The 72,089-nt window shown below is 36.0% G+C and overlaps 3 protein-coding genes and 2 long non-coding RNA genes across 16 annotated transcripts in view; 1 reads left to right on the top strand and 4 right to left on the bottom strand.

Moving 5' to 3' along the window:
• Window positions 1–25,837: 25,837 nt before the first annotated feature.
• LOC113316628 (receptor-like protein 33) lies at window positions 25,838–26,794 on the bottom strand. Its single transcript, XM_026564789.1, has one exon. It carries the CDS (start codon window positions 26,792–26,794, stop codon window positions 25,838–25,840), a length of 957 nt encoding a protein of 318 aa, XP_026420574.1.
• Window positions 26,795–44,511: 17,717 nt separating this feature from the next.
• Window positions 44,512–47,115, bottom strand: LOC113316627 (LRR receptor-like serine/threonine-protein kinase GSO1). The gene has a single exon (XM_026564788.1). It carries the CDS (start codon window positions 47,113–47,115, stop codon window positions 44,512–44,514), a length of 2,604 nt encoding a protein of 867 aa, XP_026420573.1.
• An 11,106-nt stretch (window positions 47,116–58,221) lies between these two features.
• LOC113315024 lies at window positions 58,222–60,685 on the bottom strand. The gene is made up of 7 exons (XR_003342680.1): window positions 60,392–60,685; window positions 60,072–60,147; window positions 59,799–59,913; window positions 59,499–59,583; window positions 59,180–59,419; window positions 58,817–59,064; window positions 58,222–58,713 (listed from the first exon to the last, which is right to left on the bottom strand). It is a non-coding gene; the product is annotated as an uncharacterized LOC113315024 (long non-coding RNA).
• A 5,375-nt stretch (window positions 60,686–66,060) lies between these two features.
• LOC113319497 (receptor-like protein EIX1) lies at window positions 66,061–67,389 on the bottom strand. The gene has a single exon (XM_026567748.1). It carries the CDS (start codon window positions 67,370–67,372, stop codon window positions 66,131–66,133), a length of 1,242 nt encoding a protein of 413 aa, XP_026423533.1. The 5' UTR covers window positions 67,373–67,389; the 3' UTR covers window positions 66,061–66,130.
• Window positions 67,390–70,482: 3,093 nt separating this feature from the next.
• The window catches only part of LOC113317305, a 4,503-nt gene continuing 2,896 nt past the window's right edge, over window positions 70,483–72,089 (top strand). For 4 of the 12 annotated variants that reach the window (XR_003343408.1, XR_003343401.1, XR_003343409.1 and 1 more), the window contains exons 1-5: window positions 70,483–71,244; window positions 71,347–71,454; window positions 71,577–71,644; window positions 71,732–71,907; window positions 72,007–72,089. The exon at window positions 72,007–72,089 is cut by the window's right edge and continues 28 nt beyond it. This is a non-coding gene — a long non-coding RNA (uncharacterized LOC113317305). The remainder of the gene's footprint in view (window positions 71,245–71,346; window positions 71,455–71,576; window positions 71,645–71,731; window positions 71,908–72,006) is intronic. The other 8 variants (XR_003343400.1, XR_003343399.1, XR_003343405.1 and 5 more) reach the window with 8 other exon arrangements.

Here is a 72,089-nt window from a genome sequence, read left to right as displayed (position 1 = left end):
ATAACCCATTACTCAAACATCTTTTCAAAATCTTCTTTCATAACTCCATCAGATCTTCTCTTTAATGAAAGATATCTCATGAATAATTTCTTTCTCCGTTATCACAAATCTTCTTTATTTGCTAGAATAAAATCCTAGGGATATTTTTTTTTATTATTTTTTAAATAAAATCCCAGATTTTCTTTCTCCTTTTCAATAAAAACCATCTCATAAATATATTATCTCTTTTACCTTCAAGATATGGAAACTTTATGTATAATCTTTTAAAATATCCCATAAATTCCGTGAATTTGTTTCAAAATGAAGAAGGAGAGGGTTCCTCTATCCATTTGCTGGGTGCCTTTAACAAGATTGGTGCTCTTATCTGAAATGAGGATGCCTTTAACACTTTTAAGCCAATTCTTCCAAAAATGTTTATTCCCCAAAAATACCTAAAAAAACAAAAAACACTGTAAATAAATACGAAATCGAGTGCCAACAATATATAGTATTGGGATCAATTTAGACACAAAAATGTGTCTATAAAATACCCCAAAACTTATTATTTGCTAGTCCTCGAGCAAATCTAATATAGAAAAATAAAATGACTACACTTAGCACGTGCATCAAGCCATTAAACCGCTAGGTAGACCTACCGGCGGAGTGTTGTCTCCGGAGGGTTTACCAGAGGTGTACCCACAAAACCTTTACTCCAAACTAAAAGATGAAGTACCCTGATGCGAAATTCCAATTGTTGTACACGAGTTTGCACTCAAGCATACTAAAATTCATATAAAGTGACAGAGCTCTACTCAGATAGTTTCTGGACATCATAAACCGGATTCAACCAATCACAAGGATATATTAAGAAGATGGATGTAGAGAAAAACATAGATGATGTTAACTAAGGTGAACCTATCCTAATGGACCGAGATACTGGTCTGGACTAATATCAACACACCGACATATACAAGGGAACCTGTGGTCGATAATCCTAACTCTAGGTCAATTCAGCTGGCATATACAAGGGTACCAATGGTCGAATTTATTGTATTTATTCTGGTTGGTCTGGTGGTCTGGTCTCAATTTTTTTTTTTGATCCCAGTCACTATATTTCACCCTAGCAATGGTAAAAAGAAAAAGAAAAGAACTGATCAGGATTCTTTCGATGTTTCCATCACGAGAATATGGAGAAACTACCATGTTTTTTTTTTAACACCTGAGCTCTGTGCTTTTATGAATAGACTCTTTAGATGTTTCCATCTAATCAGATTGGTTCCTCAACTTCTATAACCAACATGCTTCCATCCACTTAGATTGGTTAGTGCCATCCTTAATAAGCATAAATTTTTAGGCTCTGGAGTTTATTTAATGCAACTAAAAAGTTTCTCCCATACCCCCAAACTTAAATCTAACATTGTCCTCAATGTTATAAAGATAAAATTAAAAGCATGAACAAGGAGAAACTGTTACCACTTGAAGCAAAAGATATAAGGAAAGATATTACCGTGTCGCATGAATATTGGGTTACCTCCCAAGAAGTGCTAAGTTTAAAGTCTTCATCTAGACTAAGAAAGGATTAGTCACCACGAAGAATCATATAGCAGCAGCGGGAATAATTGTGGGTCATCTGGATCAAAGAGTGTTACCCACAAGAAGAGGAAACTACAACAGACCAAGAAGATACCGAACATACCCTTGCTTAAGACAACTACATCAGTTGTGGTTCAGGTTCAGGCTCTATAAAAGGGTCTAACTAAAAGGTTTTTATCGGTTGGATTTCCTCAAAGCTAAGACCCAGTTCAGGTATTAGAGTCTGGAAAAACTCAACTAAGAACTTAGAAGCACATAACAACAACCTGAATAATTGGGGATCCTCTAAGTCAATTAGATTTGACTCACAAAGTTGACCACAATAATGGTCATTCTTAAGAAAATTTGTCGACCCTAATATCCTAAAGTAATTAGGTTTAGTCTCAAAACTTAATAACTGACACATCTGAAATTCAAACGTTCCCACAATTGGAGTAAAAGTTTTTGGTGGGAAAACAAAATCAATCTGGGTATCATAGCCTGGGTAAACCACATCAACCAGAGGATGGGTTTCTAACAACTGAACTTCTTCCTGGACATTATTAGGTTCGGGAGAGCTAGTATGAAGGTAATCTGGCATAATGGTTGAGGCACATATATCAAGTCCCAAGTGAGGGATCTCTGTAAGATCTAAAGGTAAGGCACAAGGAGAATGATAATCACCCCCAAACTTAGAGTTTTGGGTGTCTCTAGATAGACTAGCTACAATTTCCCTAGTTTCTAGATCATCGGAATCTTGAAAATGGTCAATTGCTTCGTGTAGATTATACTCAGGTGATGCATCCTCACTCATATTTAAAAGCTCTACGAGTTCATCTTCTTCGTCTAAGACTAATGTTTCTAAATCGCTAGACTCTAAAACAATATTCTCAGAATAAACTCGTTCCTCTAAACTATCGTTGGCTTCGTAATCATAAGGAAATACTACATCGTCTAAAACGAGAGTATATCTAGTCAAATCCTCGTCCTTTTGAATAGGTGAATAATTATTAAAATTATTTGGATTTGAACAAGAAACATTATCATTATTAAGTTCAATTGGAGTAACAAATTCCTGATCACTATGCCTACTTATTTCAAACTCTTCATCAACACTATCCTCATCATAATCATCATTATAATAACATGAAAATGATTGGACCTCATCTAAACAAGTAGTGTTACCAATTTTATCCTCGTCATCTTGATTATGTGAATAACTATCTTCATTGTCAAAGGTATTATTGGATACACTATATTGGAAATTCAAGTTATTTCGAGCAATACTCTCGTTCGTCTCTAACTCAAGTCTACGTGTCGACTCAGCTATCCTCTCAAGGGTCTCCTCCAAAGAAAGTTCCCTTAATGTTGGATCTAAGTTTTGAGTTAATCTACTGAGGATATCTTCTAAAGATTCATTCGTTATTGCAGTCCTTTCGTCCATAACTACGTTATTCACCTCAGCTAATTTACATGTCGATTCAGCTAACTTTCGTGTCGACTCAGCTAAACTCCTGAGAGACTCTTCTAGAGAAGGAATAGGAACTGACGGATCATAAAAAGGACTACTTTTCAAAAGTTTGATTGTATCCTCTAAATACGAAGAACTAGTATTATAATATTTTTGCTCGTAAGACTGATGCGCATGCAGATAGTAATTGGGCTCGCCATGGTATGGCCCAAAATCCTGAAAACGTTGGTGTGCCCAACCAGTATTCACACTATGATCATAAAAAGAGTAATGTCCATGTTGCTCGGTTGGATAATCATTGTATTGGCTATACCAGTTCGACATCCTAACTGCAAGGGGATTCTAAACAAGCACAAAGAAGGCTGACTCGACCACAACAAGCCTATTTTATCTAGCAAACAAAAAGCATGATGACTCCACTTAGATTGTTTCTAGACCAGCTTCTAATCCTTCGAAAGGGAATTCGTTACAAGCAAACCCCTATGGAATCAATCCGAGTCAAAGTAAGTTGAATAGAGGCGAGGGAAGCTGCGTGGAGCTTTGATACTCAAGGCCTCACCGCATTACAAGGCGGCGCAGTCACGCATTTAGCTCACAGAAACCATCATGAACTTCGAAGTATGCTTAAAAGAGTAACCAATATTTTTCGAATGACTTTCCTATTAAGCTCGTTACCCTATCGGTCTCGTTCTAGTCAAAATTTTAGGCTTAGGTTCGCGTTTGGTTTCGTTTTCCTAAGGCGGGCAAGAAGAGAACGGTGATGAAATCCAAACCCTTATCTTGTATGGCCAGGCCTTTCCCTTTACTAGAAAATTAAAACAGACGTATTCGATTCCTCAACATATATGCATACAAAATCATCAAGTAAACCCGCTGACAGGGGATTCGCGGGTGTTTAGAATTCTTACCTCCCGTTACAGACGGGGGATGAACCGTTGAAGTCGACTTGGGCCACAAGTCCTATGTCATGTACGAACCCGAGGGGCCGAGGGGATATCGTAATCGCCGTCCTTCTCTGCAAACAGTTTATTTAAAACTACCCTTCCGTAGGGTTTACAAAAAAAATAAAAAAAATAATGTCCAATGTCCAAAAATATAGTTTAAAAAGTGTCCAAAAAAATAAAAGATTACAAAAACAAAAACTCTCATTACAGTTTATAAAAATAAAAAGAAATAACTATATACAAGGAAAAAAATTCTTCTTCACTCCTTTTGGATTTCTCTTTTCTTTCCTTCTTTGGCCTTGCTTTCTATTTTTAGCACTTTTTCTTTTTCTCTAGCTTAGCTCCGAATCTGAAAGCAAACAAAAGTACCAAAAGGCGTAAAAAAGAACAAAAATAAAACCTAAAAAAATTTTTATACACAAGTCCTCGTCGAAGGCGCCAAAAATTGATGGTTATTTTCAATGATGTTGTAGTAAAAGGTTTGTTGAGACTTGTGAAGGAAGATTTTTTTAGAATTAATTTTTATAAATAAAAATAACAAACTCAATTAAAAAGTGTTGTAAAAATTATGGAGAGACCGGGGCTAGGATTCCACCATTGGTATATATTAGCGATTTAATAAAACAATAATTATGCAACTCAACATTCAAATTGATTCTAATAGTATTTCCTAGACATGTAGATTTTCAAAAAAACATATGTTAATCCAAGCATAGAATATCAAAACCCTAAAGCAAGCATATTCTATCAAGAGAAAATACACCTAACTAATTAAAATCATATAATCAAGTTTTAATTCAAAGCAAAAATCATAATAAAGTTGTTATAATTAATTAAAAATAGAAATATATCACTTTTACCGAAACAACGGCTTCCTCCATAGCCCCAAGGATTGGGGTCTAGCTCCGCATATTGGAAACACACTCAGAATAATTTTTCATTGCTCAAAAGTGTTTACAAGTGATGAAATGAGAGAAAATAATGATTAAACCGGGTTTGCTCTAAACGAACCCCAAACTCTCCATCCCTCTGTTTGGTCCTACTAGCGCCCTATTTATACATAATAACCCATTACTCAAACATCTTTTCAAAATCTTCTTCCCTAACTCCCTCAGATCTTCTCTTTAATGAAAGATAACTCATGAATAATTTCTTTCTCCGTTATCACAAATCTTCTTTATTTGCTAGAATAAAATCATAGGGATATTATCTTTTTTTTATTTTTTAAATAAAATCCCAGATTTTCTTTCTCCTTTTCAATAAAAACCAACTCATAAATATATTATCTCTTTTACCTTTAAGATATGGAAACTTTATGTATAATCTTTTAAAATATCCCATAAATTCCGTGAATTTGTTTCAAAATGAAGAAGGAGAGGGTGCCTCTATCCATTTGATGGGTTCCTTTAACAAGATTGGTGCTCTTATTCGAAATGAGGATGCCTTTAACACTTTTAAGCCAATTCTTTCAAAAATGTTTATTCCCTAAAAATACCTACAAACACAAAAAACACTGCAAATAAATACGAAATTGAGTGCCAACAATGTATAGTATTGAAATCAATTTAGACACAAAAATGTGTCTATCAAAGAACACAATTGAAGAAAAATCGGTTTGATTCACTCGAATCAATCATGAACATTATAGCCACGGTATGCAAAGATTGCATTCCTTATTATATAAATGTTTATGTTCATGTTTAAAACCGATTTTAGAACTTTAACCTTCAAGTATGCAACAGGTACGCATACTTGAAATACCCGCACTAAAATTTAGTTACGCCAGTACGCAAACGAGTACGCGAAATTCAAATCCCAGCAGAAATTTAGTTACGCCAATACGCAAACGGGTACACATACTTAGGTTCCCAGATTTCTCAAACCAACAGGTACGCAAACGAGTGCGCATACTATGGTTCCCGGACATGGATCACATATGTGCAAGAGTGCACAACATGACATATCCAATAATGGTTAACTTTTATAAACTCTTATTTCAATCATTGAAACTTTCTTAGAGGATGACAATAACCGTTTTCACACACCATTAGCATCAAAGCAATTTTCAAGTTATTAAAATAATAATTACGAAACATTCCAAGGTAACACCAAATAATTGTATCACACAAACCATGTAAGATGTTACTCGGAAATTTTCACATGATATAAGATGAACTTGGTCGAAGCGAAAGCTTGCAAACACATATTTCGAGAAATATGTAAGCGAGATAAACTCAGCTCCAAATCTATATCGTGATGCGACTTATGTCTCAATATATGAGATAAAGTAGAAATAGACTTTCTAAGTGATAGATGAGTTTAAGTCTCCACATACCTTTTGTCGATGAAGTTTCACAAGCTCCCCTTAGTAGTTCTTCGTCTTCAAATGATGAACGCTGTGGAAACTAAGCTCAACTACGCAATCTATGTCCTAGTCCGAGCCATCTATAAATAGGATAGAAACCAATACTTATAGTTTTAATCACTAACATTGACAAACATATGCTTGAGATAACAACGCATGCGAGTTCGACCGAGCAGTTCTCTAACAGTCTCCCCCTTTCTCAATTTTAGTGACAAAACTATCAATCAACATGAATTACAATATAAATAATTTTTGTTAGCTTCTCATCCAAATGCTTGATATCCTTGGCATCTTCAACACGACTCGAAAACTTCGTCACTTCCAAGTACTCCATGATTCTAAAACGTGTTCAACTCAGCATCATAGTTGTTGAAGATCTGTAGCAATAACAATGAGAAAACAAATGCTCTCAATCATTTTTATACAGTGTAATAGTATTATTATACAACATCAAATTTCAATTGTATTACAAATTTTACAACAATACTATGGTGATATGTATCACCCCCCTAGTCAATACTTCATATCAACATGAAAACCACTCCCCCTTAAATAATGATCCATAAACCATATGTATTTGTAGTATGAAACCACACATTAATTCTCCCCCTTTTTGTCAATATAAATTGGCAAAGGTACGAAAACTAGTGGGATCCTCATGAAATTTTCATATAGATACTTCATGACCAAAAGAGAATAACATACCAACTTTTTTAGATGCAATCATAAAGCCGAAGCTAAATGTATTCATCAAGGAGTTTATAAAGATACAAGATAAACCTTATAATATTCCATGGCTGCACTCCCCACAAAGATTTCGCAATTAAGCACAAGTTCAATTAAGAACTCTCCCCCATAATATGTCATTCCCGAAAGAACAACAAAGGCGACCTTGCTTTTACAAGAAAAGAAGGATTTCTTTGGACATAACCAAATCACATGAAAATATGGATTTGAATCCAAAAATCTCAATTGAGTCGACCACAAAAATGATCAATTCAATTAGCCATGCTCGACATAAGAGAACTTACGGAGCCTCACAGTATATGCAGAAAAAGTGTGGATCCGAGATCGACCAATACTGCAGAATACACAAGGATTCATCCTATTTTTCATCACTATTTGCACAATGACATACAATACACTTAATCCTTGTAAACAAAAGTTTTATCCTTTCTTCCATCAAAATAATGACATAAAAGGCTTTAACTTTTGTTTGTCAAAAGTTCATTCTATCTTTTGTCAATACTTTCATATCGACATAATAGAGTAACTTTTGAACAAGTATGGAACAGTCACAGGTTCACGGACGTAAACAACATATCTCATAATAATTTGCAATATATAAAATCATAAAGATTAAAATTGCAAACATCATCTTCCCAAAAACTTAGAATTTAAATAAATAAATCTAAAAAAATTGAAGATGAAAACGTTGGCAATAGCTATGTGTACTCACAATGATGGCTATTCCAAACCCTAGTTATCCTTCTTAAAAACAAAAGAATAAATTCTCATAAGAAGTTTTCTAAAAAATGAGGCAAACTCATAATGCACATATAAGATGATTTGTCCTTAGAGGGTAGAATCAATCTTTTTCGCACGGATTTACACTAAGAATAACTACCAAAGACATATAAAAAGATTTTCTGAACAAAGAAGAACATACAAAGTCAATAATGACCATGCACCATAGTTCACAAAAGATGATTGTGAACATTCAAGAATCCCATAACAATGTGCACTACTGTCCGTTCTTGAACTTCCTTCTTTGCGATTCACCAACAACATTCTTTTAATAGCTACAAATGAGCTTATAAGAGTATTACTCCAAGAATCCAAGTGCCCAAATCCAAGAGAAGTGGAACAAGCGCGACAAACAGAGCAAAACACTCAAAATCAAGAGATGGGATAAAGACCAATCTTAATAAACTCATCCAAATTCAAGAATTCTCATTTCCACTTTGAAGAGAATTCAAATAGGAAGAGAACTCAAAAAGAATGAGTTCATTACGAGTTCGGACGAAGAAGATATGACCAAAATAGGTTTACCGAATATCGACGTCTACAGGCAAGTATGCATACGGGTATGCAAACGGATTTTTAGTATGCAAACTGGTCTACAAACGAATTTCCCTGTATTTTATTACAAAAACTCATTTGTAAACCGGTATGCAAACTGGTATGCATAGCTGAAGTGTACAGTGAAGGCTAAAACATCCCGGACAACTATTTTCAAACTGGAACATTTAAGAACCTTAAACACAAATCAAGTTAGGTAGACATGAAAGATACACAAGGTACATAGATCATCATAAAACTTTCTCAAGTTTAGAGACATACCTTTTTAGAAGAATCCGGTCGAATTCTACAACGTTACCAAATATTCAAAATCATACCCAACATAATATGTGTGCCCCAGTTCTTGTGCTTCCCTGTACCGTATACATCACAAGGAATTTCTTGGTGAGGATGCACTTCCAACACAATAAAGTTGTGTTGAAGTGAACAATGTCTTGCTCACCATGGCACCAAGAGAGTTTCTTTCCAGTAACTCTTATATCTTGTAATGTTGAGAAACACCCAAGGAACTGTTTTTTATAAGTCTATCAAAGAATTTCAAGAGAATCCAAAAAGATTCGTGTTTATGATTTCTTGTTTTCCAACTTATAAAAAACAGTTTATGAAGATAGTTTTTAGTACTGCGAAGAGAAACTCTTTTGATAAAAAGAGACGTCATAGCTTCTTCATAAAAAAAGACAATACTACTATCTTGATTGGAAGTCTCAGGAATTGAGCAATGAATCGATTCATGCTTTGAGGTGATGCAGTCTGAAGACTGAGATTTAAACTCCTCTTGTAATTCGTTTAGTTTTTCACAACCAAATGGATTACCCAGAGGAGGACCATTTCTCTTGCTAATTAGTAAATCAAGATCAACCTCAACATGAATATTATTCATCATGACTTGGTTTAGCTTATCAAGAGATTCTTGCTCTTTCTGGAGGTATAAATCAACATCAAGAGATAAGATCTCAAGCTTCTTTTCAATCCCTGAAAACACTTCAAGGGATTTTAAAACTGGTGGAGGTTTAGATAAAATTTCTTCTACAAATTTTATTAAATCATTCATGGAAGAGAATTCTGAAATCCCTGGATCTGGTGGTGCGTTCATTAAGATAACACAACTGTCCATAGAGTCAGATAGCTACAAACAACTTGTAAGGTCTTAAACGTGTTTGCGTGCTTTGATACCAATTGAAAATGCGGGGGTCTAACAACCACACCCAACAATTCGTTTGGCAATCTGAGAGGACTTACTCCAGTATACTTTATATAGAATCAACCAGACAGTCAGATTCAATCTAGAGTAAAGTATATCAAAGATCTTAATATCTTTAACTCTTAATTCAATCCGCAATCAGAAAATAGAAATCTGCGAGCCCGATTGAATATAAGAGGAGTTACTTGAACGGTACCAAAGACCAATGTTCAAGTGTCAATCAATGTAAATCAACAACCAAAGGTTGGATATTATAATTGGTTGATCTTAACGCATAACCTGTGATATTTCAATTACACAACAAAATATAATGCGGAAAAGAAATAACACATACACCAGAATTTTGTTAAAGAGGAAACCGCAAATGCAGAATAACCCCAGGACCTAGTCCATATTTAAAACCACACAATATTAAGCCGCTACAGACTCTATCCTACTAGCAATTAACTTCGAACTGGACTGTAGTTGAACCCTAATCAATCTCACACTGATTCAAGTTATAGTTGTGTTCCTTATGTCTCTGATCCCAGCAGGTTACTACACACTTGATTCCCTTAGTTGATCTTACCCACAATCAAGAGTTGATACGACCCAAAGTCGAAGACTTGATAAACAAATGTGTCTCACACAGAAAAGTCTATAGATTGAATAAATCTGTCTCCCACATAAATATCCAAGATTTTTTGTTCCGTCTTTTGATAAATCAAGGTGAATAGGAACCAATTGATAAAACGGACTTATATTCCCGAAGAACATCCTAGTATTATCAATCACCTCACAATAATCTTAATCGACTAGCGAAACAAGATATTGTGGAATCACAAACGATGAGACGAAGATGTTTGTGATTACTTTTATCTTTCCTATCAGAAAATTAATCTCGAGTCAATTATTTCAATTGTACTCAATACGATAGAATCGGGTAAGATCTGAACACGCAAACTACAACGAAAATAGTTGGGTCTGGCTTCACAATCCCAACGAAGTTTTTGAAGTCGTTAACCTACAGGGTCTCCATAGAAACCTAAGGTTAAAGGATAATCGACTCTAGTTATGCAACTAGTAACACACATGAGGTGTGAGGATTAGGTTTCCCAGTTGCTAGAGTTCTCCTTTATATAGTTTTCAAATCAGAGTTTGCAATCCAAGTTACCTTGGTAACAAAGCATTCAATATCACCTTTAGATGAAAAACCCGATTCAACCAAGATAATATCTTTCAACCGTTAGATCGAACTTAGCTTGCTACACACAAATCAAATGTACCCTCATTTAGGTTTATGTAACCGTACCTAAACGTGTACACCATGTTGGTTCACAAATAGTTAACCGAGGTTAGACATATGATTACCCTAATATCAACTTTATTCATCTTAACCATAACTAGTTCAAATGACTCAAATGAAACTAGTGAAAGAGTTGTTCAATTGCTATATTCTCATAGAATTATACAAGAACACAATTGAAGCAAAATCGGTTTGATTCACTCGAATCAATCATGAACATTATAGCCACGATCTGCAAAGATTGCATTCCTTATTCTATAAATGTCTATTTTCATGTTTAAAACCGATTTTAGAAGTTTAACCTTCAAGTATGCAAACAAGTTCGCATACTTGAAATACCCGAAATAAGATTGAGTTACGCCAGTACACAAACGGGCACGCGAACTTCAAATCCCAGCAGAAATTCTCGGACATGAACCTTTACGCCAGTACGAAAATTAGTATGCATACTTAGGTTCTCGGATTTCTCAAACCAACAGGTACACAAACGGGTGCGCATACTATGATTCCCGGACATGGATTACATGTGTGCAAGAGTGCACAACATGACATATCCAATAATGGTTAAGTGTTCTAAACTCTTATTTCAATCATTGAAACTTACTTAGAGGATGACAATAGCAGTTTTCACACACTATTAGCATCACAACAATTTTCAAGTTATTGAAATAATCATTACGAAACATCCCAAGGCAACACCAAATGAGTGTATCACACAAAACATGTAAGACGTTACTCGACTGTTTTCAATGATATAAGATGAACTTGGTCGAAGCGAAAGCTTGCCAACACATATTTCGAGAAATATGTAAGCGAGATAAACTCAGCACGAAATCTCAAATGTGTATATAGAAAATTATATCGTAATACGACTTATGTCTCAATATAGGAGATAAAATAGAAATAGACTTTACAAGTAATAGATGAGTTTAAGTCTCCACATACCTTTTGTCGATGAAGTTCCACATGCTCCCCTTAGTAGCTCTTCGTCTTCAAATGATGAACGCCGTGAAAACTAAACTCAACTACACAATCTATGTCCTAGTCCGAGATATCTATAAATAGGCTAGAAATCAAGACATATAGTTTTGACCACTAACATTGACAAACATGCTTGAGATAGCAACGCATGCGAGTTCGACCGAGCAGTGTTCTAACATTTTTTGCTTTCCAAGAACACAATCTTCACAAAAACTCATATCAAAAGACTTCACCTTTGATAGATATCCTCCAGAACACAGAATCTTCATGTTCTTCTCACTCATTTGACCCAATCTTCTATGACATAAGTTAGTGTCTTCACCACTACTAGCCAGTGTTAAAGTTATTTCATCTGAAGTCTGATATAGACTACCGACTCTAACTCCACGATCTAATAGAATACCTTCGCTTTCCAGTTGTGTTTCGTAGGCAAAACTTCACAATCATCACCACAAACTTGGCCCACAGACACTAAGTTTTTCTTCAAATTCGGAACATGTGTACATCTTTCAGTTTCCATGTTGAACCATTGACTTTAAAGATCACATCACCCAAACCGATGATATCGCATGCTTCACCATCACCTAAGAATATTTGGCCATAATATCCTTCTTTATAAGAGATGATAATACTTTTATCACTCGTCGCATGGATTGAAGCTCTCGAGTCTATAATTCAAGACTCATCTTGCTTGCTCAGAGAGTAGTAGAAAACCTTCTGTAATTACCTTCTTGTTGTCCACAAGGACCTTCACCGATTCCGCAGCTGCAACTACGTTTACCTCTTCTTGATTACCTTTTTTTCACCATTATTAACACCTATGTTTTCCAGACAATCGCGTTAGTACTGTCCTACTTTCTTACGCGCCCAACACTCAACAACACCTCTAGGTCGGGATTGAGAGATCCCCTAGACTTTTCTCTAGACTTCCATTCGAATTTGTTGTTGTTGTTCCTATTTGAACTCCCGCCTCTATCTTCTTCCTGCATAATTGAGGCTGATCTTGAAGTACTAGAACCGTAACCTTGTTCTATTCTTCTCTCCTCTTCAGCAATTAACCTTTGCTGCACATCATCAAGCTTCAACTTTTCGCTCCCTACGGAATTACTAATAGTTGTTCCTGCGGTTTCCCAACTCTTTGGTAATGACGATAACAACCGTAAAGCTTGAACTTCATCATCAAAAGTAAAACTAACTTTTGAAAGCTGAGAAATAATCGATTTAAACTTCCCAAGATGTGCTGAAATCGCTCCACCTTCTCGCGTCTTCAGATTGAATAGTTATTCACACAACATAATCTTCCCGGAGGATGATGACTTTTGGTACAACTTTTCAAGTTTATCCATAAGGTCCTTCGTACTAGTAACCTCTTGTACGTTATTGTAGAATTCCTCCGTTAGACATCTACGGATCACGACTACAGACTTGTGATAAAGAGTTGTCCATTCATCGTCTTTGAGTGCTCCCTTTTTCGCAACTCCTCCCAATGGAACATGAATGTCTTTCTCGTATAGATAGTCTTCCATCTGAGACTTCCAAAACACAAAGTTTTTCGCATTGAAAACTTTAAGCCTAGCTACCGTACTTTCGTTATTATCACCCATAACTCTCATTCTACGTACTATGAACAAACCTATGCTAAGAGCAACCTGGATCTTAACCTAAAGCTCTGATACCAGTTGTCAGGATTTTTTAATTACTGAAAACCGCGGAATAACATGATCTTGAGATATTATGATGAATAATAAGTAAACCAAGCACAACCAACAATAATAATACGACAAAGATAAATCAACTCACAAGACATGAGATTTATAGTGGTTCAACCAATACATACAACGTGTATATATTGTCTACGTCCACTTTGCAAATTTATGATTTCCTGGAAAGTAGTGATTTGGGTTAGGCTAAACTGCTAATGAAAGGATGCCACAGGGGGATTTTATTAGAAAAGCAAGTCGATAGTTTACACAGTGCGTGTTGGCATCCTAGAAACTAGGGGCCTTCTAAACTAATAATTTATTATTTTTCTTAACTGAAAATAAACAAAGAGTTAGTTATACCGAATTTGTTGGTTCTAGCCACCAACTGGGCACCAACGCCCTTTTGGATTGCAATACCTATTTTATGAAATAGAGAGTTTCCAGAGTCACAATTTGCATTATTGTTCGTAAGACAATTCTTCAGTCTAGTTCGCCTAAAATATTACTAATTTTTTTTTCCACCAACAACAACTTACATCAAACGAGAAAGCGGGGTATCTCTTCTCTTGGCGAGGAACTACAACTTACATTGGTACCTCTGATAACACAGGACGTGTACATATTTGTCATGACGATATGTATCAAGTTATAAAAAATACCACAAGTTCATCCACCAATTCAAAACCCATTGAAACTTTAGTTTCTTACGTTCGGGATCGGATCCGGGAGCCATTCTTACTCCTATTAAGCTACTAGATTCAAATTGTCGGACTTGCTCAATTATTTGAGCCTATGCTTCAATGATTGGGAATACACTATACACATATATGCGTTAATTAATTAGTCTAGGCGTTGCATGTGGCTGTAGTTCAGCAAATCCTGCTAGTCTTCTTTATAAGGCTTTCCTTGTCACTCGCTTCCGGAATGTGATAATTGCAGTTTTTATGCGGAAACATCAACTTAGTTAGAAAGATGAATGTGGTTGTTGTGTTCTGCACCATTCGAAAAAATCATGCATCAAATCAAACTTGGCACGTAGATCTATGCTCTACCAAAATATAAGAAGTAGAATTGGTATGTAACCTCGTGGAAACTTAGCAACATTCCATGAATCATTTGATAAAAGTTTCATGACAATGGAATCCGGAGGCGTTATTTGTGTTTATTAATCTTCCCAACTCGTGAGCCACTTTCTTTTCGCAATGGCTCTGAATACCCAGCAAATCAATATCAGTGGTTGTGGAAGTTTGGTATGAAGACAAACCATGTTGAATCTTTAAATAAAACTGGAAACATATGGAAAGATTGGAAGGAGAAAGTCAGAAACATATTTTACTAAGCATAGCAAGGATCAGATTTAGAAAACTTGTCTAGGAATTGAGAACATTAGCGGTTCATAACCAGATGATATAGATGTCCATTAGCTGGTTCTTCCTTGGCAACTTTAACGCACTTGTTTGTTATAACATTGTTTCTTGTTTTTTTCTGAGCATGACTTCACGGATTACCTAGACGATTTAAGTGAAACAAGACTTCCGACAGTAAAAGTTTCAGGCGTCTCATAAATATTCAAAAACTTTAAGCTTCCATTTTGCAAGTCATATGAGACGAAACCATTCTTAGAATACTTACCTTGCGAACGAGAATAGGTCCACAGTATCTGGCGATTCTTATTGAAAGATAGCAGCGTCCTGATATAAATATTTTCCATCACTTCCGGAATACTCAAAAGCTTAGTCCAAGAATCTACAACGCCGTAATCCTTCATCACCCATAACTCGAATAAGTCTGAAACATGAACTGAGAAGTAAAGGTCCTTACCAAGCACACCCAGCCTTTCGTTTCTAAAATTGTATTTTTCATCCAATGAGCAACTTGGTATTTGAATTTCTTTGGTTTTCTCTTCAACTATATCAATAGAAACTATAACCGTAGTTACTGCTCGTTGGTGATCGCTACCTATTACCTTTTTTGCTACCCAGTGCATGGCTCCATTTAAAAGCTTCATAGAATTCAAACCGTATACGACAGGAGTGTTTCCTATCATATTCCATGAACTTGAACCAAGTGTGTAAACATGAATTTCACAACTCCTCAATGTCATCAAATAGTGGGTACTGCTGCTTATTAAAAATTAATATCAACTTGTAATCGTTGATGTTACAGTCGTAACCAAACCCATCATATGCCACAACAACTCCATTATGTGGTTTTTTATACACTAAATCTCCTTAATTTCATGAGTAGATGGGTTCCATAGGGAAACATGACTGAATCATAGAAAAGGTATTTAGAAAAGCAAAATATGCCATTACATGAACCAAGACAGCTGCGACTAGTAGCCAAAACAAGTTTTTCTTGGACACCGCTAAATATTTTTCCAAATATTTTTAAAATATGGTTCTAATGGACAAGTAAAAATTAGTATGGGTGAAATGGACACCAAAAAAATAGCAAGAATGAATCTGGATTCATCCCGACTTAAACTTAAAAAATAGCGAGGGTGAAATTGGATGCATCCTGATGTAAATTAAAAATAAAAAAAAAGATTTGAAAACGGGTAGGATGCAACTGTTTACATCTGGCTATTTTTACATTTTCGTCCATTTAAACAGTATCAAATTTTACATGTCTTTTTCATCCAAGAATTATCGTTATTGGATTAATTGACCAACTGTGTGTACTTTTAGTGGAGTTGTCAATTTTATCATTTTACAGATGACTATTTCAGTAAACTTGCTCCCAGATCAAGTGGTATGTAAACTATTCCTGCCTTACTTTGTACAACTACATCTCCAAAGTGGAGTTCCTCTAGTTTTAAATACTTTTTGTTGAGCAAAATTTGAAGTAAACTAGTAAAGAGTTGTAAGGTGCAATTGGAAATTGGAAGACTGAAATAAGATCAGTTAAATTAGTACCTTCAAACTAACACTATCTTTGCCAGAAAAAATGCTAAGTACTCGAATACCGGTAAATTCTTTGTGAATGAATTTTTCTCCTTATTTTTGTCAGGCTAAGCACTCCAATACACTGGTAAATTCTTTGTGAATGAATTAAAACAATGCTTAACTAATTCAATGCGAAATTCATTTCAAAAAAATATAGTTTTCCAATCAACTAACTTTTCTTGTTCATTTGTTCTGTAGAATCACAACAATATTCTTTCATGTAAATTTTGTGTTTAAATTTTTATTGAGGGTTACTGCTATTTAAGTGATCACGAAGATGAAAAGACAAAAAAAATGAAATCGATAGAGATTATACTTAACTAAGATCAACATATAATTAGAGTTGAATATTGAAATGTTGGGGAAAACTGAATTAGAATGAATCCAATCCAAGACCATTTTAGCTCGAAAAACTGTTGTAACTAAGGATTGGAGCCGTTTTCCCACAGAAATTATTTCAAGTGCTCTTTCTTTCCGGTTGTAATTTTTCCTTCTGTATGTATCAAATATGTGGGTGTAGTCAAATAATTACTATTAAAAATAAAAAGATTGAATCTTTTCAACTCAATCAAGTTCATACAACTCACTTTTTTTCTATAAAAATACAATAAATGAAAAGATTGAATTTGTGTTCATGCAAGAACTGAGTTACGCTAGGATCAATCAAGAACTAATTTCACTGTCACGGATGATAATGAAAGACTAGCATGAATTGGGTAATCAAATAAAGAAGATTATTTTTCTTAATAATAAGAGACCCCAAAAGACTCCGCATGGCGTCACCACAATCACACTTAATTTTGGTGAAGCCACCTAAGCAATAACAATCCCTGTTATCGCTACCTGATTGGCTGTCCCAATGGTTGTCAGTAATGAGTTTCCATGTCGTCAGCACCTTATTGCCCCCTTCGACAGGTACCACTGTTGTGAATTCAATCGGCGCTTAAAGATGAGTCACTAATAGGAGTGGAAGTTAAGAAAACATTTCGAAGGTTAAAAGAATACATAATGACTGGATAACTTTAGGTTTCGCATCTATTCCATCTTGGAGAGTATCACTGCCATTATGGATAAAATCCAAATGGTAACTCCAACGGTTACAACAACGTTTCAATTTGAAAAGACAGTAAGAGACGTACCTTCAACTTCAATGATCGATCCAATAAATCCGATGTTGGTAGACACATATATATTCCACCCATCCGATACCTTTTGAAACGCTTAAATACCTAGCGACTCATCATAAGTGAAATCTAATTAAAATCGTTTTTCATTCTCCTCCCAAGTAAAGCAACCCTTATTGATAGAGAAGATCAATGTGGTTCAAAACGTTTTGCAAGCAAAAATAGAATTGGATCCATTTGATGGGTGGCACCGTTTGACACCAAGAGACATTATGTTTCACGACCCAAGAGACACAATACAATCTTTTTGGACGCTACTATTCAAACACTATAAATAGCAAGCATCAAGAGAAACAGAAAGATCTGGCAAGTGAAAACTTTGAAATCTATATACAAAATCCTTTTTAGAAATTCACACAGTTTCTTAATTTTTGATTGGCCGCCATCATCTGTTACTTCAAAGAAAAAAAATTCAAAGGTAATTGATGGTTTTCTATCCGTACAACTTTTAATTTAGAGTTCGTTTCAATGTTTTCTTTCACTTTGGGTCACAGTTCCATACCTTCTCCGGATAATTCCATTTAAAATATCTTAAATTCTAAAGAAAACCACCGTTACATTCTCTTTCACATTCTAAGATAAATCCGAATATGTAAGAATTTCGGAAAATAAATCATTTGTCCAAATATTTTTAAATCACGGTTCAAATGGACGAGTAAAAAATAGTTTGAGTGAAATGGCCAAAAAAAAATAGTAAGGATGAAACTGGTTTCATCTTAGCTTAAATTTACAAAATAGCAAGGATGAAACTGGATACATCCTGTGTAAATTAAAAATAAGAAAAGATATTTGAAAATGGGCACGATGAAACTGGTTACATCCTGCCTATTTTTACATTTTTGTCCATTTAAACAGTATCAAAATCTAACTGTCCATTTCACCCAAAAATTGTTGATTTTGGTCTTTTTAACCAATTTTGTGTAAGAATTTCTTGATTAGTTCTTAATTTCTTGACTAAACGTTTTGGCAACAAAATCGAATCTTGCAACTTGAACAAAATGCAACGATTATTTTTTCATTTAGTGCTCCGTTGCATATAATTATCTGAGAATGCTGTAGTCTCAGAATCCACAGACGTTGGCAGAAGAATTGGTAAGTGTTGTCAGAAGAATTGGCAAAGCCGCAAAAGTGAACTTTGAATACATCGTTATTTTTTCCTTTTTTTTTGGATTGGCAGACATAATATATTGATGATGGAAGCGGGAAGCCTATGCTAAGAAGCAGAGCCCGAAAAGTTACAAGGCTATATACAAAAGATGCAGAGAGAGACCTAAAAAACAAAAGCAAACATGTATAAAACAAAAGTCATGGAGGATTCAAGAATTTCGAGATCCAATTTACAATGGTACCGAAAGTTAAGACATTTGAGAAAGAAGACAGATGGCTGGCCCAAGAGAAGGTCTTTAATTTTGTCAAGGCTAGCTCTATCAGAAACGCTACAATCTCTGAACTGACTAGTTCAGCTGACCACAACAACTAAGTCTAGTCTTCCTAAATAATTTCCCATTTAATGTTGTAATTTTCATGAAAAATAGAATCTGTAAAACTGACTTTGTATATATACAACTCTACAAATAGACAGATTGAACTCCACACGTTTTTGTGGAAGATTCACCAAAATCAATTCTTGTGTTGGTATCAGCCAGAGATCCTGAAAACCACGCTACCCAGAAACGTGACAACCTATCTCTTCCAATGGCTGACATTAATACTCTTCAAAACGTTCATATATCAATCTTCTCATCACCCTGAAACTCACTGAGACGAATTACATTCTCTGGAAAACCCTCTTTAATCCAGTTCTGAGAGGATACAAACTCATTGGATTCGTTGATGGGACAACTCCAGTTCCCCCACGAACCCTTCCAAATTCCGAAGCCGTTAATCCTGAATACACAAAACATGAAAACATCGATCAACTTCTGCTAGGTTGGCTTGTCTCTTCATTAACTGAATCCGTGATTGGAAAAGTCACAGGTCTTGACACATCAAAAGCAGTATGGGATACTCTAGAAAAGGAATTTGCCCCGAAAACAACTGCTCACCAGATGCATTTTCGCAGACAACTGCACAACCTATCGAAAGGTAATCTCACGATGCAACAATATTTTAATCATGCTAAAACTTTATCTGATGGACTTGCAGCTTGTGGATACACTGTATCTAATGATGATATGAATTCTGTTCTGCTTAATGGACTTAATCAAAGTTATGACCCAATTGTTACTTCATTGGGAACTGCCACTGATATGGACATGAAGACATTCAAAGCGCATCTCCTAACCTATGACATGAGGCAGGAGAAACATCTGGCGTCACTGCAGCAGCCATTGAATAATCTGGCTACTTCTTCTTCTCCATCCCCAAGGCCTGATCTGAGACGATTCAGAAATCAGTTATCGATTCGTCAACCATAGCAGCGTCCGAGAGCAACCAATCAACAACCACAAGGACCATGTCAAATATGTATGAGGAGAAATCATGTGCTGCACGTTGTTGGTATCGTTTTGACAAGAACTTTGTACCACAACAACGAGCTCCTGCTGCTGCTTATATTGCACTACCACAAGGTCGAGGTGACAATAGATGGGTGACTGATACGGGGGAAACACATCACCTAACAGCTGATATTAACAATCTCAGTATTCCCCATGAGTATGACGGTACTGAAGAAGTCCAGGTTGGAAATGGTAAGGCCCTAACAATTGCAAACATTGGTAAATCCTCCTTTACTTACAATGCTAGAACTTTTCAGCTAAACAACATTTACCATGTACCTACAATACAAAGAAATCCGCTTTCTGTCCATCAATTCTGTAAAGATAATGATGTGTTCTTTGAGTTTCACACAAATCTTTTTGTTGTAAAGGACAAAAGCACGGGGAAAACACTGTTGCAGGGGCGGAATAAAAATGGGATATATGTGTTTGATAGTGTCGGTGCTTCTGTCTCTCAGATGCAACCCAAGACCTTCATCTCCAATACCTTACCAGTATGGCACCAGCGACTTGGTCACCCTATGATCCGTACTGTTCATCGAGTCATTAGTCAGTTTTCACTTCCAGTAACGAATAAATCTTTTGATTTTTGTCATTCTTGCCACATTAGTAAAAGCAAGAAACTTCCCTTTCCAATTAGTAGCACTGTTTTTGAAAAAACATTGATTTTAGTTATTTCAGACATCTGGGTATCTCCACATATGTCCAGAACTGGGTTTCGTTATTATATGCTTTTAATGGATGCGTTTTCTCATTATACATGGGTGTTTCCTCTTCTTCAAAAATCAGATGCTTTGTCCACTTTTATTCAGTTCAAAAAGCAGGTTGAAAACTTGACATCATACAAAATACAAGTCTTCCAATCTGATAATGCAGGTGAATACAAAAAGTTTACTGCATTCCTAAATGAATCTGTCAATGAATCCGTCTTAGCACTTATGTTCCATGCACACATGCCTAAATTTTTTTGGCCAGAAGCCTTTCAAACGGCTTGCTTTCTTATAAACAGACTGCCAAAATCCCAATTTGAATCACAGACTCCTCTTGAACTCCTTTTTAAGAAGAAACCAGATTACTCTTTCCTAAAAGTATTTGGTTGTTTGGTGTACCCCTGTCTTCGTTCTTATAATTCAAATAAATTAGAGCCTTGGTCAGTGGCTTGTGTCTTCATTGGGTATAACAGCTCCCCTAAGGGGTATCTGTGTCTTCATAAGTAGTCCAATAGAGTCTATATTTCTCGACATGTAAGGTTCGAAGAAGGCTCATTTCCGTTCTCCCCAAAGGAGAAAGATGTCCCCAAGCGCAGTCAAGAAACTTCATTTCCCAGCACAAGGTTATTTTCCTCACCAAATTTCAGACACCTACAAGCATCACGTAACACTACAGTTCAGCCAAACAATGCATCACTGCCACTGCTTACACCCGCTGTGTCTGATCAATCTGTTCATACTCCGGGAAATGTTGTCGTTCAATCAGCAAACTCAGTCAGTTCTGCTCCATCAGATCCACATATTCCTATGCCTGCCGGTATTAAAAATTCAGTCCACAACAACTCAGTTGTCCAGACTTCTCAGCAATCCCAACTGTCGTCCTCTGAAGTCGCAAGTGATGCTACATCAACCAGTACAAAATCACAGCTTCATCCGATGCGCACTAGATCCAAGTCTGGCATCACCAATCCCGTGCAACGGCTTTGTCTGACAGCCACAAAACATCCTCTACAGGATATGGATTTTCTAGAGCCCACTTGTTACTCCAAAGCATGTTTAGAACCAAAGTGGAGAAAGGAAATGGATACTGAAATCAATGCACTACTCAGAAATGGTACTTGGACTCTTGTCAGGTATATAATTGGCTCGAAATGGGTGCATCGTATTAAGAGGAATCCAAATGGAACAATATAACGTTACAAAGCTCGCCTAGTGGCCAAGGGGTACAACCAACAAGAGGGCATCGACTATAGAGCTGTCAATTTCTAACCCGGCCCGCGGGTTGGACCTAGCTTGGCTTGTTTTAACCCGGCTCGGCTTGTCTTGTTGTCTAAACAAGCCGGGTTAGGGTTGTCATATCTAGCCCTAGTAAAAACAAGCCGGGTTAGGGTCAACCCGCGGGTTACCCGTCAACCCGTCAATTTCATATGAGTTATTAATTTAGGAATTTTAAGTTACTAATTTAAGAATTTTAGGGTGTTGTGCTAGAAATCAAAGTTCATATTTCCTTAAATGATTTAATACAATCCAAATTTCATTTGATTTAGGATTACGGAGTAGCGATCCCTCTGCCCACTAAATTTTTTATACATTTAAGTGATTTTAGTTTCAACCACCCCATTTAACAAGCCAACCCGCAACCCGTTAGAGCTAACCCGTCTAGGGCTAGGGTTGGGGTTTTTGGCTTGTACATGAATAGTACTAGGGCTAGGGATGACCCTAACCCGTCCATGGCTTGTCAAGCTAGGGCTGGGTTGACCCTAGTTTTCCCGTTTGACAGCTCTAATCGACTACGATGAACTGGTGTTGTCTATTGATGTAATTAACAACTGGCAGCTGCGACAAATTGATGTAGAGAACGCGTTTCTACATGGAGAATTGCATGAGGAAGTGTACATGAAGAATCCAGTAGGATATGTTGATCCAAACTTCCCTAACCATGTTTGCAGGTTCAAAAAGTCGTTGTACGGCCTTAAACAAGCTCCGAGAGCTTGGTTTTCTCGCTTAAGTGGATACCTTATTCAGCTGGGATTCAAAGGGTCTATAGCAGATAGTTCCTTGTTTGTACGACAAACATCAGCTGGCATTACCTATGTTTTGGTCTATGTGGACGACATAATTGTCACTGGATACAATCCTTCTCTGATAGACAAACTAATAAAAGATTTGGCAGATGTTTTTGCAGTTAAGGACATTGGGAAACTTTCTTACTTTCTCGGAGTAGAAGTGCTCAGCCAAGATCAGAATTTGTTGCTCACACAATGAAAATATGTAGCAGACCTGCTGCGGAAAACAAAATTGGATGGGATCAAGCCTGTCTGCAAACCACTAGCGGCTCAAGCGAGACTATAAAAGCAAGGCAGTGTGAAGTTTGAAGATCCAACTTATATCGCAATGTAGTTGGAGCGCTGCAGTACTTGCATTTAACAAGACCTGATGTTTCGGTTGCTGTAAGTAAAGCCTTCCAGTTTATGCATGACCCTTATGTTGAACATTGGAATTTCATCAAGCGTATATTACGGTACCTGAAGAATACCTTGGACTATGGATTACTCATCAAACCAGGTTGTAACAATACACTTCATGCATACTCAGATGAAGACTGGGAAGGAAACTTGGATGATCGGCGTTCCACGAGTGGCTACTGTATTTACTATGGTGGTAACTTAATACCCTGGAGTGCACGCAACCAGAAGACGGTGTCTAAATCCAGCACAGAGGAGGAATAAAGAGGTGTGGCAATAACGACATCAGAACTCATTTGGATACAATCATTGTTAAAAGAACTTGGAGTTTCCACTGCAGCTCCAATATTGTGGTGTGACAATCTTGGAGCGACATACTTAACAACAAATCCAGTCTTCCATGCTAGAACAAAGCACATTGAGATCGATTTCCATTTTGTACGAGAACGGGTAGCCAACAAAGAACTGCAAGTGCGTTTCATATCATCAAAGGACCAGCTAGCGGACATATTTACCAAGGGGTTATCTTCACCTAGATTTCAGTTTATAAGAGACAAGTTGAACATTCACAAGCTGTAGCTCAACTTGAGGGACGGTGTCAAGGCTAGCTCTACCAGAAACGCTACAATCTCTGAACTGACTAGTTCAGCTGACCACAACAACTGAGTCTAGTCTTCCTAAATAATTTCCCATTTAATGTTGTAACTTTCCTGAAAAATAGAATATGTAAAACTGACTTTGTATATGTACAACTCTATAAATAGACAGATTAAACTCCACGCGTTTTTGTGGAAGATTCACCAAAACCAACACTTGTGTAATTTTACTACCAATATAATGGCTTTCAGTTTAACGACATCGTTTCCATGTTAGTTATATGGGAGAGTTAACTTCCATTTTGTACGTAAATAAAAACTAATGCTCTATCCTCCTTTCAATTTGGTTTGCAGGAAGACCACCAAAGGATGATTATTGTTGGAGCTCAGGCTAAATTTGTCAAGTTAGCGGACAACTCAACAGGATGCAAGTTTGAGTAACAGAGTTTATTTGGATCATTTGGATCACTGATCACATCTCCTCCCACGCTTTACTACTTCAAACAAATGAGCAGAGATCATGAAAATACTTCTTCATTGATTACTTGCTTTAAATTGTGAAAAATCTCTTTGCTTATATAGGTTCAAATAGGCCGCCAATAAAACGAGGGACTCTAAAAGATTTCCGATGGTAATCTCATAAGACCCAGAACACAATAAAGCACTGGGTTCCGGTTTTTACGTTGTCATTGTATTCCAAAGAAAAGTTTCGAATTTTCAGGAAAAAAAATACTTAACTCTTTTTAATTGCGCAGATGTACTTGGAAGATTCCTAAATTATTCTACCTCCGCGAAAGGATCAATAAATCAAGCTTACGTATTCCACTTGGAATTGGTTTTGGTTTTGGCCTTCCATCTTTTTCATGATAGAAATTAACTAATTCAGTATTTGTGGATATCATACGGAAGTGACTGCTTGATACGTCTTTGGACTAGGTTTTGATTTTCTCGCTATATGGTGCTTGGCAGAAATAGAAGATATTGCTAAAGTGAAGAAGGGAGATAATGGAACCCTCGGCTAACTGAAGCCGGAAACTGGGTTCCGCGAACCATAGAGTTCGACTAAATTTGATTATTATGCAAAAGGTCAGAAAAGAAGAAAAAACGCAACATCGAGGGAGAATTGGGTTTCCGCACACTAAGTCTGGCTTATAGCACCATAGATGTGTAGTTTCCTTCAGGCATTCTTAGCTTACTACTACACTCCAGATAATTTTGATACCATAGAATAATTGCTCATTGTTAGATTGTGTACGAAAATTATAAACTTAGTGCAATATAATTCTTGCTCTTAGAATACATTTAAGATTTTGATCTTTCACTTCAATCGATACTAACGCTACACATGTTCACAGATTTGGATCCACCAATGATTTTAACACTATTTAATCATATGCTAATACTGTTAGCAATGAGAAAATGTAGAAGACCTCTACCATAGACTATGTGGTATTCCACTTTAAGCATACGGAGGGCAAAAAAACCGGTGCGTATGCACTGGGTTGAGAGCTTGTCATTTATGACAATTGAGCAAACAAAGATATACAAATACAAATAAAATAATCAATCTTTCAAGAAAAATGAACTATTTTATCAGCTACTTTATCGACAAATCTCCAATACCCGAACCACCATATCTCTTTCTTCAAAAGCAAACCAAAGAAGAGACCCCAGAATCCAATTATAAACCCCAAAGCAACAACACCGAGAAAATACCACTTATCTCTTGTATGATCTAGAACATCTTCATTTTCGTAATCACTATTGCCAGTATCGCTTCTCTGATCGCCCTCGCAAGCATTCTTTGTAAAGTACCCACACAAGAAACTATTATTAACATATGCGGAACCATCTCAGCTCAACGTATCCATATGAAGTCCTCTTGGTATTCTTCCACTCAAGTTATTATGAGATAGGTTCAAATAACCAAGAAAATCGATAGATGCTAAAGATTGTGGGATAAGTCCAGACAACTTGTTGTAACTCAGATCCAAGGACTCTAAGCCATTCATAAGTCCAACACTTGATGGGATTTCACCCGAGAGCCGATTGTGTGATAGATTTAGCATGGAGAGTCCTTTTAATAGACCTGTCTCTTCAGGAATTTCTCCCTCAAATTCATTGGAGGATAAGTCGATTCCTGAATTATATCCATACAGTTTCTCATATTGTATTATGATCCCTTTGATCGCCATCTGCAACTGTACATCAGCATCATCATAATCGCCTCTGATCTCGTACACATAGTTATATGGACTTATAAGCATGGTTAAATTGCTTATTTTCCTAGAAATTGACCCTGTGAACTTGTTTCCCGATAAATCTAATATTCGGAGTTGATCCGAATTGAAAATCTCTTTAGGAATTGACCCGTTGAAATAGTTTGACCTTAAAGAAAGAATCATAAGGTAATTCAGTGAACCAGGCACATCAGATAAACTTCCTCCAAAGTTGTTATTCCCTAAGATGAGAACTTGCAGCTTGGGAAGTTTACTGATGATATAAAGAGGATCGCCATCAAGATTGTTGTCATTTAGTTGCAGAATTTGCAATTGCTTTGCTTGTTCAAGCCCTTTAGGAACATTTCCAGTGAGGTTACTGAAACCGAAATTTAGATATTCCAGAGAACTGCAGTACCTTATAGTAGTAGGTATAATCCCTGATAGTTTGTTGTTAGAAAGATCCAGATCTGCAAGACTAGAGTATAATCTAGGTTCGTTGGAGCAAATTGAAGAGGGAATCGAGCCGGCAAGTTCATTATTAGATAGAAAAATGATGGAGGCAGTAGATAGTCTTTTTCCGGCTTCCATTAAGATTTCACCATTGAATTTATTATGTTCTAGTTTATAATATAAAACGTTTTGAGATGGAAGAGGAAGAGGACCGTGAAGATTGTTGTGCGATAAACCTAAGAAGATGAGATTTTTGAGTTTGTAGAAGCAAGAAGGGATATGTCCTGTAAGGTTATTATAAGATAAATCTAAAGCCCCAAGATGAGTCAAACTACAAATGAAAGTTGGGAATAATCCTTTCAGATTGCATGACTTCAACCTTAACTTCATGAGTTTAATTTTAGGGTTTAGATGTAAATGTTGATCTGTATCTACCATTAGCTGGTTTAAGCTCAAGTCTAGGACAGTCAGGTTTAATTTGTTGATAAAAGAGGGCAGTGATACAACGCCATCAAATGAATTGTTGTGAATATCAAACCGCGTGAGGTGTCCGAGCATGGTAATGCAATTCGGTATCCTTCCTGTATAATTGTTATCGTACAAGATGAGATCTCGAAGATTAGAGAGTTTGCAGATGGACTTTGGGAAGGTAATAGTAATAAAATAAGTCAAGCCTAGAAAGTAAAGTTAAATTAGAAAGGTGTACTGGGAATGTGGAACTAAGCTCAGGATTGTACCTCATATTGAGAGATGATAGACGGGAAAGATTGTTAAACTTCTTGATGGGGAAAACTTGGCCAGATATATTGCAGTCATATAGATCAAGAACGTTAAGATTGGAAAGAAAAGATATATGTTCAGCAAAATCATTTTGCAATAATGTTGATGATAAGTGTAACCATTCAACTTTAGTACCTGGAGATTTGCAATAATGGAATATTGATATTATTTGAGTTTTCTTATTGAATGAATTCATGGCTAACTAAAACTTAACTAGCTGTGCCAAATACCGTGTATGATATAGAAGTTTTTATTTCCCATATTATAGATGAGGAGGACACCTTCACACTTTTGTTCTCAGGCTATCTTACATGTCAGGCGCTTTTCCTCTTGCAAAGCTCTACATGCCAATCGAAAATAAATGCATTCGGAGACGTATAATACCACCATCTATAATTTTGAATATAAACCGTTAAAATTAAGATTTGTTGGTGAGGTTTAGCATTTCGAAATATGCTCGTTTTTTATAAGAACATAGAGTTTCATAAAAAAAGAACATATCCCTAAAATGTTAATTTTGAATCCGTTTTTGTTTTAATTTTTATTTGCAAAAATGACGAATAATGTGTGAAATATTGTGACAATAAGCATGTAGAGTAAAGAGATTGCTATATCACTGCACTAGATCAAAAGTCTAGGAACTACAACTTGTTCAATTATCAAAGGTCCACACGATTATTATTCATTGACTAGACTAGAGTGAGCTTGACTTGATAGGTTGCTCAAACATAACATCGCAAGGCTGCTAATGTGGGATCGAAATTGTCCGGAGTACCGTTTCATATGAGACAAAAAAATTATATCCTATTTTGACTGTCGGATCACTCAAACGGTAATCCCCTGTTAATTCTGATCCCCCGTTGGCAACATTGAAACATCGTCGATATGTGATTTTAGTTCACATTTTATGATGATGGAAAATTGTTGGGTCTAAAAAAGACATCTAAAAGTATGCATCCAAAACGCGTTTGATTTCAGCTTCGGTGGCTTTCCCACTAATTGCTAGGTAGGTCCGGAAATTTACTACCTTGCTTTCTTTAATTTAATTTTCATAGTTAAGTATAATAATTTAAACGGTAGTAACTGGACACTTTACTTCATCGGTTTTCAGCGGAAGTAGACACTTTGTAAGTAGTTCCACGGACGCCCTAGGTGACCACCCATCTGGAGAGTCGTCTATGAGAGGCAAGATTGTAATTCATGGAACGTAGACAGATACAGTAGGGCCTTGTGCTAATTCAGGATTGTAACATGTACCTAACCGACACTTGAAGCGAAAGAAGCACCAGCATGAATTTCTTTCCAAAAGACTACTGAAATGAACCGTCGGTTACATTGATCCGACAGTTTTGCATGTTTCTAACTGGGCCAAGTATACATTAGTCGGCCCAATATGATTCCACTGGGTATCTTATCAAAATTGACGATCTGCATGAGGAAGCAAATTTTCTCCCCATTTCGGACCTAACTCCTCTCTCTCAGTGAAAGATGATTTTTTTTTTTTTATGCATTCAGAATTCGTTTGATTTAGAGTCCACGGATAGCTCTTTTGCATCTTCAGTTTTCGAGATTGTGTTAGTTTTTGTCAAGAAAACTGAACTGCTCAGGTGTTCACAGGAAGAGTCATATGTGTCCATTAATCCTAGCGACTTGTGAGTCACCTCTTTTGGTTCTTTTTGCAAAGACTCAGAATATCCAGAAAATTAATATCAATTGTTGTAGAGGTTTGGTAATTAAGACTAATTAATAACAGCAAACGCAGGTGGGAAAGCCATTTGAAGTAGAAAATTGAATAATAAAACTTATAACGAGCAGAAGCAAGCAGCTACAACAATCTCATTCTCCAATTTGTACTCCAAAGCTAATGGCGTTGGGTGAAGATAGCGTCACCAGAAAGTGGACTAGACAGATCAAGTATGTTTATTCCACGAAGAAAATTTAGTCATCTTTCTAAAATTACAATGAGTGACTAACGTTTTTACAAACACATATCACAGTTGAAAAAATAAAACTGTAAGGCTTATTCCTATGCACATGCCCGAAAATCATTGTACCTGGCATGCCAAACAATTTGCGCCACTGTGGGGAAATCAATAAGCGACAGAGTTACTAGCTAGCGATATACATTTTGCCGCTGGCGATATTATGAATATCGCTCGCTTTACATACAAACTCCAGCGATACTATGATTATCGCCCACTAGTTTTTCTACAACGTCTATTTTCCCAAATGGTTTGTATATAAATGCGCCATTTTGCTTCTCCAGATAACTCACACCCCCTACTTCTACAAATATTTCACCGATTTCCTTTTTTCTATACTCATAATCATCAATGTCGAGCTCGAGATCCAATGAAGAGAGGAGTATTATTATGAATCAGTTCAATTTACAGCAAGAACGATATCGTAATAGGTTACAAGAAATTGATGATGAGGAAGCTGAAGATAATAAGTTAATTGAAACTTTGATGCTTGTCCATACGGGCCAAATACCAAGAGTTCCGGAACCCAAAGAAGTATTAATAAGAAGATATACGTATCGAGGAAGGGAATTTTACCACCAAAAGCTAATGCACGATTATTTTCTTCCAAATTGTGTGTACTCTGATCGAGATTTTCAAGGTCGATTCCGCATGCCTCACCACCTGGTGAAAAATATTATTGAAGAGCTTTGTCGAGTGGAACCTCAATTCAATTATCAGTTTGATGCACTGAATATTAGAGGTCATAGTCCTGAACAAAAAGTTACTTCGGCTTTAAGGATTCTGGGTTATGGCACTCCGACGGATGCGAACGATGAGTACCTTCGTATGGGTAAAACAACTTCTTTCACTTACCTTTCATTGTTCTGTGAAGTAATAATTAATCATTTTGGTCCAACATATTTGCGAAAACCAAACGATGAAGATGTTAGACAAATATTGAGGGAGAACGAGGAAAGGGGATTCCCAGGAATGTTAGGTAGTCTTGATTGTATGCATTGGGTATGGCAAGGATGCCCTGTATATTGGGACGGTCAATACAAGGGTCATAATACCAAACCAACAGTTATCCTTGAAGCTGCTGCTTCTTATGATTATTGGATATGGCACGCTTTTTTTGGTCTTCCAGGTTCACAAAATGATATTAATGTTTTGCACAAGTCGCCTCTGTTTTAAGATTTGAAGTATGGGATTTCTCCATCTGTCCGTTTCATGATCAACGGTGGTCATCAGTACACTCATGGATATTATCTTGCCGATGGTATCTACCCAAAATGTTCCACCTTAGTTCAATGCTACCGTCAGCCTCCTGCTGGTGAATTTGACCTTTCATTCCGACATTTTAACGATCCCCAAATGGCATTGAGGAAGGATGTGGAACGCGCTTTTGTATTTTTGAAGAGGAAATTCGCTATCATTTGTGGCCCATATCGTGGGTTGAGTCCTCGTGAAATGCAAAAGACTATGCTCACTTGCATAATTCTTCATAACATGGTAATTCAGGAAACCCGTCGTGATTCGGATTGGACTAACTATGAAGATGAAGATTTGAGGACAGAGATTCGACCACATAGAGGCGTCCCTGCAAGGGACTATGGTCAAATGACTAACTACATTCAGAATCGAAATTTGTATGACCAATTAAGAGATAATCTGAGATTGAATCTTTGGGCAGAGCATGAAAGATGATTTTTTCTTTTTTTAGTTATTTATTAGGTTATTGTTATTTAAGTTATGTTGTATTGTTATTTTTTTCTTAAGTTGTAATGTTATTTTGTTCTTAAGTTGTAATGTTATTTTTTTCTTAAGTTGTAATGTTATTTTTTAAAGTTATTCTTAAATGAGGAAAAACTTAATTAAAAAATAATTCTAATTGATTAATTGGAGAGAAACTTACATTAAAATTTAAACTAAACATAAAAACTTAAACTTAAGAAAAAACATAAGAACTTAAAAACTTAAATTAAAATTAAAAAACATAAAAACTTAAACTCACACATTGAAACTTAAACTCATACATAACTTAATCATCTAGAGGAACTACTACATCATACTCATCATCAACATCATCATCATCATCCTCATCATCGGGTTGATTGTTAATTAATCCAGCTTGTTTTTCAATCTATGCTTGAATCCTGTCAAATTCGATTTTCCATACATGTTTTTGTTGGGCATTCATAATTGAAGTGTTAGCCTGAAGAATGTTATGCTTGTCATAGTCAAACCCAAATTTTTCTTGGGAAATACGACTTTTCTGACTCTGTTTTGAAATTTCTTATCAACTGATCTTTGCTTCTCGACGATCTTTTCATGTTCCATAAACTCTGCCATGTTAAATCCTCCAGAACTCCCCCCTTCTAGAGTTAATTTTTTAGCCAGCTTTGCGGTGTTCCTCCCTGGAAGTTTTCCCTTAGTATTACTGTCAACATAATTATTGAAAACGTTGTTGACATTTGAGTTTGTTGGGGTATCTGGTGAAGAATTTGATGGACCTGGTGAATATGGTGAAGAATTTGGTGAGGGAGATGAATTATATGGTGACCTTTCAGGTACTTGTTTTCTTTTCCAATCATATTCTGGATTATATTTGTTCATCACCTTCAAAATATAGTAACAACTTTCAAAAGAAAATCCCTTTCCATGTTTTCTTTGCCAATCTGTACGAACATCTCTTTCAAAATCGGCATCAGTCTTATCACTGTCCTTGTCGTTTCTCTTGGCTTGTATTATTAATCCAACATAAGCGGCCACTTCCCGGTTGATTACAATGAAGTGTTCTGACAATCCTTTTGCATCACGACCATTGATGTTCATGGTTTGTTCATCATATTTCTTAAATATGTTATCCTACATTGTGAGACCCTGTTGTTGTGCACCTTGGATACAATCTTGGGTAAAATAAACATAATTACGACAAATGCATTCATCTTTTACCATGCTGTATTTTGCACCACAGCCTCGGGTTTTTTTTCCTTTGCCTTGACTTTGAGTTTGTGAATCCATTTCACAAGAAAATATAGAGAGTTTTAGATTTGAAAAAGATTGAGAAATTGAGAAATTCTATAGAGATTTAGAAATTCTGGTGTGAGTTAAAATGAGTTTGAATTTGGTATTTATAGAGGTGTAAAATTCCAGTCGTTGGATGATGAAGCAGTAAGCGTTAATCATACGGTCGAGCGCTATCTTGACTGTCGACAGCGATGGATTGACCATCGAGCGATGGGATGATCATCGGGCGATGGAGTCTTTATCGCTCGATGGAAACTCTGTCTCGTATGCCTATATACCAGGACTGGCATATAGGCATATGAGTTTGGCATACCCATGTTTTTCCAAATCTCATGTTTTTCCATACCCATAAGAATATGCCTAAATGAAAGCTTTATTGTTCTTGGAGTAACACTAGAACAAACCTTCACATAGGCCACGTTTTTTTGGCTTACAACCCAGCCACATTTCGGGTTATTTGTGTGGCTACTGGTCACCAGTATAACTATAGCCACGTTTTGTGTTACCATGTAGCCATAGTTCACCATTTGGTCATGGGTTTAATCCTAAACCCATCAACTGTAGCCATAGGGTATCATTTGGTCATAGTTTTCAGTCTAATCCCATCACATGTAGCCATATATGCCTATATGGCCACATTAAATAATTATGTATGTGTCGAAAGTGTAGGATGGCAATAGCCACACCTATTAATCCGTGGCGGAAAGAGGATTTATTTAGCCACATTGGTTTGTTTATGTGTCCATAATATATGGTTTATTAGACACGCATATACTAACAAATTGACACATTTTATCAAACATGATAAAAGATTGACATATGGTTACACCTTTTGTTTTTTTTTGGGGAGGATTATGATATGGCTATACGAAAAACAAATTGTGACCATAGCGTTGGATCCATTAGACATATGAGATTGAGTTTTAACTTTTAAAGTACTAGCTAGCCATGGTTGTTACTGAGTCTTTTCTTGGGATAATGTTTATGCTTGTTCACTGCAATACATAAATCTCAAGCTCTGGTATATAGAAGGACATATTACAAGTGATTGTGACATCCAAGGGAATTACAATACAACGGGTGCAGCCGGGTGTTTTGGGAATTACAAGTGACCGAGCTTCATATTTATTTATTTCGATGATGTATCATGCTAGGTTTGAAGTCAGAACCCTCCCAGAGCTTCTTGGTTCATAGTTTGTATGCTGGTATACCATATTTGAAGTTCGAATCGACACTGAGCTTCATATTTATCGATTTCAATAATGTATCATGCCAAGTTTGAAGTCAGAACCCTCTCAGAGCTTCTTGGTTCATAGTGTGTATGTCGTTATACCATATATGAAGTTCGAATCAACATTGAGCTTCATATTTATTTATTTCGATGATGTATCATGTTAAGTTTGAAGTCAGAACCCTCCTGGAGCTTCTTGGTTCATAGTTTGTATATCGTTATACCATATTTGAAGTTCAAATCAACACTGAGCTTCATATTTACCGATTTCGATGATGTATCCTGCTAAGTTTGAAGTCAGAACCCTCCTGGAGCTTCTTGGTTCATAGTTTGTGTGTCGTTATATCGAATTTGAAGTTCGAATCGACACTGAGCTTCATATTTATTTATTTTGATGATGTATCATGCTAAGTTTGAAGTCAGAACCCTCCCGGAGCTTCTTGGTTCATAGTTTGTATGTCGTTATACCATATTTGAAGTTCAAATCGGCACTGAGCTTCATATTTACCGATTTCGATGATGTATCCTGCTAAGTTTGAAGTCAAAACCCTCCCGGAGCTTCTTAGTTCATAGTTTGTTATGCCGTTATACCATATTTGAAGTTCAAATCGGCACTGAGCTTCATATTTACCGATTTCGATGATGTATCCTGCTAAGTTTGAAGTCAAAACCCTCCAGGAGCTTCTTAGTTCATAGTTTGTTATGCCGTTATACCATATTTGGAGTTCGAATCGACACTGAGCTTCATATTTATCGATTTCGATGGTGTATCATGCTATGTTTGAAATCAGAACCCTCTCGGAGGTTCTTGGTTCATAGTTTGTATGCCGTTAAACCATATTTAAAGTTCGAATCGACACTGAGCTTCATATATATCGATTTGGATGATGTATCCTTCTAAGTTTGAAGTCAGAACCCACCCAAAGCTTCTTGGTTTATATTTTATACATCATTATACCACATTTGAAGTTCATGACCTGTATGACTAGTCAAAATTTCCTCAAGACCTATGTGACTAGTCGAAATTCAAATCGGAAGCATAAAGAAAAAGCACAAAAGCACAAAGAGAGAGCACAAAGAAAACACACTTTCTTATTTTTTCTGCTTCCTTCCCATATATGTTTGGAATTTTTTTTTATAATTGAAGGTCGATAATAATATCTTAAATTTATTGATATATTTTTTGGATTTTTTTCATATGGAAAATTGATAATAAAATCGAATGCACGAGTTTGAACTAGCACAAAGAGAAACACAAAAGCTTCTCAATCCGTATGAGCATCCTAAAATGAATCTATACCGTCCCTTAATTTCTGCAATCCATACGAACATCCTAAAGAGAATCTACACCATCCAAATTCTTTCACATAAATATTTTTGTTTTTTCTTTCTCATTTCCCTTCACTCATTTTCCATCTCTCATCTTCCTCTCTAACACAGAAAACCCTATGATCAAACCTTGACCCAAACTTATCACCGTCCAAAACCTTTTAGACAAAATTAAAGCTTCATGTCTCTCTCTTCCCCCCCTCTTAACACACAAAAGAAACCCTAACTCTCAAATGTTCCTCCGGCTTCATTCATTCACTGATTCATTCTCTGACTACCACCTCTGAATCCCCTTCTTTCTCACTCTCTCTGTAAAAAAATTTGCTGAAGTAGTAAATGGATCTTTCACAAGACCTAAAAATTTGGATTCCACATAAGACCTAAAATTCAGAGAGATTTATTTCTCTCATCATTATTTATGTTTAATTTTCTTCATCTGAAACTAATGGCGGCTTCATTATCGATTTGGGAAACCGGTGAGGAGATGCAGAAATTCAGAGATGAAATTGGTGGCTATGAAACAGGATGTTGCTGCTGATGGAAGAATCAAGAAACGGGGTTTGTTTGAATTCTTATTACATGAGATTTTGTGTCACTGATTTGAATTTGGTCGCTGTTGAAGACATTGATGTTTGGGGATTCCTTTTGATTCCTAGGGTTTTTTTGTTCCTCTCTCTGTTGTAATCACTCAATATCTTTTGCTGCATATATCCCTAATTGACAACAGCCTTGTCTGGTAACATTGAGTCAGTCCCTGATGTCACATTCATTATATCTACATGTTGTGTTTCTGGTCACTCTTGTTTTTTCCTTTTTTATATTATTGTAAATTCACATAAGATATTTCTTAAGAATAATCATTAGTAAAGCTCGGAGGGTTGATTACTTGAATTTAACAGTCGTTTCTTGGATTCAAAATTCGGATAGAGTTTTGAGGCCAGATTTTGTTAGTTGTCTTAATAGATTATTGTATGTTATATTATGGTTGTGCCAACCTAGAGGATTCCCTGTCAACTGCTGAAATCTATGCCTGAAGAGCTTAGAACCTAAACTACTGCCTTTCTGCCCATTGTTCCATGAAGTCTATTTTGAACAATGAAAATAGTTAAATATATGCAGAAACATGGAAATTAGATGCCTCTATGCAGATCACTAGCCGAACCCCTTTTTACCATGTTGCTGCATTATTTTCTCTAGTTATATTTGGTATAAGCCGCTTCTAAATGAAGACTAGACTGGGCATTTCGTGGGTCAATTTTACAACTTGCTTTTTGCTGGACTTCTTCACACCTCCCATACAGTGGAAGGTTGATTCGGCTGTACTTTGAATAGTGTCTACCCTATTTTAGTATGTGTAAGCAGTTTCTTAAGAAGCTTATAATTTGTCCTTTTTTTTTATCACTCACCAATTTTTCTCTTTTGGCATCTACGACAGTGAGTTAGCCTTCCATTCTATGGTCAAGTAATTCAAGCCAAAGCCTTCAATGGAGACAAAGAGGGTCTCGAGGAAGGTGGGGATGAGCACAATGGTATTATCTGCGTAACCTGCGGTCAGAACTTTCCCATGGAATGAGTTTTTCTATTGCCGAGAAATCTGTTGATTAGACGGAGAAGTGGGAATATAGGGATGAACTTGTAATTCTACAACTTGTACCAACAAGAGAGTGTACCATTGGGACAGCCTGCAGGTTTGTTTTTCTCTTAATAGGGCTCAACTTATATCTCCTTCAGTATTTTATAATTCTTAGTAAGGATGAAATCTTGCTTGTGTCTCCCTCGCTACATAATGTCCAGATTCTTTTTATGTGTATGTCCTGTTTCAATGTTTGACAGCTTGACTAGTACATACCAGATAATTTGGAGCCTCGCACTGCCTTATTTCCAGGGTTACCATAACTAATAGATTTGTGATGTCCATCTATATATTTCTAGTACATGCTAAAGGATTTGGAGCCTAGCACTGCCTTATCTCCAGGGTTGACCTGACTAGCAGATTTATAGTGTCCAATTATTCGATATGATGTCACAAAATTAGACCAGTCTTATGGTGAACATTAAGTCAATGTTCGATATTTATTGTATTTTCTGATCATGCTTTTTTTTGTGAGGTCGACCGTATTCTGTAAACGCTAGAGAGATGATGTTGACATGGCTTATAGGGTTGTGGATCACCATGTAAGGTTGTTCATCGAAGCTTCACTTCCTTAAAAAAAATCAAAGCTTCACAGATGATTTCAAGTAAAACTCATCAAGGTCTGTCGTTTCTCCTCACACTAACACTGCTAGAAATCCCGTAGGAAGAAAGATGACTATTCTAGGTCTGTAAGGAGGTGGTGTACTATCAGAACATTGTTTCTGACTTGTTACTCCTAGTGGAGTTGATTTTGTTCAATCGCTTGCAACATATATTTTCTTGGAAATATGTTCTGAATAGAGTGTCACCATATTAAACTCACATATATGATGTTTCTGGTGCTCAAGAATGTGATCATGGAAGTTCATTTCACTAAGTAAAAAAGGTATAACTTAATCCAACTTGCTTGTGTGTATCTGAAAAATGAGATGAATTGCTGTTAGAGCTCTTGCCTGTTTGTGATCCCAATGAGAATGTCTTTCTGTTGATGATGCTTTTTTTTATTTTATATTTAGTATCGCATTTTTTGGGCTTACGAAACTGGGTGTTTGGGTAACGTATTCAACTATTATTCGGTGTTCACCATGTATAAATGTCCTACATATTGTGTATGTTACTGTATTTTGTGTTCAGTTCAACACATACTTCGGCCATTACATCTTTGTCTAAATCTCTGAGCCACTTGTCATATTTTGACTTGTATGCGCGATTCACAAAAGTTATCATTATGCTTATGACCTCGGGTGCTGATTTTTATTTTCTTTTTCATTTCATATTAGGAATCTGACTATGTTCCTGAACCTGTTGAATTGTTACCAAGAGAATTTATTGAGGTTGCCACACCTGGGAAAGGTCTGCGTGCTGTTCATGTTTTTGAATAGTCTTGCTTCTTGGGTTAGATGTGTTGTTATCTGGAACTGGTGTCTGAAAATTTATTATTTAATGGCAGTGCAAGAGGCCGAGATGGATAGAGCAAAGGAGGCAACCTGATCTGAGTCCTGACGAATCTGGAATCAAGAGTAAGAATTCTTTTCCTCGTTCTTAATTGGTATAAGAAATGCAAACTCACAATACTTATGTAATAATTTGACCTTGAGGATTAACTAAAACAATAGTTTGACCTTGAGAATTAACTAAAACACGTCCTCCTCTATATAAAAAAATAAGCCTGCTATTCTATATTCACATACATCATCTTGTAAATTGTAATTTCTCTCCAGACGATTGCATCAGAGGATTCAGGGTGTCGAATATCCAGGGAAGGTCAGAGGTACTTGATACTTTTATGGAATTATTAATTTTTTTAAATTTTTTACTTAGGTGGTTTACCAGAATCTAAAATCCACTTTTATGTAATGGCAACAGGAAAAACATAACACATGCCCAGTTTGTAGACATGAACTTCCTACAGATAATAAAGCATATGAGAGCTGGAAAGAGTGAGAAAGAGGCTGAAAAAACGTAAAGGTATGCCGCAAATTATGTATGTTGAGACTTAATTAACTTTAGATAATAAACAAACTTGGGTCTTTGTATAGCAGTTTACCGAATTTTTAAAAGCAATTGTAATAGATGTAGCAGAACCAATAATGGTGTTACAATCAGAGTTTACTCTTGTTTATATAAAATCTTAAGATTCGATAACTGGTTCAATTCTAACTGTAGTCTTGATTAATTTTTTATGGATGGTTATTTAGGTGAATTTTGCTACAAATGATAAAAGAGGGGGCCAGTAGGTCCCTGAAGATAAATTAAGCGATAAAAATTGCAATTTTTTCGAGTGACTAAAAGCTATATTTGCCACGTTAAATACGTTTTGTGTCATTTTATAAAGGTTATCTCCATGGTTTGTGGTATCCTATGTGTCCAAAAGGTGAAAAATAGCCACATTGAAAACACTTGATGTGTCCAAAAGGTGAACAATAGCTACATTGAAAACACTTGATGTGTCCAAAAGGTAAACAATGGCTACATTCAAAAAAGGGTGGTACAAATGTTTAGTAGCCACGGTGGTACAAATGTGTCTTTCGAAAAAATTTAGCCACGGTGGTACAAATGTTTAGTAGCCATAACTTATTAATTGGTCGTGTAAAATGTTTATCATGTGTCCAAAAATATAGATGGCCATGGTACCATAGATTAAGCGTGACTACAAATCATGTATTAGCCATGTTAAATTATTTTCCGTGTGTCCAAATGATAGAGATGGTCATGGATGAGAAAAATTAGTGTGACTGCAACTCATGAATTGGCCATGATAAAATGAATTTTGCGTGTCCAATTGATGACAAAGGCCACGGCTATAATAAAATTCACGTGACTTTAAGGTAAACTTTAGCCACATATAATTAAATTGTGTGTCTATAAGGATCCTATGGCCATGGTGATAGTGAAAATGCTTAACTACAAAAAAAATATTAAGTACCATATAGACACGGTTTTAGAGTTATGGCCATGGTAAATCATATTTTATAGCCACTCAAAGTTTATGTAGCCATAGGGATACCTTTTTGTCTCGGCACCTGATGCCACATTTTTGGAGTGGAAAAAATCCATGACCAAAAGCCTATGGACACGGTGATTAAGTGTGGCCAATGTGAAGATTTGTACTAGTATAAGTAGTGCCGCCCTAAAAATCAATTTCCTAAGCCTTTTTCTTTTTTCATCAAATGAGTGCTCATTAGATAGGATGGCAATAACTACTTTAGTCTTAAGCTTGTTGGTCTGCTCTGTGTAAAAGTAAAATTTATTCCCCGACTCACTTAAGGCGTATACATGAATTGGCATAAGCTAAAAGTAAAATGTATTCTCGTTTTCTTTGGATTTTAGGTTCCAACGCAAAGTCCTTGTAATCCATCAGCATCATTAGAGTATCAAGGACTACCTACATGTATTTGATCGAGTAATGGTGTTATTATAAGATTAAAACAGAAGTACTTGAATGAGCATGTTATGCAGTGAGTTATTGAAGGTTATACGTCTAGTTTGCATTTCTGCAACTCAGATCTAATCATTTAGATGCATTTGGAAGTTCATACGCAAGTTGGCTTCTAAAATAGCCAGTACATGTCAATATTTTGGAGTTCAAAAGAAATTGATCACTGATCAAACTTCAAAAAAAAAACCTAAATTTTGCTTTGCATTTCTTAGGCTTAACTGACATCTTTCTTGTATCGGATTCCAGGGATGAATGTACAATTAGACATATTTCTTGTATCGGATTCCAGGGATAAATGTATACAATCAATACAAGAAGACGGTCATATCTCCCTTATAAAGCATAGTTTAGACAACTTAGGCAAGATAAAGAGAGGTTCAGATTTGCCTAGAGAGGAGATAAATCAATGATTGTAGTTTGTTCACCTTAAAAACATTATGAATGTTTTATTAATTAGTGTCTCATTAATTGATCATAATAAATAATTTATAAAATTTTCATTATAAATATCCTCTTAATTAGTCTAATAAATATGTATTCCAATTAATAAATAATTTTAATAAAAAATATATTAATAAAAATTAGTAGCGATAGTATAAGAAGTAATGGCTGATAGAAGCAGTGGCGGGTGTTAGTGAGTGGTGGTGGTGAAAGAAATAGTGGCGATGGGTGGTTTATGTTGGTGTGTTAGTGAATAGCCGTGGACAATATTAGTTCTGCATATTTAAAACACGGGTAACATTGTATTATAAAAGATGTAGTTGGTTGTTTTTAACAAAATTGATATAAACAGATACCATATCTTGAGAATGATACCATGCTATTTAAGAAAAATAATCATAACTTTCGGGTCACCTAAACGGTACCCCTGCTTCCTTTAGTACCCAATTGTATAAATCATGGTTCTAAATATTAAGAAAAAAGAGAATATAGCAATAAAAAAATATAATTAAATAAATTAATTAACCTTTGATTAATTATATTTTTTGCTGAGATTAACCTTTGTTTTGGTTAAAGTACATGAAAGATTAACCTTTGTTTTACTGAGAAAATAAATTATTTAATGACCAGAGTTTATTCAATTAAAATTTTATACACGGTGTTTGTAATTCAAAATTAAAAGTACGAATAAAGGCTAACGGGAGGTGGACAGCGGTTATGATGGAGAAATAAATAACATCATATGGTTTTGTGGTGGTGGAGGCGGCGGCTATTAAGTAGTAATAAACTACATTAATTTTGTGTCGCCACAAAATGGATAACATTATAAACTAAAAGATGTGGTTGATTTTCCTTAACGATAAAATAATCTCGGTTAAAGTACATTGAAGATTAAAAAAAACAAAAAAAAAACAGACTATCATGTCATATAATTACTAAAGAAAAATGGCACAAGTCAAAATCCACAAACAATTACTTATTGTCGAGATTTTTCGTTACGGTAAGGGTTGTACCCTAGCTAGGTATACATTTTTGTCCATTTTTTTCTACTGTATTACAAAACGAAGCTTCGCTAAAGACCGATCCTGATTTTTCCTCCCACTTGATAAATTCACGACTGCGGTCGATCCTTGGAATGAACACTTTAATTGAGAGAAATTCATTACATATTCTCTTCATCCCATCTCAAAAGTCAAAATCAAAACAGAGAAATTTGATCAACTGAAAATAACAAACCTATCTTGCCATAAAAATAACAATTCATTCTCTAACTCACATCCGTTAGGATGAGTGGGTTTTGAAAAATTTAATTCCTCAGTTCGGAGCAAACAAAAATCAGAAATAAAATTAGGAAGAGGAAATAAATTGCAGAAAGGGAAAAAAAAAAGCCTCAAATTCAAAAAATACTTCTGGTCAATCTTCTTCCACCAAAACGTACACCTCTGACCAATCAAATTACTTTGAGGTAATAATATTTGAGAAAACCATTTCTTGACATCGCTTGATGTATGATTTTTTGGGTTTTATCAGTTTCTTGAATTTTATCTATTGTATACTTAACTGAAGTACACATCTTCCACGATAGCCTACTTAATTACAATAATGTCATGTCGAATTTGGGTGTTTGTATTTTATTATTAGCCAGATTATGAAAATTTGGTTATCATAGATCGCTGAGGTTTTAACCTGTTCACAAATTTTTGGTCCCGAAAGGTGAGACTTTCTGAAGTACCAATTTTTTATTTCTTTCTTTAGACTTTAGTGGAAGTAGCATTTTGGATTCATCTTCATAGATACATTTATCGAGAATCTATCAAAATTACTCATATTACATATTATAATTTGACTATCGACTGACATTTACTATATATGTATATAAAATGTCCCGTTTTTCGGGCTTCTGTTCAAAAATCCATAAGAATTTGAGTAGGAACAATTTTCACTAAATAATCGAATATAATTATACGCAATTCAAATAACACGCGTGCCATTAAATGATCCATTAATTATTGTGTCACTAATTTTTTCGTAATAAATGATCTAATAAAAATTTTCATTATAAAGCTTTATTGATTACAATCATTTATTATAAAGTGTTCTATTAATTAAATTTTCACTAATTGCTCATAATAAATGATCTATTAATTTTTTTTCACTATAAATGTTCCCTTAATTAATTTAATAAATATGTATTTCCATTAATAAATAATTTTGGTAAGAGTAAAAATGATATCAATAGACACCGGTGGTGGGAGCAGTGGCATTCTAAAGAAGTGCTCGAAGAAAATTAGTGGTGGTTAGGGGCGTAACCAAGCCCAAATTTAATTTCTTTTGATCTTTTTTCTATAATAAAATGGGCTATTAAGTGTACTTTTCACCCGTATTCAATTTCAAGAATTTTTTGTCCCCCAGAAATATCTTGGCTCTACCCCTGGTGGTGGTGCTGGAAGAAGTAATGGCGGTGGGTGCTGGTGAGTGGTAGTGGACAATATTAATACTGTGTCATTACAACATAGATAGTTTGTATTGTGAAATATGCGGTTGGTTGTTTTAGCAAGATTGAAAAATGCATGTACCATATATTTTAGGGATGATATCAAATCGTATATGACAAATTGTTCATGACAGCTGGATAAACCAAATGGAACCCATGCTATCTTTGGTACCATATTGTATAAATCATGGTTTTTAATGTTAAAATAAATTTGATTGCAATACAAAAGATGATAGAAAAAAAATAATGGGACACATTAATTAATGACTTAATTTTGTTCTATCTAAGCCTTGGTGCTTGTGATTGAAAATTAGAATTACTCCCAACAACCTGTATGGGGTAGGCGGCAGTGGTGGTAGCAGCGGCAGAGTCAGAAATTGACACTGAGAGGGCTATTTTCAAATAATAAAAAAAACATGTAAACTTTGGTGAACTACACTTTAAGATGTGATGAAATTAAAGATTTATTGGGTAGTTTTGTGGTGAAAGAAATGGTATCATATGGTTTTATGGTGGTGGCGCATATTAGTGTATAATAATAGACTATGTTAATTCCGTGACGCCACAAGACATGTAACATTATAAAGTGTAAAACATGGTTGACCATTTTAATGTTAACGTAAACTCGGATAAAACACAGGAAAATTGAAAGAAAAAAATCTTGAATCGATTGTGAAGTTATTTAATAAATGCATACAAACGACATGAATCAAAATCAGAACATATGAAATTACTAATTATCGAGTCGTGGACTGCAGAATAGAAATATTTATTGGTTTTTCCTTTACTTTTGTAATGATAAGGAGGGTAAACTCGATAACTAATAAATACTAAATTTAATCTGAGGGAGGATCCCTCCACATTTTTATTTTTACAGTATCTCACACTTTTGGCACAATCTTTTCTGCAAAAACCAAATGGTAGAGTATTTGAAGCTAATATTTAGGTATATGTTCATCTTACCAAGATATACATACCCACGAAAAATAAGCAAATTCTGAAATGTATAACTCTGTAATCTATTATTTTGAAAATTAATCATCGAAAACAAACGAATTTTCAACGGTTAAAATTAAGATCGGTGGATGATGGCGTTTAGTATTTCGGAATATGCTCCTTTTTTTTTTTTTTTTGGATATGTAGAGCTTTGTGAGGCGGCACATTCCCATAATAACTTCAAATACTCTCCCATTTGAGTTTTATTAAAAAAAAATATCTTCCAAAGTGTAAGATAGTGTGAAGGGATCCTTTCTCATTTAATATCCGGATAAAAATTATCCCCATGCCGCTTCGACATGACTTAAGCGCTACATAATATTTAAAATAAAAAAACCGCTACAACAAGAGTTGATAAGTTTTCGGGACACAAATATTACGATTTTAAAAATTAACCAACGTCAAGCCCCGTGCCGTTACGGCACGGGTCAAGACCTAGGTATTCATTTATAACAAAAGAAACAAACAATATCATCAATATTAATTCTTTATCGATCAAAAAAAAAAAATCATCAATATTAATCGCTCAAGAAAAAATTAACAATTTTAACTGAAATATTATCAATGAATCTCCAATAGCCGAACCACCATTTATCTTTCTTCAAAAGTAAACAGAAGAACAAACCCCAAAATCCAACTATAATCCCCAAAGCAACAGCACCATACAAATACCACTTATCATTTGTATCATTTCCATCAGCTCCACTTGGTAAGTAGGTATCACTAGTATTGCTGCTCTGATCGCCCTCACAAACGTTCTCGGTCGGGTACCCACACAGGAAACTGTTATTGACATATGCTGAACTATCACCGCCTAATGTATCAAAATGAGGTCCTCTTGGGATTATGCCACTCAAGTTGTTATAAGATAGGTTCAAGTAACCAAGGAAATCCATTGATGCAAAAGATGGCGGGATAAATCCAGACAACTTGTTGAAACTCAAATCCAAGGACTCTAAACCATTCATACTTCCAATAGTCTGTGGTATTTTACCCAGGAGGCGGTTGTGTGACAGATTTAGCATGTAGAGCCCTTTTAATAGACCTATTTCTTCAGGTATTTCTCCCTCAAGATTGTTGGACGACAAATCGATTCCTGAACTATAGGTGTACAGTTTCTGAAACTGTATAATCCCTTTGCTCACCATCTGCAAGTGCAAGTCAACTAGATACGCACCGCCGGTAAGTTTGGACGTATCATTAGATCTACTTCTTAGCGTTATTAAATTACCTATTTCCCTAGGAAGTAAACCTGTGAGATTGTTTCTCGATAAGTCGAATACTTGGAGTTGATGCAAATTGAGAATCTCTTTGGGGACTGACCCATTGAAATTGTTTGAGCTTAGAGAAAGAATCTTGAGGTTGTTGAGTGAACCAAACACATTCGATATACTCCCTCCAAAGTTGTTGTTCTCTAAATTGAGAACCTCCAACTCGTGAAGCTTACTGATGAAATGAAGAGGATCGCCATTAAGATTGTTGTCATTTAGTTGAAGAAACAGCAGATTCTTTATTTGTTCTAGCTCTTGTGGAACATTTCCAGTGAGGTTGTTGGTACCGAGGTTTAGATATTCAAGAAAATTACAGTACCCTATTGTCGGAGGTATAAACCCAGATAGTTTATTGTTGGAGAGATCAAGATACTGAATATTAGTGCGTACTCCAGGTTCTTTGGAGCACATAGAAATGGGTATCGAGCCTGTAAGTTCATTATCGGACAGAAAAAGATAGAAACTTGTAGATAGACTTTTCCCGCTTTCCATTGAGATTTCACCATTAAATTTATTATGTGCTAGATTATATGACTCCACATATTGACGTAGAACTGGAAGAGGACCCTGAAGATTGTTGTATGACAAATCTAAGGTGTGGAGATTTTTTAGCTTGTGGATGCAAGAAGGGATAGTTCCATTCAAATTATTATCAGGTAAATATAAATCCTCAAGATGAGGTAAATTACAAATGAAAGTTGGAAACAATCCTGTCAGATTGCATGACCCCAACCCTAATTCCTTAAGTTGATGTTTGTGGTGAAAATGTAAGTGTTGATCTGTTGATACCTTAAGCTTGTTTAAGCTCAGGTTTACAAAAGTGAGGTTTAGTTTGCTAATAAAAGAAGGCAGGGACACATCGCCCCCGATAGAGTTGTTACTAATATCTAATTGATTTAGGTGTTTAAGCATGGTAATGCAACTTGATATCCTTCCAGTAAAATTGTTATTGCGCAAAATGAGATCTCGAAGAAAAGCGAGTTTGCAAATTGACTTTGGTATAGATCCTTGAATTGAACAGTCGGAGGCAAAAAGAGATTCCAATAACGGCACATTTGAAATTAAATTCAGAAATGGTCCGGTTACTTTGGTTAATGATATTCCAATTAGTTGCAGCTTAGGCCACCTACGTTCAAACGTTCTGGTAAGATCGACATTAAGATCAGTATTCCCACCCACACCAAGCACTTTAAGTTGAGGCATATATGGAACTGAACCATGAAGATTACAATCTGATAAGTAAAGACTAGAAAGTGAGGTTAAATTAGCCAGGTGTACTGGGAATGAGGAATTAAGCTCATGATTGTTACTTATATCGAGAAAAGTTAGACGTGAAAGATTGTTAATTTCTTGGATGGGGAAAACTGAGCCAGATATACCGCAGTTTGATAATTGGAGATCTTTAAGATTGGAAAGACGAGATATGTGTTCAGCAAAATATGTTTTTGACGACGTCGCCTCATACAAATCAATACTATTCAATCTTAATACCTGGAGATTTATTAACCCTCCCAACCATTTTGTAGATGATAAGTGTACTCCATAACCGGAAGACAAATCAAGGTACTTAAGGGAAGATAGATTGGTGAATTGTGTCAAAATTGATCCTGAAATGTTCGACTTGGAGAGATCAAGATGCGTGAGTTTTGTTAGATTAGAAAACTGAAGCGGGATTTGTGATTCTTGGAAATCGTTGAAGGCAAGATCAAGATACTGAAGATGAGTAAGGTTGGAAAACGAAGGAGAGAATTTACCTCGTAGTGATGTTTGTGGTGGATTAAATGCAAACTGCTCATAATTATCAGTATACCGATTGATGGAAATTTCATACTCTGTATTCCGTAGGTTCATGGAGATAATATGAAATGAGTCCCTGGAACATTGAATTCCATGCCAATCACAACAATTTTGAGATTTACTGCCTTCTTGCCATGAGTACAAGCGATTCGATGGGTCTTCTAAAGAGGATTTGATGTTTAAGAGAGCCCTTCTTTCCTGCTCGTGGCATCCATGAGAGGCCAGTAGAAATTGAATGAGGCTGATCAACAAAACGAAAATGAAATGAATAAGAAATGATGCTATTTTTGTATTCTTATTGATTGAGTTCATGGCTAAGTAAAACTAAACTAGTTGTATCAGATACCAGTTGCGTATCGTATGAATTTGTTTGATCAATGAATGCACGAAATGCCCATATATTAATTTATCACTATATTATATCAATCATTGACTTCGATGCATTTGGTTCTTTCATTGCAGCGTAGGTTCAAACGTAACAATCTTGAATTTAATTAGTGTAGAGTTGTAAAAATATGGGAGACTGGAGACGAATTTTAGTCCACAAGTAAGGTAACGCGTTACGCTCAAAGACAGTCAGCACCACTGAAATCAAGAAGATTTAGTTATGATTTTGATAATAGTATACGTGTGGTCTACTACAACAAAGAAAAAAGAGAACTAGAAGCATGTATCAATCCCGCTCTTATCTAGTCAACGAAGAAAAAAATACATTCAAAATTCGTTTGTTTTTGATAGTGATAGGTGATAGGGCAGTACCATGTTATCATATACATGCATGTTCCCGTTTGGAGTAATCTATCGGTGTGGATTTGAGTTCTTCCAGGGTGTGTGAACTTGAGTTTGAGATTCTGCACAGGGGCGGAGCCGGAGTTTGCAAGTTGGGGGTGCAAAAATCTTCTTTGGGTACAAAATCTTTTTTAGGGGTGCAAAATAGCAAAAATTAGGCTTGTATATAGAAGCATATCTTAAATTGTGCCTAAAAAGAGCTTTGGAGCTAGCTCGGCGGGGGTGCAAGTGAACTCCCTTGCACTGCTCTAGCTCCGCCCCTGATTCTGCACTATCAGATATATGGGGGTTTATTTATACACAAATTAAAATGACACACTCCAGCTGTTTGTTTCCGTCTTGATCCTTTTTTGTTCCTTTAGGTATGCTGGTGTATTTCCTTTGAGTGGCTAACGATAAATTTTACACCTATTGAAAACATGAATTATTACATCACATGAGCGAGTATGATCAGAATATATTATGCCAGTCTATACCATTTGATAAAAAATATGTAAAGTGGCTATGGTGAAATTTCTACTTCCTCAACTTGCTTGCAGGTGTCGGACCAACTAGTTTTAAAATTTGTTTTATCTTAGTCTACGGAAACAACTCTAAATGGCTTATCAACTTCTTATTTTGATGTGAAACCCATTTTGAGAAGGTGGAATAAAAGTACTTTTGGCAATATAAAAACAAAAATTGAAAGAATAAAAACAGATTTGAAGAAAACAAAAATTATGCAACGCCACATTTCGCAACGGCTTGTTGCTGTTGCAAGTCCCTTTTGCAACTGGACGCAGCTATTGTTATTCCGGAAAAATGGTGGAATGAGAAACCACTGCTTACTATTATCTTGTTATACATCTTGATTAGTCTCATTATTTTTAAACAATCCCCACATATGGTGTTTTACCTATTTGATTCCAGGAATATCCAATTTATGGAAGCAAAAATAATACTTATAATAAAAATAAATCAATATTAATCACTACTTTTCTTATTTCAAATAACTGGTAGGAATCCTTGACACCAGCTGGACACCAACACCCTTCTGTATGACAATGCCTAGTCTATAAAAAAAGAAATTACATTTTCTTTGCGATAAATCATTTCATTGTAATTCTTTAAGCGCAACTGGAATGTTAGAAATAGAAAATCTTAGCGTTCATACCTGAAGAAACAAAACAAAAAATACTAATTTTACTATAGAAAAGTGAGCTCAATCAAGAAAGATATCAAAGAGTTATATCACTATTTATCAATGCAATCTGCAAATCAAACAAATATAAATCCGTGAGCTCAATCAAGAAAGATATCAAACAGTCAAATCACTATTTCTCAATGCAATCAGCAAATTGAACATATATAAATCCATGAGCCTGATTGATATGAGAAATAACTTAGACAGTACCAAAGACCAATGCCCAGGTGTCAATCTAGTTATATCCAATAAACAATTTCAGATTTAATCAACTAAGATTCACCTACGCACAACCTGTGACATTTCAATATATAAACAAATATAACGCGGAAAAGAAATAACATAGACACCAGAAATTTTGTTAACGAGGAAACCGCAAATGCAGAAAAGTCCCGGGACCTAATCCATCTTTGTAGTTAAGCCCTAACCAAATCTCGCACCGATTAAGGTACAGTCGCGTTCCCTACACTTCTGAATCCCATATGGACTTTACACACTTGATTCGCTTAGATGATCTCACCGACGCCTAAGAGTTGCTACGACCCAAAGTCGAAAAATGGAGATTTGACCAAGTAAAATATTAAGTGATGAAGAAGCGAGCCATCTTACGTGTTATACATGCAAGTCTACCAATATATGAATATTAAAGAGAATCGCGGACAGGAAGAGAGAGGAATTTAGCTTTAACTGTTAAGGTCGAGGAACAAGGCATCAAGGCTCTTAAAATAAAAAAGAGTTTCATCTTCAGCAACTAAGGATGTCGATAACAACGCTCACTGGATCATGCATGAATTTTATAATGAACAAAAAGATGGAAAAAACTATAAAGATTATGTGATTGTTAAGATCAGAAGAAAAGAAAACACACTATCATCACGTTCTCAACAAGTCCAGAATGAAGCCGCGTCAGATTTTCGGGAAACCATAACACCTTAAAGCGCTTATCAACATCAATTCAATTCATCATGTTACCAACATGAGGCGACCGCAACATAATAAAACTTGGAATTACCACAAGGAAGAATCGTTGACTCCCTCATGGAAGATCAAGAAGGCAGTCACGACGATGTTCTGCAGCATGTCTTAGATGCGATCATGGTAGAACTAGGAGCATGTATTGACAAACCAATGATAGCTAATGATCACTTCAGAGCTATTGGAGAAGAAAAAGATGCCATTGCAACCATAACACCAATAGACTGCATGCATGACACATCAATACCAACACCAACTCAAGATGAGTCCTAACAAGGAGATAAGAATTGAGATTTTTACTCTGACACAGTCATGGAAGAACTACTAGAATGAAGTAATGTTGATATTCAACAAAAAGTAATCTTAATATCCGACTCAGATGATGAATCGGAATCAGAAGAAAGGGTGGATCATGAACCAGTAGCAACTGATGATTTCAGAACTATCGAAGGAGATAAGGCTGTTGCTCAACATGATAATCAAGAGACTTTGAATGACACATTGTTGACTGATTCAGAGGATGAGGCTGTCCAGGCACAACAAGATATTTGCAATGAATATTTTTCCATGGATTTAGAGTGTTTCATTTCGAAGGTGCAACCAGATAAAGAGATTTCCGATGAAGATCTTCTCCGAAGTTTAAATTTTTTGGCTATTGAAAAGTACTCTATGATGTGGTCCGGTCCTAATTGAACAAAATGTAATTAAGAGAACTAGGCGAATGTTAATTTTTTGTTGCTGATGCATATTTCTATTTCATATTTAGCTTGTGTATAATCTTTATTGAGATAATATTAGTACGTTTTCGTTACCATTTGTCCAATCTCATCTATTTCATATTTAGCTTCTGTATAATCTTTATTGAGATAATATTAGTACGTTTTCATTGCCATTTGTCCAATCTCATTAAAATCTAGTTTTATTATTCTCTATTCCTGCCGGTTGGATTCAAGTAGTAATATTAATTCATCCTTAGTTTTAGCGACTAGTGAGCCACCTCTTTTATATCCATCAAATTTATATTGGTGCATAATTAGAGCTGGCAAACGGGCGGTCCGGGGCTGGCTTGTTACGGGTTAACACGGATTCGGGTTAACACGGGCTAAAATCTGCGGGTTAATATTCTTCATAGGTGGTCATTTCTTCAACCCGCACCCGTAACGAATAAAGCTTGCGGATTTACGAGTTATCCGGCTTGTTTGATTAAAATTAAAATTAAAACTAAATTACGTCAATTTATGTCAAATTACAAGGATAAAAATCAAATTACAAGGATAAAAATCGTAAAATAATACAAGATAGAAAAATTAAGTTAACCTTGCACAGAACAGCCCACATTAGTCACGATTCATGACAATCATCATCATCAAGTTCTTCTTATTGTTCTTCCATGCTTCTATCTCTTCAAGTATAACCACCAGAACCCGTTGTATCAACATGTCTTGACTGATTTTACTACCAGAACACCGAATGACCGAAACCACCAATCTCGCGTCACTTCTTCTCACTAAACCCTTCTTCTCACTTCTTCTTACTAAACCCTTGTGTAAACCCCAATTGCTGGTAGAGAAAGTTGGTGAATGCACTGATCTTTCAGGTGTTTTATCAAACATACATATTCTGGTGGTGAAAGAGATGAGAAATATGTGATGTTTCTACAATCATTGAAGCATTCAAACTCCCACAAAACCCATCATTTCAAGGGGCAGCAGAACCCATTATTGCTTCTTACATACTGTTCCCTATAGAATCAGGCAATAGGATACATACAAAATCTAAATAAGAAAATAAAAATTGATACAAATTCAGAAATTGATTCAACAATTGATAAAACAGAAATTCAAGTTCCTCAAATTAATCTGCACAATCAATCATGCAAAACCAATATTAGTATATTACTAAACCCTAGTTTTAAAATTGTCAATTTATTGCCTTAAATCATCATCACCATGGAGTTAAAGTACCAACTATGTGTAGGAGATACAGAGATGAAGAATTAAAAAGCAAAGCAGAAGAAGAAAAATGGAGATGGTGAGGAGGCGCAGCCGCAGGAGAAGACAGTAGGGTGTGGGGAGAGAAATAAAAAGAAAGGGGAAGAAGAAACGAAAGGAAATGATTATTGTCTGCTAGGGTTTTGGTGCATTTATACCTTAAACGTAGGGATAAGATGAAACCTAGATGATCTGACGGTCAGGATTACATAAAACTTATTAATAAGGAATATGGACGGGTTTACGGGTTGTACCCGCGGATTTACGGGCCGGGACAGGTTAACCCGTTTACTCACAAGCCGGCATTTCTCCAACCCTAACCCGGCTTGTTTAGACACCAGCCGAGCCGGGTGCGGGTTTTTCACGGGTCGGGCTGGGCAAACCCGTGGATTTTGGCTTGTTTGCCAGTTTTATGCATAATTATTGAAATTTTGTACGAAGACAAGATTACAATAAAAATTCTATAAAATAATGATGTCGGGACGCCAAAATTTATTAATTAAGCCAGATATTATTTTATTAACTTAAAGAAATTTATTATCATCGGCTTTTAAATTTGTGGTTGACCACATTTTTAATGGGACCCACACTTGCCGCCTTTGCTCAGTGATAAGGTTAATCTCTATTTGGATTAACACTAAACAAATTAATGCTTATCTTCTTGCCACATATACAGACTCGTGGCAAATTAACATTGTACTGTTGTGCATGTATTGGCTTTGAGTTAGACTATAAATAGTCTTGAGCGGTAATGTACTATGTAAGTTGGGAACCAAGTAATGGAACATTTCTCGTACCCCCATTCGCCTCTCTTCAGTTAAATATAAGTCTATGCTATACTATTGATTGAGCTCCTTGTGTATTTGAACCCAATCATTACACATCACTAATTATTAGTAGTCGTCTGCGGCAAAGTAGATATTTGGTACACACGATTTCAAAACGTTATCTGGACGAATTGCTGGGTGGTATTCGGTGGGGCTGACGATACGGAATAGGATAATTCTATTCGGTACACACGATTACAAAACGTTATCTGCACGAATTGCTCAGTGGTATTCGGTGGGGCTGATGATAGGGAAAAGGATAATTCTCTTTGACTCTTGCATATTTCATTTAACTATTGTTGAGTAGTCTTATGCATAAATTTTCGTAGTGTCTAACTTCGTTTCCTATTTTAATTAGGACTTGTCGAAAAGGAAGTTAAGCATCTCGCCGTTTCTTGTACGTGTTTTTGGAGCACAGAAATTATACGGTATATGAAGAGGTATCCAAAATCGGTACGTATTAGCAACGACTCATAATTGTGATGTTATTTGATTTTCGAATTTAACCAAATATTTGAGTTTTGCGGCGTTTTGCTATTTTTCTCTTTAGCCAACCAGCGGAAGGTTTTCCGCGTCCTTTTTGTATAGCGTAGAGAATAAAATTACCTTTGTTGGTACCAATAATTTAGTGTTAACGGTTTTTAATATCGGCAGAGCGAGGAATTTTTGCATCCAGAGGGATAGCAAAATTTTGATATTCCTTTGCTATAATAATCTTCGGAATTCTGAGTCGTTCCACCAAAGGTCGGAATGCGATTAAAATGAACACCGGGTTAACAGGGTTATCCGGTCTCTATCAGCGGTCATTGAAATGAGCTGCAATTGGCATCGAAACAATTTTTTTTATAGGTATAAAGAATGTGTTCATATTTCAACTTTGATGAACTAATATTTCGACGACCCTAACTGACGAAATTGGAGATTTGTCGGTGTTATGTTAGGACCGTTTCACCATTAATTTTTTGTGGTAAATAGTTCGGCTTGATTTCTGGAGAAGATATATGCACCGTATAAAATGTTGTGGTGAGCAATAAGGAGAGTTGTATATTTTGCGCCCCTATATGTTCCCGCTAGCTTTACGGCATGAACTATTTGCGCCCATTATATGCAAAGACGAGTTTTAGGGAGCTAGTGCTTAATTTGCACTTTGTATATATTGTGTCAACAACACCGAGTGCTGCAAATGTTAATTGCGCCTCGTAGATATACAAACGTCGAGCGATAATGAGTGTTGCATTTTTGTAAATGATATTTAGAGTTAATATCATGTCTTCTCGTCGCCTGAGCTATTATCTAACATCCTGAATTTAGTGAATTAAATTTGCAGCAATACCTATGCAAATAAGTTTATCTTTGGCAAAGAAGGAAAATACAACTGTGGTAGGCATATTTAAATATGGGAACCACAATAGTTATCAGGTTTTGGAATCAGGTAAACCCCGTACCATCAGAAGTGGAATAATACGGGATGGTAGCATAATGATTAGGTGAATAACCATCTTTGAGCCTGGAAGAGCTCTGCTATCGTTGTGACATAAAAGACACGATACACGCATTTGAAATGCCGTTTATTGTTGATCTCTATCGGTCGTCTTGGCAGGACTGGTACTGATATTGAGATAATGTCTATGGTCACAGAATTCGTTTACAGTTTACTGTTAATTTTGCATGGCAATGTAAATTCTTAAAATTATTCCAGCTGGACAGTAAACGAGAGAGGAAACCTGATCAGTTACCCCTCTTGAGTTGCGTGTTATTGTTGTTTTTCTGCACCCAGTTGCTCCCTTGATAGGTAGAGTAATGCGAAACTGGATGTTTTGTTGATGAGACATCCCTCCTAAGGATCAGGGGGAGAATCGTTGACGACATTGGTTAAATCCAATTGTGTATCATCTAAATTCTCACACCGAGAAATGCCTGAGGTGTTAGAGACTATTTTGTTGCTAGATTTAGCAAGAGTACGCTTGCTTGGTTCGGCGTAAGAAAGTCCTTGCAAGGCATGCCATGGAAACGCAGCGATTATTTCGTCTAAAAATATGCTTAGAAGCTAAGACGAAAACCTCTAGTTCGAGGTATGCCAATCTAGTCAGATAACGTCCATATTCTCTTTGAGTGGTGAGTTTATATATCTCCTGACGAGGAGCATATCCATAAAAGTTGCGTTGATATCCCGTGGTGAAGGATCTCCGCATGTTCAGATTTGGTACCAATGAATTAGAGTATCCTCTTACTCGAGAGAATGATGTGAGATCGTTATTAACTGATTGTTAACTGGTTGTCGATAATGTTCAGAGTAGCTACTGAAATCGTTGCGGATAGATATCCCCCTTTGGAAAGGAATTATCGACAAAGTTTATATGATTGGAAGATATGGACCTCAGTTCATATTAAGGTGTTTTCTCCCTTGTATACGCTTTTGGGACCTTAGTCTTAGCATCTGTCGAAAATGTGATGCTTATATGAAAGCGTAGTGAGAAAACTAATTGAGGTCGCTTGTTATGAAGCACCACCCGTTGAAAGTGAGTTTCCGCAGACACTAACCAGGTTGATGGAAGTATGGTCTGCTAGTCATAAAGGACTCGACATCTCACCTGGTGGTAACTTTGTATATATACTCATATACAGAAGATTTTAAATGAAACTCTTGTTTGTCCTCCGTTAATGTTGTATCATCCTAGTAGTGTTTTAGGCATTGATGGTGAGCACATTTGATGTTCTTGTGCATTTTGAACTTAATACTCATATAACCATTGCCATGTTTTCTGTTTGAGATGTGCTATGTTCCACTGCATATGCTACTGCAACAATATTTGCAAATTTGATGAGAAAACCTTCCCACCGTTTGGGGGAGGAAACGCCATCGCCTGAAAACGGCGTGAAGTATCCTAGTTTGCGCAGGATAAACCAGGATATATCTCATCTTGATGTCTTCACTAGTGAAAGACATGCATAAGATTTGATATCTTCAGAAATTGCAAATCAAGTTTCTCCATGAGAAGCTATAAATGTAGTAGCAAGTGTGTCACTTAAAACACACCTTAAGCGTGGATATATAGTTGATTTGAAATATTCTGCACCTCTTAAAAGGAAGAGCCAGTCACAATCATTGAAAGATAGTGTTCTAAAAGAAACTATCAGTGGAAGATCTAATTTCTCTAAATATAGTTCTCTTAATAAGAGAATATCTCTGCAAAGGCTGTGGAACCTCAAAATAAGAGGATTTCCATAAAGCATGCATGTAATGAGACGATCATAATCCAATGATTGTTGATGGCATAGTCAAAGTATCCACTGATACTACCGTAGGTGTTGTTGGTTTAAACCACTCTCTATATTGGATGTCATCAAATATATGATTGGCTAAACTAAAACGCATAGATTCAGGCAGAATAACAATTTCTCATAAAATGCATAGTTTTGGTACTGCAACCAGAACGCTCGATAATGTGAGCTAATCTTAGCCACATGTGGGTGTTTGTAATACCGACATCCGATAATGTCACTCTTAGTGGCTACAAGTGGGTGTTTGGCATAATGAGAAAAGTAAAGTAAATTAATGGCACAAAGTCTCTTACAGGAACCTGAGATGGATTTCTTTGAGACATATTCCATGTTATGGATGAAGCTACCTCTTTGGTATTTGTCTGGTAGTCTTTAAGGACTCGACATGCATCCATAAGATGTGGTTACTGTAGATCTTTATAAAAGACTAGATACATAAAAACTGCATACAAATTCCTGAAAGTTTGCACTAGTAGAATTACCATGTCATATGCATTTGCTCAATAAAGACGAAAGTGGTCATTCGTCTAAGTGAGTTCTTATATTATCCAGGGATATGTGAACCATCTTATATGCTCATAAACTTTGCATTGACTAGTTTTTGATTAATGCAACATCTATTTGATTGAAACTCCTGAAGAGTTCTCCAAGGCACAAAAATGCTTAAAGCAGGAGTTCGAGATAAATTCTCGGTAAAACAAGGTCTTAATCTGTTGGTTGAGCGTTGTAGTTGGAAGTCCATTAATTTCATAAACCTTAAAGGTTTAAACAAGTTTAAATGGACAAGCTAGCACAATTACAGTCATTCGATCTCTTACTTTTAATAGTGATCGGTTTACATCTCAATAAGGGAGATGTATCACTCTGTGGTTGGTATTACACAAAGAATGTGTAAATGGTACACTAGCTGAAATATGCTATAGATACCTGATATTGGGTTTGTAGTAAACATGTAAGCCTGGCTCTGCCCAACACCAATATCGAGACATTGGTCCGAAAGAAAATTCCTCCATCTTCGTGGTACCATTAAGCTGGATCTTTTGCATAACAGATCGCAGGATGTCTCCCACAGAGAAAAGTTAATCGAACTGTTGAAATTCTGATTTATGGCAAAGGGGTTGAAGAAACTAAATATTTTCCTAGCTAATAGTCTTATAAAAGAGGAACTTATTTATTCTCCGGGAAATTATGATTATTTAGACAAAGCTAGTGGAGAATATATAAAAGGCTGGCAGAACCAGATGATCATTAAGAAATTGCACAAAGGAAAATCATACTGATTTTCTCAACTAAAGGAAGCTGGAGCTGCTGAAGACTTTAAAGGGTGGTTCGGAACTCTAGGCAGTACTACCAGGCATAATGATCAACCGAGAAGGCTTCTCATCAGGGGAGTAAAGCCATGAAAGACTATTGATACGGGCATATTGGAAATTACGTCGTGTACTCTTTTTCCTTAGTCAAGGTTTTGTCCCACTGGGTTTTTACTTGTCAAGGTTTTAATGAGGCATGCGAGTCCAACGTTATCCGCAGTTCGGAATGTTGTATTCTTTTTCCTTCGTCCTGGTTTTTGTCCCTCTGGGTTTTTCCGGACAAGGTTTTAACGACGCAACATCTGCGGGTCCAACACTGTTCTGAGGACTCATGTTTTCCTACGCTCGGGTTTTTATCCCAATGGGTTTCCTGACGAGGTTTTTAATGAGATAACAATCTTAGAACAGTGACCATCGCCCAAAAGGATGTATATCCATAGAATTTTCTTGGGAGTGAACAACGTTGCATTATGAGCTTTGTGTTTTTCAGAAATGATTCTCCTGACACATCTTTAACAAAATATGGAAGTACGTGACGCCAACGCCGCACAAAACGCTCGAAGTGTTGTACTCTATTTCCTTCGACCAGTTTTTATCCTACATATTTTTCTGGTAAGATTATGAGGAGACAACAAATTTTACTCGGATTTTCGTCCAATCAGATTATTTTCGACAAAGAATAAACAAGACAATATTTACAAATGGTGGTCATCCAAGGAGAGTGCTACGTATCATCGGCTTTCAAATATGTGGCTGACCACATTTTCAATGGGACCCACACTTGTCGCCTTTGCTCAGTGATAAGGTTAATCTCTATTTGGATTAACACTAAACAAATTAATGGTTATCTTCTTGCCACATATACATACTCGTGGCAAATTAACATTGTACTGTTGTGCATGTATTGGCTTTGAGTTAAACTATAAATAGTCTTGAGCGGTAATGTACTATGTAAGTTGGGAACCAAGTAATGTAACATTTCTCATACCCCCATTCGCCTCTCTTCAGTTAAACATAAGTCTATGCTATACTATTGATTTAGCTCCTTGTGTATTTGAACCCATCATTACACATACTAAATTAGAAATGCTACTGTTTATATTAAGTAATTAGTAGTCACTAATTATTAGTAGTCGTCCTGCAAAGTAGCTATTTGGTACACACGATTACAAAAGAAATAATAATCATGAGATTGACAGCAGCCAAGTCCGTCATATGTTTTGTTCAATAGACATTGACTTATTTCGACCATGCAACAAACCTTAAAATATTTTGTACCTCAGATCATTGTGGTCCTGCATTTTCAAATTTTACTCAGATGATCAGAATACCTCAAACAATCATATCCATTTACACAATAAATTAGAAATACATCAAGACTAAGAAAATAAGTCGTACCCAGAATTGGTGTTAGTGGTGCTACTGGGGTTGCTGACTATGACGCAATAGGACCCAACCCAGTGTATATATCACGCCATATCTGACGTTGTTGATAAGAATTTTAAAACCTCAGAGCCTCCATTTCCTTCCTCAAATAACTTAGCTTACTTACATTTGCCGATTTATTTTGACACACATTTCCAGCCACATTCCTCTGTTTCACCACCTTTATGTTCTCATATTTTGACCTGAACGCGTGTGGTTCACTACATAATGCATAACTAATATTACAATCGGAAGCATGTAAGTTTTAGCATACTGAAAACGGTAGTACACCAGCAGATATCTCTAGTTGTAATGTACCACGATAATCATTCCTACCTTATATAGACGAATTAAATCTTCAGTCCAACCTAGTGCCATCATGAGTACTTGTAGAGGCAACAAATGAAATGAAAATGATGCATGTATGGATGAGGAATTCTTTGGATAGGTAATATATTCATGCTTTAAGAAATAAAAACAATGTAATGCTTTTAGAAATAAAAAAACAGTGATCTGAGTACATGGTTTGAGGTAGTTGAAGAAGCTATGTTGCCATGGCTCTGGTGCATTGCAAGCCTGCATAACACAAAATATTTTGAGCTATGTTTAGACATCAGTATTTGCATGGTAACTTGGGTATTTACATTAAGTATACCTTTTTTTTGAAAGACCATAGATGAAAGCAGTGTAAGAATCTTCATGGCAACCCTCGTACACAGAAAAATTGGGACATTATTGGCCTGTCAACGTGGATACCAAAAAAATCAAGCCTATAGTTACTCCCATTACTCCCTGTAGAGACTAATAAAACTCATAATTTCAAATCCCTTTGCAAGAACTCTTACTATTCAACTCAACCAATTTGAAGGCGAAAATGTAAGTACTCTTTTAATTATTATTGAAATGTATATCACAGAACTAAGGAAGACTAAAATCAATAAAGGTATTAACTTACACAACATCAGGTGATCACTGATTAGATTAATGTCTTGTATGAGATACTTCTGCAAGTCCACATGATGGTGATGTGAATTTCCTTTTTCTTCTCTTCCTTGTTGAACTTGAAACACCTATGATCAAGTTTCACATCAATAAAACTTATTATATCAACACCAACTTCAGATGGAAGACGATAAAACAAAGCCTTAAGTATACCCAAAACATTAAAAACCCCAGAGAGTACCTACTGGTCTCTAATCACCTGTAATTATATTGTAGAAAACATTACCTATTGGTCTAAATATATAGAGTGGGCCAGAATCTCTAAAAGATTTGGATTTCTTTGTTTATCAAGAGCAATATATCTGCAAAATAGACCGAAAGTGTTAGGGTTCACTGATTCAGAAGAAGGAAAAATCAATAAGAAAAAAGGGTTAGGGTTTATGGTATAGGATTGGATCTAGAAAACAAAACCAAAGTAAAACTAATTAGAAAAACAAAGGAATCTGCAAAACTAAACAAAATAAATCATTATAACAAAATATAATGAATCAAGAAAAAACTTCGACAAAGAAAGAGAAAACCTTAGATTGTAATTGCTTAGTATACCTGATTTTTATTGATTTTTCTCCTTCACAAATAGCTTCCCAAATAGCTTCCTTTTCGATGATTCCAAATCTGCAAAATAAACAGAGAGAACGGAGAAGCGACGGTGAGGGGAGGAAATAGCGAGAAAGAAAGAGCGAGGAAGAAGAAAGGTTTGGACTTTGGTCCATCTGGAAAACGTAAGATCTTAGGAAAAGAAAAACAAGTGGGGTTGAAAATATGCAAGATTGGTGGTGTGACAAAACAAAAATTTCCTATTGATCTAATTATTTTGAGTGGTATTTTGAGTGGGGCCAGAAATATTTTAGGTGGGATCAGAAGTTTTAGAATTCAAACTTTTGAACCAGTATTTCGGCCTCAAATTATATATACAATAGAGTTGTAAAAATATGAAAGATTGGAGACGAATTTTAGTCCACAAGTAAGGTAACGCATGCTCCAAGACAGTCAGCACCACTGAAATCAAGAAGATTTAGTTATGATTTTGATAATAGTATACGTGTGGTCTACTACAACAAAAAAAAAAGAAAAAGAGAACTAGAAGCATGTATCAATCCCGCTCTTATCTAGTCAACGAAGAAAAAAATACATTGAAAATTCGTTTGATTTTGATAGTGATAGGTGATAGGGTAGTACCATGTTATCATATACATGCATGTTCCCGTTTGGAGTAATCTATCGGGGTGGATTTGAGTTCTTCCAGGGTGTGTGAACTTGAGTTTGAAATTCTGCACAGAGGCGGAGCAGGAGTTTGCAAGTTGGGGGTGTAAAATAGCAAAAATTAGGCTTGTATATAGCAGCATATTTTAAATTGGGCCTAAAAAGAACTTTGGAGCTAACTCGGCGGGGTGCAAGTGCACTCCTTTGCACTACTCTAACTCCGCCCCTGATTCTGCACCATCAGATATTTCGGGGTTTATTTATACACAAATTAAAATGACACATTCCAGCTGTTTCCGTCTTGATCTTTTTTTGTTCCTTTAGGTATTCTGGTGTATTTCTTTTGAGTGGCTAACGATAAATTTTACACCTATGGAAAACATGAATTATTACATCACATGAGCGAGTATGATCAGAATATATTATGCCAGTCTATACCATTTGATAAAAAATATGTAAAGTGGCTATGGTGAAAGTTCTACTTCCTCAACTTGCTTGCTTGCAGGTGTCGGACCAACTAGTTTTAAAATTTGTTTTATTTTACTCTACGTAAACAACTCTAAATGACTTATCAACTTCTTATTTTAATGTGAAACACATTTTGAGAAGGTGGAACAAAAGTACTTTTGGCAATATAAAAACAAATATTAAAAGAATAAAAACAGATTTGGAGAGAATAAAAATTATGCAACGCCAGGTTTCGCAACGGCTTGATGTTGTTGCAAGTCCCTTTTGCTGTTTCTTGGGAAAAGCCCAACTCTTCGGGACGTTTTCAAAGTCCAAACTTTGTTCCTACAGATATGTGTAGATATGTTTGGACAATTTTCTGAGTAGGACGTTTTCAAAGTCCAAACTCTGTTCCTAGAGATATGTGTAGGATATGTTTAGACAATTTTCTGAAACTCAAATGAAAGAACTCTATAAACCATTCAAGCTTCCATTGAACGTATTCTCCCTTCTCAACTAGCAAATTAAATGATAGAAGAATATTTTCATCGGAAAATGGGTCATTTGTCCAAATATTTTAAAACATGATTCTAATGGACAAGTAAAAATTAGTATAGGTGAAATTGACACCAAAAAAATAGCAAGAATGAATCTGGATTCATCCTAACTTAAACTTAAAAAATAGCGAGGGTGAAACTAGATGCATCCTGATGTAAATTAAAAATAAGAAAAAATATTTGAAAATGGGTAGTATGCAACTGTTTACATCCTGGCTATTTTTACATTCTCGTCAATTTGAACAGTCTCAAATTTTACATGTTTTTTTCATCCAGGAAGTGTCGCTATTGGGTTAATTGGCCAATTTTGTGTACTTTCAGCGGAGTTGTCAATTTTATCATTTTACCGATGATTATTTCAGTGAACTTGCTCCCAGATCAAGTGGTACATAAACTATTCTTGCCTTAGTTTGTACAATTGCATCTCCAAAGTGGAGTTGCTCTAGTTTTAAATACTTTTTGTTGAGCAAAATTTGAAGTAAACTAGTAAAGAGTTTTAAGGTGCAATTGGAAATTGGAAGACTGAAATAAGATCAGTTAAATTAGTACCTTCAAACAAACACTATCTTTGCCAGAAAAAAGGCTAAGTACTCGAATACCGGTAAATTCTTTGTGAATGAATTAAAACAAAGCTTAACTAATTCAATGCCAAATTCATTTCAAAAAAATATAATTTTCCAATCAACTAACTTTTCTTGTTCATTTGTTCTGTAGAATCACAACAATATTCTTTCATGTAAATTTTGTGTTTAAATTTTTATTGAGGGTTACTGCTATTTAAGTGATCACGAAGATGAAAAGACAAAAAAAAAATGAAATCGATAGAGATTATATGTAGGTACACAAAATAGACTCACCACGTGTCAACACGAGAAGGCCTTAAATAGAGGAATGTATCTCGGTCAAAGATCCCAGCCAGTGTCTTGTCAAATTAAGTCAGAAAGTCATTATTAATTAACTGACGAAGATACGTGCACGAGATAACAGTGCGAGAAGAGTCCAAGTCACGAGAAATCTATAGGAGTGTCTGGCAAGGTACCACACGAAGGATATATATAGGCGAGGGAAGATTGCTTGGCTTAGAAGTCATTCGGCGAAGACAGTAAATTATTGAGCAAGACATAGGACGGCTGTCCCGACAGGATCACATGGGTATCAGCGAAAGAAGGGGAAAAAATTTATGGAAAACGGGCTGGGCGAAGAATAATGCAAGACCACGAAGCTCCCACGAAGAAAAATGAGTTGTCCAGCACTAAGGGTGATATGCCTATAAATAGAGGATTTTGAATGAAGGATGGAATTTTAGGTAGAGGAGGAACCTTAGCTTAGAGAGTAAGATTAGGGTTTTCCTTTGTGTGTAATCTTGTAATCGAGAGTTCTCATTCTATAAATCAATAAAAGTTTTGTAATCAAATCGGTATCTCATGTCTTACATCTTGTTTACTTACTATTTGGGTGTACTGCTGATTTTCGGTAGTTACTTTTTGGTGTCCAGAAACAGGGACCTTAGATTGGGGATTTATCCTCATCTAAGAGTTAGAAAAGGAAAGAAGTTGTCTTAGAGATAGTAGAGATTATAGATCTAGCGAATTGTTTGAAGTTAGGGTTGTAGATCTTTAGTTTTTACATTCGTAGACAAGGTTAGGGACAAAGATTAGGGAGAGATCTTGGAATTTCACTTGGAGAGCAAAGGAAGATCGTGGAAGTTGAAGATTGTTAGATGGCCGTGGCACCATATCGAGCATGGCATGTGATAGCAACAAGAAGAAGAAAACATATAGAGGCATGGAGAGAAAGAATGGAAAAGGAAGGAACGTCAGCTGCAGGGGAAAGGAAAGGTGCAAACCAGCGACAGAATGATCCCGATGGAGAGGACAATTACAGAGAAGGTTCGGTACACACCTCCGCCCTGCATCAGATGAGATCCTTGATCAACAACTCGAAGAAAGGAGGAAGAGCTCAATTGGAAGAAGACATAGAAGAGGCGGCAAGTCTCCGTTCACGTATGATATAATGTATGCGGATATTCCATAAAAGTGTGTGTTACCCACGTTTACAAGCATATTCAGCGGAACGGAAAGTGTTGTACAACACTTGAGACAATATACTCTGTCATTAATGCAATGGGGAAGAAACGAGGCTGTGCTATGCAAGTACTTCCCGGCAAACCTGACCGGGAAGCATTGGCATTGTTTGACGGATTACCAGAAAGGTCGATTTTATCTTTCAAGGATCTGCAAAGGATAATCTTAACAACGTATATCAGCAACATCCTCCTGAGGCCAGGAATTGAAACCTTGTTCAACTTAAGGCTAAGACCAGGAGAGAGCTTGCGAGCATTAGTGACGAGATGGAAAACGGTGTGCAGCGAGCTAGCAGGAAGGGTGGATGAGAGGAATTTTATCTTAGCCTTCGTCAACGCCTTGTTCCCGACCAATTTACTCTACACTCAAATATTCATAATCCTGAACTCTATGACGACGAATGAATTAAGGGAGTATCAGGAGGAATATATAGCGTTGGAAGAAAAGCAAAGGCAATATGGCGAAGTAACACCTGTTACTATGAAGGAGGGAAATTCGAGGTTGTTTCCAAGGACGGTACATGTGGTAGAAGACGATAAAAGATGCGAGAAGAGGGAGCCATCAACCCCCATATCGGCGAAGCTCGTAGCTGTGTCAAGTGTAGATCAGGAGTGTATTGATCAACAAAGATACGAGGAATCGAGGCGAAAGAGATATGAACCGTGAAGTTATACTCCATGATATCAGTAGAAGAATAACCAGGCGCCTAGATTTGGAGATTGGAGAGCGAATGCACCACCCTTTGAGGATGTGAAGCTCCCAAGGCTCAATACCACTATTGAGAAGATATGAGAAGCAATAGTGCTGACGGAAGAAATACCACCTCCACCAAACGTGGGAAAAGATCCTCCTCCAGGCGCGAGGAGAAACGAATTTTGCAGGTAACACCGGTTGCATGGGAACCATACAAATGACTGCAGAAACATTCGAAAGATCATATTTCGTTTGCTGGATCAAGGAAAGCTCGCTCATTTTCTGGAAGGATATGTTCAACCATTGCCACCACCGCCACGAGAAAATTAGTCTGGGTGAAAAAGACATGTAAAATTTGATAATGTAAAAACAACCAGGATGTAAACAGTTTCATTCTACTTATTTTCAAATTGTTTTTCTTATTTTTAATTTATATCAGGATGCATCCAGTTTCACCCTTGCAATTTTTTAAGTTTAAGCCTGGATGAATCCAGATCCATTCTTGCTATTTTTTTGGTGTCGATTTCATCCATACTAATGTTTACTCGTCCATCAGAATCATGTTTTAAAAATATTTGGGCAATCGACCCAATTGAGGGTTACTGCTATTTATTCTTTCATGTAAATTTTGTGTTTAAATTTTTATTGAGGGTTACGGCTATTAAGTGATCACGAAGATGAAAAGATAAAAAAAAATGAAAAAATGAAATCGATAGAGATTATACTTAAGATCAACATATAATTAGAGTTGAATATTGAAATGTTGGGGAAAACTAAATAGGCTTAGTTCATACAACAAAAGAAACTACCGAGCCGATCAAAAAATAAACTACTGAATCATCCTTCCCGTCATTGAATTACTGATACAAATCATTCCATCCACTCCAATCCTGTAATAGTGTTTAATAATCTTGATGATTAGAAAATTAAATTATCAATTTTTAGGTCCTGTTCTGTATGTGTCAAATATGTGGGTGTAGTGAAATCATTACTACTAAAAAATAAAAAGATTGAATCTTTTCAACTCAATCAAGTTCATACAGCTCACTTTTTTTCTATAAAAATACAATAAATGAAAAATATCAGCACTATTACCAATTCACCATAGATGTTAATTTTGTGCTTTGGGGGACATTGAATTTGTGTTTCTGCAAGAACTGAGTTACGCTAGGATCAATCAAGAACTAATTTCACTGTCACGGATGATAATGAAAGACTAGCATGAATTGGGTAATCAAATATAGAAGATTATCATTTATAACAATTGAGCAAACAAAGAAATACAAATACAAATACAATAATCAATCTTTCAAGAAAAAATGAACTATTTTAGCAGCTACTTTATCGACAGATCTCCAATACCCGAACCACCATATCTCTTTCTTCAAAAGCAAACCAAAGAACAGACCCCAGAATCCAATTATAAACCCCAAAGCAACAACACCGAAAAAATACCACTTATCTCTTGTATGATCTAGACCATCTTCATTTTCGTAATCATTATTACCAGTATCGCTGCTCTGATCGCCCTCGCAAGCATTCTTTGTAAAGTACCCACACAAGAAACTATTATTAGCATATGCCGAACCATCTCCGCTCAACGTATCCATATGAAGTCCTCTTGGTATTCTTCCACTCAAGTTATTATGAGATAGGTTCAAATAACCAAGGAAATCCATAGATGCTAAAGATGGTGGGATAACTCCAGACAACTTGTTGTAACTCAGATCCAAGGATTCTAAGCCATTCATAAGTCCAACACTTGATGGGATTTCACCCGAGAGCCGATTGTGTGATAGATTTAGCATGGAGAGTCCTTTTAATAGACCTATCTCTTCAGGAATTTCTCCCTCAAGTTCATTGGAGGATAAGTCTATTCCTGAATAGTATCTATACAGTTTCTCATATTGTATTATGATCCATTTGCTCGCCATCTGCAATCCTACATCAAAATCATAATCGCCACTGATACGGTACGAAGAGTTATATGGACTTTTAAGCAATGTTAAATTACTTATTTTCCTAGAAATTAACCCTGTGAACTTGTTTCCCGATAAATCTAATATTCGTAGTTGATCCAAATCGAAAATCTCTTTAGGAATTGAGCCGTTGAAATGGTTTGAACTTAAAGAGAGAATCATAATGTTCAGTGAACCAACCATATCAGATAAACCTCCTCCAAAGTTGTTATTCCCTAAGATGAGAACTTGCAGATCTGGAAGTTCACTGATGATATAAAGAGGATCGCCATCAAGATTGTTGTCATTTAGTTTCAGAATTTGCAATCCCTTTGCTTGTTCAAGCCCTTTAGGAACATTTCCAGTCAGGTAATTGAAACCGAAATTTAGATATTCCAGAGAAGTACAGTACCTTATAGTAGTAGGTATCATCCCTGATAGTTTGTTGTTGGAGACATCAAGATCTGCAAGACCAGAGTATAATACAGGTTTTTTGGAGCAAATTGAAGAGGGAACTGAGCCGGTAAGTTCATTATTTGATAGAAAAATGGTGGTAGCAGTAGATAGTCTTTTTCCGGCTTCCATTGAGATCTAACCATTGAATTTATTATGTGCTAGAATATATAACATAACGTTCTGACATGGAAGAGGAAGAGGACCGTGGAGATTGTTGTGCGATAAATTTAAGACGATGAGGTTTTTGAGTTTGTAGAAGCAATAAGGGATAGTTCCTGTTAGGTTATTATCAGATAAATCCAAACTCCCAAGATGAGTCGAATGACAAATGAAAGTTGGGAATAATCCTTTCAGATTGCATGACTTCAACCCTAATAACTTCATGAGTTTAGGGCGGAGATCTAAATGGATATCTGTAGCTACCGTAAGCTTGTTTGAGCTTAAGTCTAGGGAAGTTAGGTTTAATTTGGTAATAAAAGAAAGGAGTGAAAGATCGCCCCCAATAGCGTTATTACGAATTTCAAATCGAGTGAGGTACCTAAGCATGGTGATGCAATTCGGAATTGTTCCTGTATAATTGTTATTGTTCAATAAGAGAGTGCAGATGGATTTGGGGAAGGATCCTTGAATTGAACAGCCGGAGGCGTCAAGAGATTGCATCAGCGGCACATTTGAAGTTAAACTCCGAAATAATCCGGTGACTTTAGTTTCTGATATATGAAGAAGTTTCAGTTTAGGCCATTTATTTTTAAACATTCTGGTAAGATCTACTTGAACTTGAAGATCATCATCATTATTATTACCCACATGAAGCTCTTTAAGTTGTGGCATATAAGGAACTGAACCATGAAGATTACAATATGATAACTTAAGAATAGAGAGAGTAGTTAAATTAGCCAGGTGTACTGGGAATGAGGAATTGAGCTCATAATTTTTACTCATATCGAGAAAGGATAGACGGGAAAGATTGTTAAACTCCTGGATGGGGAAAACTGGACCAGACATACCATAGTATGACAAATCGAGATCTTTAAGTTCCGAAAGTAAAGATATATGTTCAGCAAAATTATCGTGTGATGATAAATCAATACCACTCAACATTAATACCTGGAGATTTACTAACCCTCTCAACCATTTTGTAGATGATAAGTATTGTGAGCAATCATAGTTGTCCTCGCAAGACAAATCAAGGTAATTAAGAGAAGATAGGTTGGTGAATTGTGACAAAACCGATCCTGAAAAGTTCGACCTAGAAAGATCAAGATGAGTGAGTTTTGTTAGACTAGAAAACTGAAACGGAATTTGTGATTGCTGGAAATCGTTGAAGTCAAGATCAAGATACTGAAGGTGAGTAAAGTCGTAGAATAGTGAAGTTTTTGGCGGACTAAACGTAAAATTAGTATTATAATAATTATGATATTGATTGTAATAAGCTTCATACTCTGTGTTGCGTAGGTTGATGGAGATGACGTGGAAAGAGTCACTAGAACACTGAATTTCATGCCAATCACAGCAATTTTGATATCTCTTGCCTTGTTGCCATGAATACAGGCGATTTGAAGGGTCTTCTAAAGAAGATTTGAAGTCTAAGAGAGCCCTTCTTTCCTCTTGGTGGCATCCATGAGAGGCCAGTGGAAACTGAGTAAGGATGGTGCCCACAAACAAAATGAAAATGATAAGAAGATGGAAAATTGATGTTATTTGAGTTTTCTTATTGAACCAATTCATGGCTAACTAAAACTGAACTGTCTGTATCAAATACCAACTGTGTATGATTTAAAAGCTTTTTGATGATACAACTTGTTCAATTATCAAAGGTCCATACGATTATTATTCATCGACTAGACTAGAGTGAGCTTGACTTGATAGGTTGCTCAAACATCGTTCATATTTTATGATGATGAAATATTACAAAGAAAAGACATCTAAAATTATGTATCTCCAAATCAATCCCCCTCTGATTTAGTCAATGCATCCAAAACGCGTTTGATTTCAGTTTTGGTGGCTTTCCCACTAATTGCTAAGTAGGTCCGGAAATGTACTATCTTTCTTTTGTGGTTCCAAGCTAATTAATTTTCATATATGAAATTTCTGCTGAATAGTCAAGTAATTTGATGATACAACACCTTAAAACAGAAAAAGACGCCCTCCTCTTCTGCCTGAGTATTACTGACAAATATTCATTTCTCTATCCAACGGATTTCATATGTAAATAGTTCTTTTATTATATGTTATATGAGACCAAAATGAACAAATTGCAAGCGAAATTTTTTATTATAGGGGGAAATAATGACGTGGAAAACAAGACAAGGATTCTCTACAATGACACTGTATACCAATTGAAAGGGATGTAGCGCAGCTTGGTAGCGCTTTTGTTTTGGGTACAAAATGTCACGGGTTCAAATCCTGTCATCCCAACCTATTACTTTGCTCGCAGACAGTAATTGAAATCGATCATAATTGTACATACATTATGATACTATAGAGGCAAAGTTTATTGGGCCTACAAAGATAATACTTTTTTATGGTCTTATCTATTGTGATAAGAAGGCGCTCTTGGTTCAGTTCGGTAGAACATGGGTCTCCAAAACCCGATGTCGTATGTTCAAATCCTACAGAGCATGATTCTGTTCTCGAATTACAATGAAAGAACTCCACCAACTTAAACGGAGACCTTAATTTGACCTCCTGTGAATTAAAAAAGGAGGAGGTCAATCAAAAACGAGATGTTACTTAATCAAAGGTCCAACTGATCACCGCGTCTCCATTGTAAATATGCAGTTACGAATAATCCAGCCAACATAATAGGAATTAGACCTAACACGATTCCAAATAGTAAAACTTTAATCATTTCGGTTTGTTTGAAAGGGGAAAAAGAGAGGTAATATCTATTCTTAACACTAGTGGAAAATGAGTGTTTTACCACCCACATCAGAGACCCTCATTGACGGTAGTCAGACTGTTGACAAAAGAAAGCCGTCTCTGATATAATAACAATATTAAAAAAATTCCAATCTCCTAAAAACAGTCTCTAAATATTTATTATTTTACCCTCATTCAGAGACCGATTCCGCTACCCATGATTAGTGATGTATCTGTAGTCAGATGAACAGCCGAAAATGTTTGAAATTTGAGCCATTGATCTAAATGAATGTACGGCTTGATCGTGACTTCGTTATTATCGATGTATCTGTACTCATCTTTATCTCTGTATCCATTATCTTTATTCTCCCATATCTCTTTCACTAACTTATAGCAAAACGCATCGCTCTTCTTTTCTCTCTCCGTAAGTTTAAACATTAATTTTCTCTCGATCGACCTCCACCATCTTCTTCTTCTACAATGGATCCATATCCGGAAGGTAAAATAGAGGTCAATACCCTCAAACAAATAATCGATTTCAATGGTAGTCTGTGTGTTGTGAGATCGTCTTCCAGTGTGCCCAGAATTGCGTGCCGGCAAGTGAAATCGTCCATTATCCATTTCTTGTGTTCTTTGGAGTCTGGTGGTGCATCTGATTTTGGTTGTTGGAGGACGTATGAGACTTCGATGTCGGAGAGGATGAATTCGATTTTGGTTTTCCATATTGGGAATTTGTCTCCGGAGCTGTTGAGTTTTCGAGTTGTGGTTAATTCTCTGTAAAAGAATTCTGAAAACATGACTGATTGATTGATCGGATTGAGCTTGAGATTGGGTTTTGATGAATTGGGAGAGTGTGATTTTGAGATCAGTCTATGTGTGGAATATAGAGAGACCTAATTGAGATTTGGGGAGTCATAAAATACGTCTTACGATTCATTGGGGTTAGGGTGAATTTCGAAGCTCTTGATTTTCCTGTTTGTAGTTTCGATTGAAGTGTTATTTTTCTTCATTAAAGTTGTTGTTTACTTCAACTGGTTAGTGTTGTCATTCCTGATAACGATGGTGTGGTGGCAGTGATGAAGTAAAAGATGGCTCAGTTTGCTAAGAGATTGTTGGTTACACTGCTTCTGTTCTGTGAGGTGAGCTAATTAGTTTGTTTTTGTGTCTTTAATTTGGGTTTTAGAAAAGTTCTGATTTCATGGGTTTTAGTGGTAAAGGAGATGTTTTTGGATCGATTTCAGGAGTTGTTAACTCACTTGATGTTTTCGTATCTTGTGTGTACTACGACATTCTGATGATACATGAATTGGGTGTTTCTACATACTTAGTACTATGTTGCACGCACTCAGGTTTGCTATTTCGGTCAAGTGAATTTGATAGATTTACTTCATTTGATTTTGTTTGAGTTTTAGTTTTTGCACTTTGAAGATTGAATGAGTGAATTTGGGGTTTTATTTTTGTTGTTTTGTAGGAAGAAAAATCTTCTTGACTCCTGTTCCTCGAATTGAATAAAACAATTAACAAGAATTCCTGGCTTTTGTAGGTTCTATTCATATTTGATCTTCATTTTCTTTTGTAACTCTAGATGTGGACCTTTTTTGATGGTGTTTGTATGCTTGGATGCAGATGGATTTGGAGAGCTCGGGAGGCAGCTGTTCCACCAAATGCAACTCTTCTGATTTCTTTAGAGTTTCTCTCCTGGAAGATCGTGACAGAAGTAACTCCTGACAAGAAAGTCATAAAGAAGGTTCTTAAAGAAGGAGAGGGATATGATAAACCTAATGATGGAACTGTTGCCAAAGGTAAACCAAATAGTGTGATGTATAAAAAGGCTCAATATGATCTCATATGATGCTGAATGAGAGAGTTAATCTAAGCTCATGTGTTTATATTTTTTTCAGTGAAGTTAACCGGGAAGCTTCAAGATGGAACAATATTTTTGAGAACGGCTCCATTTGTTGGTATTGGTATTTTAGAGGCTCTT

The sequence above is a fragment of the Papaver somniferum genome, chromosome 10, assembly GCF_003573695.1.
Source record: "Papaver somniferum cultivar HN1 chromosome 10, ASM357369v1, whole genome shotgun sequence".
Lineage (NCBI taxonomy): Eukaryota > Viridiplantae > Streptophyta > Magnoliopsida > Ranunculales > Papaveraceae > Papaver > Papaver somniferum.
Note: the sequence above shows the minus strand (reverse complement) of the source record. Positions and strands in the feature narration are given on the sequence as shown.

Bases quoted from the DNA above. Each gene is read 5' to 3' on its own strand.
- LOC113316628 (XM_026564789.1), bottom strand. From the start codon at position 26,794: ATGGAAGCCGGAAAAAGACTATCTACTGCCTCCATCATTTTTCTATCT.
- LOC113316627 (XM_026564788.1), bottom strand. From the start codon at position 47,115: ATGAACCTACGGAATACAGAGTATGAAATTTCCATCAATCGGTATACT.
- LOC113319497 (XM_026567748.1), bottom strand. From the start codon at position 67,372: ATGGAAGCCGGAAAAAGACTATCTACTGCTACCACCATTTTTCTATCA.